Below are 72,089 nucleotides of genomic sequence, written 5' to 3' on the forward strand. Positions count from 1 at the left end.
AAAATATGAAACACATGTTTGAGCTTGCTATTTTCTCATTATTTAACACTCTAATAAAGTCCCTTACTATCCTTTTTTTTGTTCAGTAAATTATTCAAAAAGTGACTCAGAAGCATTTTTACAAGTGGATCCATTGGGCACAGATGGTAAATGGTGTTACTATTTTTCCCAGTATACTAAATACAGATATCAGCTAAGACTATTTCTTGCCTTTGGATATTTTTCACTCATGTTCATATCTTGTCTCCTCTGACCACTATGATTTTGCCTTTCCCATATTGAGGCATAATAAAACTGTTAAGATGTCTTTTTTGCCTAAACTCTCTTGAGTTTCCTTCACTTTATGGAAAAAATGATAATAGGAAAAATTAAGTTTGGCATTCTCCAAATTTTAATAAATTCAAAACTATTCTAAAAGCCCTTTTTAAAAATCAAACTTAAAAGAAAAAGAGATTGACAAATCCAGAGTTCAGCCTTCCTAGGTTAAACTGTGTGCAAGTAAAATTTGTTAATAAAATGCTTCAATGTGCCTTTGTCCCTTCAAGCTGCTATAACGAAATACCACAGACTCACATAATCAACCGAAATTTGTTTCTTACAGTTCTGGAGGCTGGAAGCCCAAGATCATGGTGTCAGCATGGTCAGCTGAGGGCCCTCTTCCAGGTCACAGAGGTCTCCATATATCCTCACATGGCAGAAGGGACAGACCTTTAGGAGAAAATTGGTCTCCTAGGAGTTTAAAAGAATAGATATTAAATCTTTTACGGTGAAATCTGACTCTGAACCTGCTAAATTCCACTGCAGAAGATTTAATAGTTGTTCCTTTAAACTCCTGAGACAAATTTCCTCCCAAAGGCTCCTTCTGATATTTGAGCTTTCCTCATACCATTAGCCCCAGTCTTCATTATTGTAAAAACTGGAACTTTACTCCAGGTCAAAATACTTCTGCTATAATCATTATAGCACTGTCAGCAGAACCAACATCACCAAGGGAGGAACAAATGCTGGAGTTATTCTCACTGTACTGGTTATTTTCTCCAAGATTTTCCAGACGTCTATGAAGGAACTAAGCTCCACTGAGAATGTGCCCACCACAAGGAAACAATTATTGGCTTACTCCTGTTGTGATAAAATATAGATAAAAATCTATATTCCTGATATTATCTGTAACTCACCAGGAATTACAACATCAATACCAGGCTTTTGCCCACCTCCTACACCCAAACCTATCTTGGGTGTATAGGATAATTAAGAGGCTTTCTGATATTTAAAGCCCTTTTCTCTCCAGTGTAGCATGTATCCTTTAGAAGGGTAACAAGAGACTTCCAAAATGAAGTAGGTATTGGCTGCTCGGGAGAGCTCTCAGAAGTGATAACTGAACCTCTTTATGCATACTGTGCAAGGCTACTACTCCAGCAGCAAGAATACAATTAGAAAAGTGGTCCAAATTTTGCCTCATCCTCTGCTGTGAAAGCCCAACAAACCAGTTTAAATATACTACCCAGGGGACTTCCCTGGTGGTGCAGTGGTTAAAAATCCGCCTGCCAATGCAGGGGACATGGGTTCGAGCCCTGGTCCGGGAAGATCTCGCATGCCACGGAGCAACTAAGCCCGTGCGCCACAACTACTGAGCCTGTGCTCTAGAGCCCACAAGCCACAACTACTGAAGCCTGCACATCTAGAGCCCGTGCTCTACAACAAGAGAAGCCACCACAATGAGAAGCCCGTGCACCGCAACTAGAGAAAGTCCGTGCGCGGCAACAAAGACCCAACGCAGCCATAATTAATTAATTAAAAAAAAAAAACACTACCCAGGACTGTCATGAACAATCACACTGTCTTTATATCCTCTCGGCAAGCCAAGGGACACTTCGTTTTTAGTTAATACTTCCTGTTGTATCTCTATAAAGATCATTGGACAGGTGAGATCCTGGTGGTTTCTGGTCAATGGGCATCACCAGTAAAAGTCAAAGGGCTCCCTTTGAATGAGACACAAAGGCTTTACCTTCATACAAAGAAGTAATGAATCCTATAGTCTATACACAAATGTGTAACATTACCAATATTAAACAAAACCTGATCAGTATTATGGCAATTTTGTTAATAAAAAACGTATGAATTTGCAGATATAAAAAGTGACAACAAATCTGTTAACTGAAAAAACTTTTTTTTTTTTTTTTTTGACCGCACCATGCAGCCTGTGGGATCTTAGTTCCCCAACCAGGGATAGAGCCCAGGCTACGGCAGTGAAAGTGCCTAGCCCTAACCACTGGCCTGCCAGGGAATTCCTCTGAAAAAACTTTTAATCTAAAGAAATACTAACTGAAAATAATTTCTCCATATGTAAAAATGTATATTTGATATGTTTTTCCAAAAGTCCCCAAATTCTGAGTTGACTTTAAGTTAACTATTCCAGCAAACCACTGTAAATATAAATGAAAGATTATAAATGCAATGCATTTGGCACAATATTGTGACTATGCTTTATTTTTAAGTAAAAACTGAATCATAGCCAAAACAAAATGTTTTGCCTCTGAATATTTCCAGCTTAAGGGAAAAAAGTCATTAATGATGAACATATTCTCATATTTCAATGTTTTTAATTTTTTATAAAGATTTTAATTAACCTTCATAGTCACTAAGCAGTTTTTAAACTTAGGTTTCATGATCCTTTTGACTTCATGCTTTCAAATAGAATGATTATCTTCAAAACATGACAAATTTCAGAATCCATTAAAAATTATTTTATTCAAATTATGTTTTCCAAAAGAGAGGGTTCTGTGCTAGTCGTCTTTGAAAGTTTTCATACCTACAAAAGAAAAACATATTTATAAGAAATTTAATTAGAATCTTTCATAATGTGACAAATGACTCATCAAAAAGCAAATAACTTTACATGTCATTTCTAAAATGCTAAGATTAAAAACTTAGAAAGTTAAAAGTTAATCTGGGAGTTTAATTATTAATTTATAAAAGACAGCAAGCATAGTGATTTAACTGGCTGTATCAGAAAGCACAAATCATAATAAATTTTATTAATTTTTTTATCTTTTGCAAATCTGAGAGCTAGAAGGGACCTAAGAAAAAATGAAATCTAACTCCTTCTCCCTCATTTCATAGATGAGAATAATTTGCTCAAGGTCACATAGCTACATTATTACAAAGCTCAAACCTAATACATTCTAGTACAATCCATGCTATACCATGCTACCACTTCTCAGCAAACTCTCCTTATGTATCTCCCCAACACTGGGATATTCAAAGTGAAAAGAAATATCTATAAAACAGAAACATAGAAAAGCTGAAGAAATAGATTCATGTACAGGGTGCAGTATAAACCACTCTGATGTTTCATACATGTTTATTTTAGATCAAGACTTTCTACTTATGAAAAAAAAGTTCATTGATATTTCAAGCCTCATATACAGTACTTACAATTCAAAATATAAAAAAATGTACAGACCTTAATTGTGGTCCCTAAAACATAAGCAATTTTATTTTCCTGTCTTTATAAAGCCAAAATGGCTACTATATAACAAAATATTATTTGGGGTAAAAATTATTCCTAATGTGAACTCTAAAATACATATTTAATTGCATGCAAATGTTAATGTATTCTGATGTCCACAATAAAAGAATATGTTTAAATGTCAAAGAAGAAATACATTCACAAGCAAAAAACACACATTTTTTGTAGGTTACTAGAAGCCTTAATATGAGAGCTACAAAATGCCCCATACCATTTCAGAACCACATTTGCCGGAATGAACATTTCAGATGGACTTGGTGTCATCTGGGCCTGAGAGACAGCAAATGATGAAGCAAAATTGTAGAAGTTGTCTAACATCTTTTGTGTGAACTAAAAGTTAATAATAAATAGATTAATGGATTATACTAAATACTCCATTTAGACCTTAATATTTTTAATTAAAAATGTTGTCATATTAACTTGGTTTAAGGACTGTGAGTTCTGAGACAATCTAATGCTGAACATTAAGGCAAGTCATAAAATGACATTATGCCACAAAATCATAACAATCTGCCTTTAGTACTTTCTTTATATCTCAAATAATTTCTATGATTATCAAATATTTTAAAGTTTATAACATATTCATTTTGGGAAAAAAAAAAGAAAAAATGTTTTTTCATTCAAAATATCTTCTTTTATCTCCACCTTTGGAGATGCCCCTCTCCTCAAATACCACCCTCATCAAATCAACCTATTTTCTCATATAAAATAGTAACCATATCCAAGAAGTCTTTTTCTTACCAGAAAGATAAAAACTTAAGTATAAAAAAGGAACAACTGGTTACTCACCATCAATTACAAAGAAGAGAAAGGTAACACTATTTCATTTCTATTTCCTGGTCTGTTCATTCTCACTGCCCCTCAAATGAGCAAATCCACTAACATCCTCCAAGACTCCTTTGTCGAAGCAAGAAGTAAACTGATTCACATTTCTTGAGAATCAAATGGGTTTAAGCACTAAACCCCAAAATTAATGAACTACTAACAATAATACTACCTTTTATTCACTCAAAAATAATCTTCCCAACATCACTTTTTCCAAAACATAAAACTAGCCATGAAGGTTCTTGCTGTCTCTTTTCTACATGGAAGAAACATCTTATTAGGGTTTTGGTTTATTTAATAATATCGAGGTAGTTTAGTCCAAGAGACTCTACTGTCAGGGTACTTGAACCAATATCAGAGTTGAACCAATAAGATCACTAACTAAAAGATCAGTACCAGGAGAAAAAAAATCAACAGCAACCCTCCATACAAGCAAGAAAAATTTTTAAATGTAACTTTAAGAAGATCCAATTCATGACAGAAACAAAGTCTGTAAGATACCTAGGGGAAATGCTAAGACAAGCTAATAGTAAGACTTTTGTGGAAAATATTTTAAGACTGTCTTGAGAGATAAGAAAGAAAACAAATGAAAGGACTTATATACCATGTCGAGTGGAAAGATACAATATGTTCACGGATGGGAATACTTAATGTGATAAAGGCACATTAAACCTATATATCCAATGTAATTTTCAACTAAATTCCAACAAGATTTTTCATGGCACTTGACAAGCTGATACTAAAATTATTATGAAAAATACCTAAGCCTATTTTGATGACTAGGAGGAGGGACTTGGCCTTCCAGATATTAAGATTTTTCCTGGCAAAGGGACAGGCAAATAAACTAACTGGAATAAAAGAGAGAGCCCAGGAACAAACCTAAGCATATGTGACACATGATATATAACAAAGATGCTATTATTCAGAATAAAAAAAAATGTGGACTAACTATTCATTTAATGGGACTAGAACAACTAGTTTTCCATAGGGGGGAAAATGAGTTTAGATCCCTTCCCATACCACATACAAACACAATTCAAAAAGTAAAACATTAAAAGCCTTAAGAACTATAAGAGAACATAACATCTTTACATATAGGCATAGGGAAGAATTTCTCAAATACAAAAAACCCACAAATCATAAAGGAAACAACTGATAAAATTTGTATACAGAAAAATATGTCTGTATGCAAAAGATACCATAAACAATACTAAAAGACATGGTAGGAGAAAAAATTTACAACATATACAACAAAGGATTATTATCCAGAACACATAAAGGCCTTTTCCCAAAAAGCTAAAATTAAAAAGTGCCAAAAATAATACAACAGAAAATTGGGGGAAATTATATAAACAGTCAATTCCTATAAAAGAAAATACAAATGCAGGCCAAAAATCTGAAACGATGCTCAACTTCACCAACAGTCCAAAAAAAACCCCCAAAACAATAGTAATATTCTAATTTCACCTATCAAGTTTGGCAAAAATTTAAGGTCTGACAAATATTACTAAGAATGTATAAAAACATCTACCATTGGAAAGGAAAAACAAACTGCGGCTCATTCGTACATATGACATATGACAATTAAAACAAACTAAATCGATTCCATGTATCAACACAGATAAATCTTTAAAAATAATGCTGAGTGAACAACAGTAAGTTGTAGAAGTTTGTGCAGTATGATACAAACATTTATATCCATTTTAAAAACATATGAAAGGGTAAATAACAAGAAGTAAAAATAGAAGAACCAGAAAAAAAGGGATTCAACACAGAAGAGAAATAAAAGGAATTTCTGGAGTAATGGTGAAAGAAAACAATACCTTAACAACAGCTATGCAACAGACCCAGAGAATAATCAGTCCACAGTGGAACAAAAAAGAGAGTTCCAAGAGAAATGTTTCCAAGACAAATTTTAAATTGCTATATTTAAATATATTGAATGGGAATTTACAATTGGCAGAGTTTGGGCATAAATTATTAGAAATGGAAATACAGAAATCCATGCAAAGGAAAAAAATGAGAAATTTATTAACCAGGATAAATGAAAAGTTATACAAAACAAGAAATATAATCATAGCACTACACATGGCTCAGTTTTGAAAAACATTTACCAGGTCATAATACTGAAAACTTTGAATACTAACTTAATGAAAATCTATATTGGAAAGGTGGGGAGAAAAGATATCTGTGTATTTTGGAGAACAGCGGATTAAGAGAGCTAAATCATGTTATGTATCAGTAAGTCAATGGAAAATACCTATAATAAATAAATTAATAAAGAAAGATTAATCAAGTTTCTTCTGACACATGGAAATAAATACAAGAAGAAGGAGGGAAAAAAAATGAGGGGGAGGTTGAAAGTGACTGCTGCTGAGAGGCAGAATAAAGCAGAATATAAAAGGTATAATAGAGGACAGCTGTTTTACATGTAAAACTATTTGACTTTCTAAACCATGTACTACTGATAAAAACTAAAGTGAAGTAAGAATAACTAAGAGCATAAATTAGAAACACGTTTAAAAACACATATACAAATAGTACTATACATGTTTTGTGAACAAATATGGAAGATTTTTTTACGTACTGAAATACAGATAGGAAAGATATATAAAGTTAGAAGAGTAGCTACCTGGAGAGGAAAGGGAAGAAGAGAAGCAGAGAGCAGTGGGCTGTATCTGTAACACTTTATATAATTTTTTAATTAGTAGCAAATATAGCAAAATGTAACAGTTAAATCTAGGTGGAAGACACATGGAAGTCTTCAAATATACCCCACTATAAAGAGAGCTCTGTAAGGATGGGTATTATTTTATTTTGTCTACCTATTTTTATCTGTTTGTTCTTAAAAAATGCCTCGCACACAATAGGTATACAATAAATATTTGTGGAATGCACTTTTCTATATATTAAAATATTTCATAATAAAACATTTAATAAAATATATATGCATCATTAAAAAGCTCAAATAACTTATAATTATAGAGTAAAAAGTCTTCTTGCCCCTCCCCAGGGATAACATCACTTTGTCATGTATTTTCCAGACATTTTTCAAATACAATCTATATGGGACACTATAAGTATTGTTTTACAACTTGCTTTTTTCAGTATAGTTTATTTTTTTAATTACTGACAAAATTTTTAACACCCAGATTCTGCCATTCTTTAATTTGGCCCATTCTCAAGAGATCATATGACAAGTCGGCGCTTAAATTCATGGCCACAATCCTCAAAAATGTGCTTCCTAGCAAGCCCAGAAGGTTTCCCTAGTCCATTCACCCTCCTCCTCTCCTAGAGGACTTGTTTAATAATCCTTTCAGTTTAGATTTCCAATACTTCTTTTCCCCTCAATCTTAGCTGATGACCTTGCTTCCTATTTCACTGAGCAAAGAGAAGGAATCGAGAGAGAACTTGCACAACTTCTCATCAGCACATTTACCAACCTCCTGTGTCTGTCTGTGCCCATATATCCATTACTATAAACACTGTCCATTATCCTATCGAAAACCTCCCAATACGGTCTTATTTCCTACTCGAGGACACCACTTTCACAAGCCTCCCCACTCGCCTGCATCATCAATTTTTCTCTCACTAATGCTTCATTCCTGTCAAACATGATATAATATCACCGATTAAAAACAGAAAGAAAAAAAATTCCTTGTCCCCATAGCCCCCTCAAGCAACCAGACCATTCACCTGCTGTCCTTTATGACAACACTCGTCAAGAGTCATCTATATTCACTGTTTCCATTTCCTCCTCTCCAATTCACTCAACCTCGCTGCAAACATCCTTTCCACCTCTATGAACTCTTGTCAAAATCTTTAATAACTTTTACCTTGCTGAATCCAATGGTTAATTCTTAGCCTTCATCTTACTTGACCCATCAGCAGTGAATACTACTGATCACTTCTTCCTTCTTAAAATCCAGTCTTCGCTTGGCTTCCAAAACAGCACTTTTTGGGTCTCCTCCTACTTCAGGCTGCTCCTTTCATTTCTCCTTATCTCTTTAAGCGTCTCAACTTTGAAATGGCCCCAAGCTCTGTCACTGGCCAATTTTTCTATTTACAGTTACTTCTCAGTGATCACATCCCCTTCTCAACTTTAAATACCACCTCTACACTGATGACTCCCAAATTTTTACTTCTCTTGAACTCTAAGCTTGTCTTCTCCAGCTGGATATCTAACAGGCATCCCAAACATAGTACAATCAAAATTCAACTCCTGATTCCACTCCCAGCCCATACTTGTTCTTTTCACAATATTCCTGTGTTCTTGTTCCTGGATCCAACACCCTTAGAGCCATAGTTGATGTCTGTATCTCAGACCTCACATGTGATCCACACCATGAAACACCATTGGCCCCATCTTCAAATTATCTCCAGAAATCAACTACTTTTCATCACCTCCATTTCTACTTCCCCATACTTCCTGGTTCAAGTCATTAAAATCTCTCACCTAGATTTTCACAAGAGCCTCCTAACTGATCTTCCTCCTTCCCTCTCTGCCTCACTACAATTTCTCTCCAAAGATGCAAAAGTGATCCTTTAAAAATGTAAGTTAGATCATATTACTCTCCTGCTCAAAACTCTCTTATGTTTTCTCTTCCAAACAGAATATAAGCCAAAGTCTTTACAAAAGCCAATGAGGTCGCATATGATTTATCCTGCAGCCACCTCCCCCATAATCTCCAACCTCATCTCCCATCTCTCACCCTCGTTCACTCTACCCCAGACACAAAGTTTCACTTTATTCTTCAAACATAACAGGGCCTTTGTAATAGCTATAACTCTGCCTAGATCATTCTCCCCTTCAGGCCTCTGCCAGACAGGTTAAAAGTCAACCCTTATGGAATTGTGTCACTTTAAGCTCCACGAGGACAAGGATCTTGCTCATCAGGTTTACAACTGTATACTCACAGCCTAGCATACTAATTGTGGGAGGAAAAGAAGAAAAGTTAATATTTAAACCCATTTTAAAAAATCACTTTGAGCTATTTTATCACTATAAAAACTTAAGTCTCACTAAAGCATTTATAAATTTTAAAATACCTATAGAGACGAAGACAAACTGAAAATATTCATGGAAGCCAATAACTTGTATCATATGTGTTTACCTTCATTTTTACATGAATTCTACCACCAAGCTAATTTCTAAAGTACAGAATGTGATTTTTAAATTATTTTAGAAAATAATGAAATGTACATTCCATTACCTGTGTAAATGAGTCAACTGAAGACACAGCAGCATTACCTACAGGAGTCTGCTGAGCCAGACTGTCCAATAATTCCACTGAAATTCCAATCTGAGCAACAGATGGAGTTCGGACAATATTCATGGCTCCAAAAGGGTGCTGGCTTCCTTCTCCTGAAAAAAATTAACATGTGCCACATATTTTAAATTTAACTTGTATACACACAAATTCCTTTATAAATATGTGGGGCTTCCCTGGTGGCGCAGTGGTTGAGAGTCCACCTGCCAATGCAGGGGACACGGATTCGTGCTTCGGTCCGGGAAGATCCCACATGCCGCGGAGCAACTGCGCCTGTGAGCCATGGCCGCTGAGCCTGTGCGTCCGGAGCCTGTGCTCCGCAACGGGAGAGGCCACAACAGTGAGAGGCCCGTGTACCGCAAAAAATAAATTAAAAAATAATAATAATAATAATAAAATATAAATATGTGAAGAGCCTCTGATCTATATGCACTAAAAAGTTCTGTTACATGAAAGTTTGTCTCTTCTCAGATAAATGTAAAAGGATGCCTAGCTTTTACCGTATTAACAAATAATTAAGAAAACCAAAATTTTCCTCACCAGAAAAATAGCTGTTACTTTTCTAAAACTTACAAAATTATTGCAGCTAGAAATGGAAACTAAGAGAATAAGAGAAAAATAAATGAGCATAAACTAGATAACAGATTCTCAATGCTAACTCTGAGGGAAGGATATTTAAAAAAATTTTTAGAATTAGTTTTAATATTTTCTGATTATTCCACTAAAGAAAGAGATTTCATTGCCATTAATACTGATAACGACATGGCATATTTTACTAAATGTCATAAATCACCCCACTCAACACCTGATGATGTTATCAAATAAGCAATAAAGGAATTTGCAGCTTATTCGGAAAATAGTAACTTTCGCCTTTACAATATATTTATTTACAAGTAAAATATATAATACATCATAAATATATAAAACATATCAAATGTATATTTGATATATCTGAGCCTCTAAGTGTCAGCTAACTTATACATGAAAAAATAGACCAGTTTTATTAATCCACATAAGACATAATCAGAAAAGTTAGTCTAAGAAAAAAAATCATACAATGAATAGATTTTTGATTTATCTGCTTTTTATATGACTATGTCTAAACAAATACTACAGAACTCTAGGACAACACACATCCCTAATAACTAGAACACTTACTGCAAGTATCAAGACTCATTAAATTTTCAAGCATATGAATACAAACATAACTATTTTTCTGTGCTTTAAAAATACACACACTTCACTAAACATGACTGGTTTAAGATATTTTTGGTATTTTGAAATTATTTGTTTTACTTAATTTCCACATATTTGTGAATTTTCCAGGTTTACTTCTGTTACTTCTAATTTCTATCAATGTGGTCGGAGAAGATACTTTGCATGATTTCAATCTTTTAAAACATACTAAGACTTGTTTTGTGGCCTAACATACAGCTATTCAAGGAAATGTTCCATAGGCACTTGAGAAGAATGTATATTCTGCTTTTGTTGCATAGAATGTTCTACATAAGTCTATTAGGTCTAGTTGGTTTACAGTGTTTTTCAAGTCTTCTGTTTCCTTGATGATCCTCTGTCTAGTTGTTCTGTCCATGCTGAAAGTAAGGTATTGAAGTTTCCAACTATTATTGTTGAACTGATTATTTCTCCTTTCAACTCTACTTCTGCTTCATGAGGCTCTATTAGGTACACAAAAGTTTGTAATTGTATCTTTTTGATAGATTGACCCTTTGGTTTCGGTTTGCATAATTTTTTTCATCCTTTACTTTCAACCAATTTATATCTTTGAATCAATAGCTGTACCATGTTTTTTAATCCATTCTGAAAATCTCTACCTTTTAATTGAAGGGCTGAATTTCATGTTAAATAGATACTTGCCAGTGTACCATTTTAATTCCCTTATCATTTCCTTTATTATATATATATTTTTTATTATAATCTTTAAATGGTTGCACTGGTGATTACAATTAACATCTTAAAATAGAACAACTCTAGTTTGGATTAATACCAATTTAATTTCAATAGTATACAAAAACTTTTGCTCCTATGTAACTGCTTCTCTCCCTTATATTGTTGTCACTAATTACATCTTTATACCTAGTATGCCCATAAGCAGACTTAAGAGTTTTTGTTTTATGCCATTGTCTTTTATATCAGATAGGAAAAAAAGCAAAGTTACAAAGTATGTATTAAGGCTTTCATAATTACCTGTATAGTCACCTTTAGCTGTGTTCTTTTTTACTCAACATGAATTCGAATTACTATCCCAGGTCCTCTCATTTCAGCCTGAAGGACTCCCTTTAGCATTTCCAATAGGGTAAGTCCTCTAGCCACTATTCCAATTTCTGTTTATCTGGGAATGTCTTCATTTCTCCATTTCTGATGGCTAGATAATTCTTGATTGACCTTTTTTCTTTCAGTACTTTAAATATGTCATCCCACTGCCTCTGGTCTAAATGTTTCTGATGAGAAATCAGCCATAATCTAGTAAGGACCCTTGTATGTGATGAGCTGCTTCTCCTGCCACTTTCAAGATGCTCTGTCTTTGGCAGTTTATCATGTCTTGGAGTGAAGTTTATCCTACTTGAGTTTGTTGAGCTACTTAAGTGTGCAGATTAATGTTTTTCATCAAATTTAGAGTTTTAGGGCAATTATTTCTTCAAATATTCTTTCTACCCCTTCTCTCCTCTTCTTCTGGGACTCCCATTATGCATATGTTGGCATGCCTGATGGTGTCTCACAGGTCTCTAAGGCTCTGTTCATTTTTCATTCTTTTTCCTTTCTGCTCTTCAAATTAGGTATTTTACCTATCTTCAAATTCACTGATTCTTTTTTGCACCTACTCAAATCTGCTTCTGAAACCCTCTAGTCAAATTTTCATTTCAGTTACTGTACTTTTCCAGTCCATAACTTATTTCCTTAAAAATTTTTTTCTATTGGTATCTTCTATTTGATGATACATCATTCTCCTGATTTCCTTTAGCTCTTCAAGAATATTTGAGACAGCTTCCTTAAAGTCTTTGACTATTAGGTCCAATGTCTATACTTCTTAGGAACAGTTTCTATTCATTTCTTCTGTGAAAGGGCCTTGTTTCTTGCATGCTTCATAGCATTTTGTTGAAAACTGGATATTGAATAATGTGGCAACTCCAGCAATCAGATATTTCACCTCTCCTTAGGGTTTATTGATACTGTTTATTGTGGCTGTTTCCTTGTTTAATGATTTTTCTGAACTAATACTATAAAGTCTGTATTTTTTGTCATTTGTGACCACTGAAGTCTCTATTAGGTTAGTGGTTAGCTAGTGAATGGAAAGAGATTTCCTTAGAAGCCTGGAACCAAAAAATTCTCCCAGTGTTTGCAGGTGGGCTTTGTGTGTTGAGACATGCCTTCAATGCTCACGCCTTCGGGCTTCCCTTGTGGTACAGTGATTAAGAATCCGCCTGCCAGTGCAGGGGACACGGGTTCGAGCCCTGGTCCGGGAAGATCCCACATGCCGCGGAGCAACTAAGCCTGTGTGCCACAACTACTGAAGCCCACATGCCACAACTACTGAAGGCTGCACGCCTAGAGCCTGTGCTCTGCAAAAAGAGAAGCCACTGCAATGAGAAGCCCGCGCACCACTACAAGGAGTAGCCCCCGCTCGCCACAACTAGAGAAAGCCCCTGCACAGCAACAAAGACCCAATGCAGCCATAAATAAATAAATAAATATATTTTAAAAAATACTCATGCCTTCAAGGTCAGCCAGCAGGAAGAGCTTAGAACCTTCTTAGGTCTTTCCCAAGCATGTGCACAGCCCTGGACACCCATGTGGTCTTTTAGATTCCCAGGAATCCCCAGGAGAATTTCAAAACCCTTGTTCCCCAAAGTATCTTATTCCCAGCCTTTCCTTCCAAGCTTTTTGGTTAGTCTGTTATTTGCCCCAACTGTTGTCACTGCCTCAGGCAGCAGTGACTAATACATTTACCTGTAAACATTTTTGACAAACATATGCAGAAAGTCATTTTAGCAGTGGAAGAGTTCCAAGTTAAAAGAGATAAAGGTGAGCCTTTTAAATCAGTCTTCCAGGGAACCACAGAACAAGTTAATTACAATTAATTGTGAATAAGGTCCATTCTCCTCCCTCTGGTATCAGTACCAGTACCAAGAACATGGTCTGTTATTTTCAAGGCTACCACTGAGCTGAGGAACAAGGGTTGGGAGCAGGGTAGATTAACTACCACAAAGCTCACCATTCTTACAGAGATTCAGTGTTTTTTCTTTTCTGGTTGTGACAAGCCTTTGGTTAGTTTCCAGAGTCCTGAAAAAGTTGATTCTGAGAGTTTTTGCTGTTGTTGCTTTTATGGAGGGATGAACTTCTGGAGTTCCTTACTCCATCCTTTTAATTGTTTTAAGCCTAGAATTATGCTAAGTCCAGAAAATGTACTGCTATTTGCCTGTATAACAGGCTCCAATGATCTCAATCAAGGAAAGTAGTTCAATACAACCTACTACTGCCTTAGTTGTAACTACCCAGAGAGTGATCGGCCCAAGCAGAAAGCCCTGTCATCTCTAACCTCCATCCTTTATCACACACAAGCTCTTGGCAAATAAGTGAAGCCCTAAGGAAAACTCTCTAAGATCTGTTGTAAAAACTGGGGCTAAGGAAATATTCTGACTCTTTCATTTTAAAGCTCTCTGGGACTAAGACAACTTAAGATGGGAAAAACAAAAAAACCCTCAGTCTTCAGTAATCTTTAATCTATATTTTCAAAGAAATCCACTGTGCAGTTAAACCATTCCTTTAGTCAATCTTATTCTCAAAACGGGCTTGACACAGTAATTGGTACCCTCCAAGTACAAAGGTTCTTGTTTGCAAACCATAAAATATTGGAAAGAAACATTGGAACATAATGTACAAACTTACAGTGAGTGTTTAATTTTGGATATGAATTCTTGACAGCCAAAGTAAAAAGATAAACATGATCAGTTATACTGAGTCTTATAACCAAAAAATTAAAAAACAAAAACAGCAGGGAAAGTAAAACATCTGACCTGGTCTTTAAAAAAAACATATATTACAAAAAGTTCTCAGTAACATTCCAATAGTAAAAGAAGCAGCAAATCTTTTAAGGTTGTTTCTCAAAGTATCCCTCTTCACTAGCCTAACACAACTCAGAGGAGAAAATCCTATAGGAAACTAGTGCTTTACTGTCAGTATACAAGGAAAAGCAGTCATCAGCATTTACTATCTGGGTGTGACTCTTTTTAAAACTATATACACTTCATTTCACAAAAAATGTTCAAAAGAATGAAGAGATATTAAAAAACTTTATTAGAATTTTCGTAAGTACTAAAGTACAGCAAACTCAAACATCCATTCCAGATTTCCCACACTTGCCTGGTTTTTAAGTTATAAATAGCCAAAATGGGCCACGTTCTCTGAATACAACTGTTCCTCAAATGTCACTAATAAATGTGGATCTCTAATAGATTCAAGCTTATCATCACTTCTGGTCTTTCTTCTGGCAGCTGCATTGTCAAAGTGCAATACGTGAAACCTTGAAATTTTGAAAATTTTAATGGCTCATAATTTATTGAAGAAAGAATGGCCACCCTCTTTGATCTGTAATTTGCAAAACATTGTCATTTTTAGACTTATAAACATTATTTAGAATAATCAATCCAATTAGTTTCATTCATTTCTACATTATCTTCTCATCACCTTTGTATACACACCCACTTTCAGCAATGCCCACTTACAAACTGTATCCAGTCAAATTTGGAGACCAAACGTAAGAGATGAAAGAATACCAGCACACATCCTTTTACCACATGTCCAAGATTTTGTCACAAAATACTACGTGATTAATTCCTCCTTGCTGAATGACTAAATGGATAAGAATACCATATTTTCTTTTGGCCCTTAGAAATATACTGTTCAATCATCCATTTTTTTATTTGAGAAAATTCACCTAAGAGACCATCATCTGAAGATTCAATCTTGAGATTTTGCTTATATGATCAACTTCACCACCATCATGAGTCTAGAATGCTGCTATCTGCCTCACTGTATTCATTTTCTTTAATAAATTTATTTATTTATTTTTGGCTGTGTTGGGTCTTCATTGCTGCGCACGGGCTTTCTCTAGTTGCGGCGAGTGGGTACTACTCTTCGTTGTGGTGTGCAGGTTTCTCACTGCAGTGGCTTCTCTTGTTGCAGAGCATGGGCTCTAGGCACGCAGGCTTCAGTACTTGTGGCACACGGGCTCAGTAGTTGTGGCTCGCGGGCTCTAGAGCACAGGCTCAGTAGTTGTGGCTCACGGGCTTAGTTCCTCCGCAGCATGTGGGATCTTCCCAGACCAGGGCTCCAACCCGTGTCCCCTGAATTGGCAGGCAGATTCTTAACCACTGTGCCACCAGGGAAGTCCCTGTATTCATTTTCTGATTCACACAAAATTGTGAAACTTGTTCCCCTGTCAATTTTCTTCTCTTTGCCATCATGAACAAAATATGAAAAATTATTAATTCCTAATTCTGTCCAATGAAAGCAAAAAGCAGACAATGAAGATGGTGTCTCCAGTCTCCTTTTATACTTCTTGAAACATGACATAATCCTTTGGGCAATGCAATATGAAAACCATAGGATAAGGCAATAGCAAACTAAGGTGCACATGCTAAATCTGGCCCATAACCTGTTTTTGTATGACCTAGGATAGGTCATACAATAGTTTTCACATTTTTAAGGTTGTTTAAAGAAGAATATGTCACAGAGGCCATATGTAGTACACAAAGCCTAGAATATTTACTATCTTAAGCTTTACAAAAATGTTTGCCAACCTCTGCTTCAAGTAATTCCATCATTTTTCCTTTTTCTTATTGTTTCAGCCTTTCTTTTCTTCCATAGTTGAGAATTAATGAGAAATGATGAAATAATTCCTTGGATGAAACAGCAAAATGTTTCAAGATATAGACAAAATAAGATCACTAATATCCTCAAATGCACATTAAATTTATAAAATGGTCCAGTGGACCCATATGGTAACTGCAAGATAGAATGAGTTTAAAAAATATATAAGTAAATGTTTTCTCTGGAAGACCTCTACAGAAGAATAAAACTCATGAAATATCAATCTTTCTAAGAGTTATAAGTGCCCCCAAAAAGAAACCAAAAAACTAAAAGTGAGTCCACTGGTTAAGATACTTTTGGTGTGCATAGCAGCAGGGATGAAGACTAAAGAAAACTGTTATGCCAAAAATAAGCAATTCACTATGAAGTGGCATTTGAACATGACATATGCTAAAAAGCTACAGAAAAACAACTTAATTATGCCTGCTGAAAATCCTCTTAGTATTGAATATAAAAATCATATATATGTGTATATATATATATATATATATCCTTAAAACCTCTGCTTTATTTCTATTGATAGCCTGACAAGCCTGAAATTACATTTTTTACTCATGCATATTCTAAGAGCTATGTGACTTCCAAAGGTCTATCAATAATAAGTCCTTTAAACCAGACAAAAATAACTTACCTGACATTGTAATATGTCTAGAATTTGTTTGTCTGAAATGTATTTAAACTATCAATATTTACCAAGTATCTAAAGTCCATCACTGTGCTCTATACACTCTAAAGAACACAAGGTAAAAGATACACAAACAGTCCCTACTCTCAAGGAGCTTACACTCTAATAAGTCAGTAACAATTACTTAACCTTTCTGAATAGATTTCATTATCCGGGTGATTTTTAAGATCCCTCCCAGAGCTGTCTTTCTATGATTTTATAAAAACGTAATAACCATTCTTTGAGCACCAACTACGTGCCAGGCACTATTATGCATTTTGCATTATCTCTAATGCTCCGCAAAACACATGCACTGTAGGTATTATTATCCCCGTTTTACCTGGATTCTCTTCTAAGGCTTAAAGAACTTGGTCAAGACTACCCAGCTAGTCATGAGTATCACTGGGATTCAAACGGGTCTAGCAAACTCCAAGGTTGATGCTCATTCCCGTCCATTATCCTACCTGTTTACACCAAATTCTGTAGTATGAACTCTTAACTGCTTTTTATTCATTACTTACTTCACAATAAGCCATTCAAGAAAGGAAATCAAGAAACATCAGGAAGTAAAAGGTTCCCATTCTGGCTCTAGTTCCACCGCATGCAAACAGACTAATAGTAGTATCTTGAGGTGTTGTTTTGTCCTTTCTAATCCCCTTGACAAGCTCAACCCAATCTTAAAATGAAAACTAAACTAGAATAAGTTTAAAAGTTTCTTCTTGGCAACTGAGCTAGATAAAATGAGAGACTGTATATGTCATGTGTAGAAGCCAAAGCAATGACATTAAAATATGGCAGCAAACCCAAAAAGAAAAGAGCAGAACTGTAAAGAAGAAAGTTAAGTGATGATTTATGACAAACTCTAATTTTAACATTTCTTAAAAATTCCTTTTTGGTGCTAAGCCTTCTTTTCATAGATATTTTTAATGTCACTGCCATGAAAGACAAAGAAAGGCTGAGCAATGTGTCAGATTAAAGACTAAAGAAGTGTGACAATTAAATGCAATGTACAATACTGACTGGACCCTAGATGGAGGGAGCAGGAAACTGCTATAAAAGGCATTATTGGGAAAACTGGCAAAACTTTAATGTAGAATGTATATCAGACAAGGTATTGTATTAATGTTAAATTTGTTGAATTTGATCATTATACTGTGATTATAAAAGAATATCCTTGTTCTAGGAAATGTATGCTGATGTATTTAGGAGTAAGGGGGTATGATATCTACAACTTACTCTCAAAAGTTTCAGGAAAAAAAAATATCCAGAGAATGATAAAGAGTAATGAAATTAATGAATATGGGAGAATATAAAAAATTCTTTACACTATTCTTGTAATTTTTCTCTAATTTTAAAATTATTTCAAAATAAAGTTGCTCTAATTCCCTAATGCAAAAATTTTTTTAAGTATCAAAAGTGATACTTTTAGAATTTCATTCCAAACTAACACTACCTCACAGTAGGGCCCTGGCCAAAAAAATAAAAAACAAAAAAAAGGTAAAACCCCAATATAAGGTGCATAGTTCAGGTGCCTAAAACACAAAGTATCAGCCTTTTCTCATAACAAGAGTATTCTACAAAATTCTACCGCATTCATTACTCTATTTTATTCATATAAATATATAATCCCTCTTTATAGCACAGGTAATTTAATCAACTATTTCTTATTCTTCTATTAAGTACAGTCACATACTAAAGTGCTAAAGACACACAAAAAAGTATTTAAGTTCCACATAAGTGTTTTTATTATATCTGACCTAATGTCCTACTCCCCCACCTGCTCTTCCAATCTTGGCCTCTTCCGTTGCCCATTCTCCACATAATTCTCCACTGTAGATGTCACTGGAATTCTCCCTGACTGAGGCATTGAGCCATTTCCTCATTGTATCTTGAAACACTTTAAAATAGTTAACCTACAGAGAAAAGGAAGGTTTTAAGTTGAACTTAAGTATGTGTATGAAAGAATATGTGGATGTGGCTTAAACAAACCCTTCAAATAGGATATGAACTCTACAAATAATTACCTTTGACAGACATATGCATATAAACATGTATAAATATGAATAATATAAATTCTTTCAGTTACATATTTTTGGTAAAAGAAACTGCTTCCACCTTCCGAGTTCAGAATTAAAAATTTAAACCTTAATTTAAAAGATAGTGTGCTCATGTTAACATTACCTGGCATCTCATTATTCATATATAACAGGTTTTAACAGATGTTTAAGTTGTTGTAAGTGAACACCAGCACTCAGCTGACCTACTATATGAATGCTGAGTTTTTTTTGTGCATCTTACAGTTTAATAATGCTATTAAGGCTAGATATCAACTTCAGAACTCAGGTAAGAAATTTTAAGAAAAACTTTCCGAAATTACTGTGAAAAAAATTCAAAAAGTACTGTGAGACCTGATAATACTTAATATCATAGAACTAGAAAGAAATCCTAAAATTATGTGGAAAATGAGTTTCTAATTCTAATTACAGATACCTTTTGTGTTAATGAGATGGACATACATCAAAAATGGACATACATCAAAAAAGCAGCCTATCTCCCAAAAGACTTCATTAAGAAAATGAAAGATGCAGTCCACTGAGAAAATTCCCAGTACAAACCATGAAATGTTTCTCTGGATGAGATTAAGACAAAGCAAAGGCAAGCAAATAATCCTTTTGCCTCTGCTATTCAACTCTGAAGGATGTGAAAATTCTGAACTTTGGGGAAAAAATGTAGAGTATTTATAAGAGATCTTTTGGCTTCCTATTACACATATCTGATTCTCCCACATGCTACTAAGAGATGCAATGTTTAACTTCAGTATGAAGGTGATGAGAAGGGAGATAAATATTTTTAATTCAAAATAAATTACTAAAATGTGATTTTTGCCCTAAAGTTTTCATTTATATTCAGAATTTCACTAAGTGGGCTGACATAGCAAGGAAAAGTGGAGATGACACGCAATAAAAATGACCAAATCCAGGTTCATAGTTGTCAAATACAGATGTTTATTTTGTTAATATTAATTCATGGTACAGTGTAAAAAGTTAACGATTCATATAATAATCCATAGAGGAACCACTAAAAAAAATGCAAAGGTAAAAGTAAAAACCCAATAGAAGAAATATGGATTTTAAAAATACTCGATCCAAAAGAAGGCGGAAAAAAAAACCCAATATAAAAACTTAAACCTAACCATGTCAGTAACATTGAATATTAATGGTCTAACCACCTCATTTAAAAGGCAGAGACAGAGGTCAAAAAAAAAGGCAGCACCTAACTATACACTGTTTACAAGAGATACATAGATTTATCTCAAAGTAAAAATACAGGAAAAATACAGCATGTCACTGGAGAGAAAGAACACTGGAGAAGCTACATAAATTTTAGACAAAGTAGACTTCAAGACAGAAGCATTACCATAATAAATGGTATTTCATATTGATGAAAGGGGCAATTCATTTTCAATCTTAGACACTCATAAAACAGAGGAAGAGAGAACAACTGTTATGTTTCTTTTCTTTTTCTTGCCTCACTGCACCCTTACTACTTCTATTCAACATGATGCTCAAAGGGCTGGGCAATGCAATAAGGCAATAAAAAGAAATAAAAGACATAAAATTTGGCAAAAAATTGGAAAGAAAGTCTTTCCAATCTATGAAAGTCTTTTTCATAGATGTTACGATCATCTATACAGAAAATTCTAGGATGCAACTAGAACTATTAATAAGGGAGTTTAGCAAGATATTCAATGTGTTACCTCTTCCTTCATCCTCCAGGATACAAAGTCAATATACAAAAATCAATTGTATGACAACACCAAATGCTAGCAAAATATTTAATTTCTCTGACATCCAGTCTCTTGAAAACCAGAAGCTAATAATAAAGATTAAATATATAATACACATGAAAGCCTAGTACAATGCATTGCATGAGCAGATATTCAATGTTACCCTTTCCTTCATCCTTCAAACATTATAAAATCTTCCTAATTGGCTGCTCTGGCTCTAATCTCAACAAGATTCTCCAACCCATCCTAGACAATGATTTTACTAAAACATCATTTTTTTAAAGTATCATTCTCTTGCTCAAACACTTGCCTACCAGAAAAAAAAGTAAACCCCCCATAGCATAACCAGCACACAACAGCTCTTTACCTTTAAACCTTACCCCTCGCCCCACACGTCCCAAATAGAAGTCTATCAAGCTACCTTTAAAAGTCTCCTCCTCACTGTCACTTGAAGGTGCAGTGTATACTACTACTTTCATGACTGATGATTTCCAAATGCAATTCCCATCCTCCCACTTCCATCCCATCCAAACCTATTCATACTTCAGGTTCATGCTCCAGTCTAATCTTCTATAGAGCCACTTTCAATTATCTCAGCTCAGTAACCTGCTTCCTTTGAATACTGTCTTGGAGTGATCTTAATATTCATACACAGATACGGAGACCCTAAGTGAAAGCAGTCATCAATTTGAAATGTATGTGCTAAGAATGAAGTTGATATACAACAAAGTCTTTACATAAGCAAGTATTTTTTTCTTCTGTAACTTGTTTAATGGAAATGTCTACAGTAATTTCTAGTATATTTCCCAAGCATTCACAATGTAAACAGACAACTTAAAAATCATGATATAGCAAAAGACATATAATTACCCACTTTTTAAAATATAAGTTCCATACAAATTTTAGTTTTGTTAATATTCCCTTTTATGTGCTAATTTGAGTTTGCATACAATTTCTGTAAAGCAAAGAATCTCTTTATATAATACTGCCAGTATTTCATGATTTTTACTAAGTTTTTGATTAAATGTCTCTTCCGCACTAAACACCAAGCACAGCATCTAAAGATAAAAATTGCAAGAGACTCATTTAAACTTCCCCAAGTCTCTAACCACCAAACTGTATCTAATCTTGTGCCTTTTATTTATTTACCTTTTTTTAGGATTTCTAGATCCCATGGAGGGAGGAAGGAAGAAGGGAAGTTTCTTCTCGTTTCTTAACATCAAACCCTCCCTTCTATATTTTCAAGTTTAGTCCCATCCTAATTCTCAACCATCACCCCAGATTGTTCCATCATCAGCCGAAAAGTATATTCATCGTATAACTCCTTTTCAGAACCCAAGAGCTACAAAGAATCTTCTCTCAAACAAAATAAAACTCACAGTACCTTGTTTTAAGATGTCCTACCAACTGCAATTCTCTCAAGAGAGCAATTCTCTCTCTCTGACCAAAACCTTTCTGTGCAAAATTAAGAAATCTGTTCATCAACCAGCAGAGAACCAAACACTGCCAAAGTTTAACATGAAATTTGCTTCACTTCAACTAACCGTCTACCCTCCCTACTCCCGTAAAATTCTTCTAGATTTCTTACTTAATAAATTCTCAGTTCAATCACAACTGCCTAAAGTTACTTCAGCAAGTCTCTCTTCCACCCTGATATGCTAGTTAGCTAGGTTTGCTCAATGTAATAAAACTTATAAAGGGCATCTCAAAGGTTCAAAAATATAAATCCATTACAAGTCCACCTATTCTTATATTTCAATAATACAAAATCCCCTAATATGAATAAAAAGTCTAATCTTCTCTGTATAAATTAAGAATTCTAATACTTTAAACATCCGAAAAGCGCATTTTCCAAACACACTAGGAAAGAACCACCCAAAACATTTTAACAGCATTTTATCATTTGTTTAATGTTGATAATCAATAAGTCTCTAAATATTTTAAGCTGTTTTTCCTTTAATAAAGCATTGTGCTTTGCTCATTAAAAATACTGCCTTGAAATTTCATTTTGTTTTCATAGATAAAAGCTATCAAAAGCCATGTTATAATGAAAATGATGAGAAATAATTTATTTTTTAAAAGGCAGGAGAATAAAAGAATTACTTTTATCATAATGGAAATAAATCCATTTTCCCATAATGGATTAAGTATTACTCTGGGACTGGATTTTGGACTGTTTTAGCTAACTCCACAGAAAATATGTCACTGAGTAATTATTATTGTTAAAGTTTTGGTTAGAGCAACTGTATTAACTCATTTTTGATTGCTGAATTTTCTCCAGATTGGATGAGATAACACAATAAGGAAATGTCTGGGTTTTTATGATCTCAGAATGTTATGCCCACTGCCCCCAACGTTTTGGGTGTCACAGAGAAAAGGGAAAAGACAGCCGAAGGCAGTGCAAAAATGACAGAAGAAAGCACTTTTCACTATTTCCAAGGCATCTCCTTCACGGAATATAGTGATGATCATAAATGAAAAAGAGATGTTGCACCCCTTTCCCTACTCAAAATGTTGGCAAAGCTAGAGCAAAGAGAAGAGAAGGTAAGGTAAGGTAAGGACAATTAAATTGACAATTTAATTAGTATGTCTCCAAAAACAACCAGTGGGTCCTGGTATACTAGATGGTGGCCAATATTAATCTTAATCAATGCCTATGAGTCTGGGTACAAAATAAGCCTGCACTGTCCCACTATGCAAAGGTTAATAGTTGGCTGGCTACTAGCCTATTGCTATACAAACAAAACCCACCACTTTATGTTTAAGGCATCGCTATCATGTTCCAAAGGTTCCTCACACCCAAACCAAAAATCTCTCTCTCTTGTCCCAAGTTAGTTGCTCCTCTGCCTATATCGCTTATGACTATTAATATCTACCAGTATCCATTTAATTTTCTAGCATGCTTTCCAACTAGTAATTTGATTAAAAAACTGTATAACAGTATCTATTTCCATTTCTCTTTCATTTTTAAATCAATATATATTCATATAAACATCTATACATTACTTTCTCTTTTCAACAAATGGTATTGGAACAGTTTGATATCCACTTGCAAAAAAAAAAAAATTCGAACTTCAATCCATACCTCGCACTAAATACGAAAATTCATTCAAATTCGATCCCAGATACAAATGTAAAATCTAAAACTAAAACCATCTAGGAGAACACTTTTGTAACCTTGGGTTAGGCAAAGATTTCTTAGACAGAACACTAAAAGCACAATCCAGAGAAGAACAAACTGAAAAACTGAACTTCACTGAAATTAAAAACATGCTCTAAGTAAATCAACTATACTTCAATAAAATAATTTTTAAAAAGATGCAAGGGAACAAATCAATAAACAAGATGTCTGCAGAAAAACAAAACAAAAAAACACACAAAAACATATGCTCTATAAAAGACACCATAAAGAGAAAAGACAATCCAAAAACTAGAAAAACATGTCAAATCACATATCTTATAAATAACTTGTATCAAGAATACATAGAGGGCTTTCCTGGTGGCGCAGTGGTTGAGAGTCCACCTGCCGATGCAGGGGACACAGGTTCGTGCCCCGGTCTGGGAAGATCCCACATGCCGCGGAGCGGCTAGGCCCGTGAGCCATGGCTGCTGAGCCTGCGCGTCCGGAGCCTGTGCTCCGCAACGGGAGAGGCCACAACAGTGAGAGGCCCGCGTATCGCAAAAAAAAAAAATATTGATTGTAAGGTTGTCCACTTATCATTGTAAAGTCAATTTTTTTATATATTTGAAGTTATGTTTTATATACACACAAATTCATGACATTCACTTTTTCCGAGAAATATTTAAGTCTTCCTAGTGAATTATTTCATTCCTAGGGAATGAACCTCTTAATCCTTGATAATGCTTTTGCCTTAGTCCCATTTTTCTAAAACACACCTATGACAGCTTTTTGGGAGGTTCCTTGTGTTAGACATGTTACTGATAAACATCACTATAATTATTAGTTTGCTGCCTTAAATTAAAAAAATCCCATCCTGGAGTCTCCATGCTTTCTCTGTTAAGTTTAGTAGGTTTAGATTTATTTTGATAACTGATATATGTGAAATTATTTCTACCATCTCACTTTGTTTTTCACATACCATGTATTTTTCCGTCTTTTTCTTTCTTTTTTTTTAAGTTTTCCTTAAAATTTTAACAGGATTACTTGAAAGTAGAATCAATTTTATTACTCTTTCTAAACCACAGGACCTCAGAAAGCTTACTCAGATCACTACTCCTCCTGTCATATGCACTGTTTTCCAGTACAGTATTTAATTCTTGTGCATTTATTTATTGTATTGTTTTATGTAATCAGGTTGTCCTGATTTGTATATTTGTTTACCAATTTCTTTGCTAACTTTGAGTCTGGCATACCCTTCTACATTCAGGGATTCAGTTCCTTCCTATTAAAGTACAACTACCTTCAGTAGTTCTTTCAGTAATGGTCTATTAGTAGTAAACTCTACATCTCCACATGAAAACATTTATTTCTCCTTCACTTTACAATGATAGCTTTGAGTGTTATTTTATTTTTCCTTGGCACTTTGAAGATACTCATCTATTGACTTTTGACCTCTATTCATGCTGTTGATAAATATGCTAAACTGACTCATTGCTGTTCAGTTATTAATGACTTGTTTTCTCTCTCTGGTGTCTTTATTACTTTCTCTATATATTTAACTTCACTAAAGTGTATTGAGTTGTCCACATTTTTCTTCTACTTATTTTTTCTATTTAGGCGCAGCTACAGAAAAGAGAAAAAGTGATTTGATAATGACTATTTTCTTAATTCTCCCAAAGACTATTCAGAACTAATACCATGCTATATGTACAAGTATCCACATACGGTGGATGCCCTAGGACAATGATTCTCAAACTTCAGAAGGCAACAAAAACACCTAGGGAACCTATTTAAATGCTTGGATTCCATCCAAGTTTTTTGATTCAGTAGGTCTGGGGTCCTACAACAAATTTGCATTTCTAACAAGTTTCCAGTTAATGCTGATGCTGCTGGTCAGGGACTCATGCTTTAAGAACCACTGCCTTAGGGATTAGGGATAATTATCTCAGTGAACCCCCACTGAGAAGGACTGTAAGAATCTGTCCTGGTTCTTAAATCTAGAGATTAGTATTTATCATCAATCTCAACAATTTTTAGCTTTAAATATTACTCTTTCCCATTTCTTCTTGTAGAATTCCAACTACATAAATAACAGCAGCTAACAGTTCATCATCTGGCCAGAACTGCTCCAGTTCATTCTTCACAGTCCTCAGGATAAAAATTAAATTTGATCATATCATTCCCTTACTTGAAATTGTTCACTGGCTCCTCTACACATACAGGGACAGTTCTTTATGGGGAGGGACACATGGATGGGCTTCAGAGTACATGCAAATTTTTTAGTATTTACATTATGTTTATACTATATTACACATACTTTTTATGACACTATCAAATAGGTCTGTGATCTAAGCATGTTAAAAATTGTTAGCTTATTAAATTCAAATGAGTCAGTGTGATACATAAGCTTTTCAGCTTTTCATGATCCGTGCCTGCCTATCCTATACACCATACCTTGTGCCGTTCTGAGCATATCACGATTTCAAACTTTCATCATTAGACCCATATTACCTCTACCTAGAAAAGGATGCCCAATAGGCCTCTCACAGGCCTGACAAACTCCTACTTACCTTCTCAAAAGGTCCAATATCATCTCCCAGAAATTTTCCCCAACCTACTTAAGAGTTAATCGTCCCTTACCTATTCTCTCTCAGCACTTTGTACAAACATCCGCAATTACTTTTCACCCTTCTAAATACTGGTCCATAGAACTATCTTCCTTTGTAAGAATATGAGTGATCTCAGGCAAGAACTTAATCATTATAGTAGATACCAAAATGTTTGTTAAATATATAAACATGTTACCTAAATATAACTTTGCCTTGGACTTTACAGACTATTTCCAGGAGAACACATATTTATAATCTAAGACTTTTCATGTCTGTTTTTATCTAGACTTTCAAAGGAACCAGATATTCAATGGGAGTAAATGCTACCTAGTATCATTCTCAATTTCTAAACAAAATACTTCAAGCATCAAAGCAAGGATTGTCCCTGTAAGATCTAACACCTGCAATGTCAATACAACCAACAGAAGAACACTGAAGGGGTAATCAAATCTAAGAGCTCAAAAGATCTTCGTAGAAAAAAAGGACTCTCACTGTATTTCCTATACAAGTCTCCTTGGTTTATCTGTTTATTTAAACACTGATGTGCATATTACAAATTATGAGAAGATTCCTCTCATTTTTATTAAAACACCCACTAATTCAGAAAAATCCCTTTACAAAGGTATATAGCATACAAAGAAAACCACAGTGAGTGGTTCTCTCCAGAGGCAGAGGATGGATGGGAGTGTAAGTGTAAGGTCTCTTCACTTACCATTTTTCAAATGTGTCAGTACCATCTGATTGTTTTTTTTCCGGCCGTGCCATGCTCACAGCATGCAGGATCTTAGTTCCCTGACCAGGGATGGAACCTGTGCCCTCTGCAGTGGAAGCATGGAGTCTTAACTACTGGACTGCCAGGGAAGTCCCTGATTTTTTTTTTTTTTTAAATAATGTTACATATTACTTCAGCAATCAGAAAAATATAATGAAAAGTAAAAAAAGCCACATTCTGTGTTATGCTATTTAAGAAAAAAGTTTAATTATGAAACTGTTTTAATATATTATTCTTACCAGATTTAAGACCTGAAATTTTGAAGATGGCACTTGGTTTCCCATTTGTGACAAATCCTAGGAGTTGCCAAACTGGCATTCCATTTGAATCAGGATAGGAAAAGTAGACAGATCCTCCCATTCCCTCAGGAAATGGGACTGTTCCCAGCATAAAAACCACAACATGGTTGATATTTTCATAATCAGGCAAGTCAAAAACAAACTTATCCTCTGCCACTTGCTGTGCAGCTGTTTGCACCTAGAATATAAGAAACTCGCCTTAGTGAAATAGTTTGATAAGTTTCTATAGCCCTTTTAGTATTGCTGTAAGCTCTGTTACCAAATATAGTCAATTATAGTCATTATATCAAGTATAACATTGGATCAATCTGATACTCTAATTATGGAATTACCAAATACACCAAAAAGAGTGCTTATTTTAATAGAAAAATCTAAAAATATACATTTAGCCTTAAAATGACTTAATGAATGTAATCTTTCAAAAACATAACTAAATTATTTCAGAGGTGCCCTGAAAGGATTTTACTTACATAAATAAATCACTACAGCTTCAGAATGTTATAAAAATGAAAGGTTGTTCAAAACACCATGCCACCAAAGCTTTATCTTCTAGTTTGAAGGTAAAGAACCTCGGGTAATTAAAATGGGTAAGCAATTCAGAAGTTATTACAGTCAATCCTCATTATTTGCAGATTCATTATTTGTCATTTTGCCTACTCACTGAAAACTATTTGTAACCCCCAAATTATTAAACCCTCCAGTTTAAATACAGAGAATAAAACAAAGGAAGAAAGAACATAAATATAAACCAAAATGCCTATCAGTATTAAATTCAATTTTACCAGTTTTTGGCATGCATAATCTTAAAAGGCACATAAAACCATGGTATCTACAAGTCTTGAAATAATCATCAGGTAAAATAAATATTTCTTAAATGTCAACTCTATCAAAGGCACCAGACATTCTGTTAATCTGTATTATGACACTCTAATCCTCGACCTCAGGAAAAAGGGTACATCTTTTACTGAGTCCATAACTTTAGATTTGGTGAATTTTTCTAGTCAAAGAATAATGTAGTTAAACGTTGAGGCATCGCTAGGTCTATTTGCCCTTCATTTTGATTACCATGTTCAAATACTCCAGAATTAAAAAATCAAACACCGTCAAAGAAAATCTTGTCATGAAGGAACCCCTACTGTATATCCATTATGTAGGTTAGGTGTTAGGTAAATAGACACAGGCACTGCTATAACTAAATTCCTTCCAAATTAGTAGACAACACGGATTCCATAGCGCCTTTCTATTCTTTAGAAAAACACACACATTTTAAATGTTATTCGTTAACGAAATTCGTCCCACACTCAATCCCAGGCTGGTCCTTTCCATTCTTCCTATCCGGAGCAGAAGCAATACAAAGTTATCCCACCAGTATTATCAATCACCACCATCACCAAAACGGGCCTCCCAGTCATTCAAGGGACAGACAATAAATCTTCTGAGGATAGCCATCTCCAATTTATCTCTGTGGTTCCTTAGAACTGTGTACACACTACATTATCAAAAATTGATGAAAAAATTCAACAAAGGGGCTGCAACATTTAATAAAGCAGGGAGAAAAAAATAAAGAGAAAGAATTCTAGGTGAAAGGAATCAGGTCTGAAATGGATTTCTGAGTGGCTTCTACGGAGGCAAGCAAGATTCACCCTCCAGATTCTTCCGGAACAATCCCAGGTACTTAACTCATTTACCTAACAATTCATCAAGGAAGGTTATCTCTTTTTACCAATAAGGAAATTCACTGCTCACGCTCCTTCTGGGGTCATCACAGATATCGCTCACGCTTTAAGTTTCAGGCGTTTCTATCAGCCCATTTCCAATTACGTTAAGCATATTTTTATTACGGCCCTTCCAAAAGGACCCAGCAGTTATACTTTGCCCGAGTACCTTCATCTTCGACAAACAGGACGCTACAGACTAGATTCAAACACATTTACCTCGAACTCACTTTATGAGCTCTGGAGAGTATTTATACTGCCAAATGAGCTTTAGTTCCTCAAATGCAAAATGAGAATGAGAACCACCATCTCACGAGTTACGGTTAAGTTTGCAGTGCCAAATAAGCGCTACATAGATGGCTGAGATGACTAGGAACAGACAAAAGGCGTGCATTGCCTAGGATAATGCACACTCGATAAACGGCAGCTAATGGTGTGACTGCAACTCTGAAAAGAGCTGTGGGGAAAGGAGAGCGAACATCCCAGCGTCCCACTGCCCACCCTCACACTCTCAGCAGTCAACTAGACGTGAGGGGGCTTCCCCGCATCCCGCGCACCGACGCACCCTCCCCTTCCCGGGGCCTCGCCCTCGGCGTCCTGCCCCCTCCCTGAGACCACCCGGCCCCATCCTCACCAGCCTCCCCGCCACCAAGCAGCCAAACATGGCGGCGGCGGCTCCGCTCAGCCGGCAAGGACCCGAAGCCGGGGACTAGAAATCCTGGGTCTACTGCCCTAGTCGAGCCCAAGAACCTTCCAGAACGTGGCGGAGGGTGCCTACCCCTCCGCTACATAGCGAATAGGCCAGCGGCAGGAACGCTTTCGGCACCCGCGACCTCTAACCTCGCCTTCCTAACCACAACGCCTCTCAGGCGACGAGTACTTCCGGGGCTCACACCGCACCGCCCTTACTAAACGGGAAAGGCGGGCCAGATCCCGTATAAAACTACAAGTCCCAGAAGGGCCTGCGCCGGTTTCCGGGAAGGGAACGCGGAGGATTTGCCTGTTGGGATTGGTAGTCCGTATCCCAAATTTACGAATCCAGAGCCGGGAGGAAAAGTTTCTCACGTTTGTCTAACATTTTAGAGATTACAGTGCGCTTTTACAGTCATTTCGCTAGATCCTTACAAAAACTCTAGGAGGTAGGTATTATTATCTGCATTTTGTAGGCGAGAAAATTGCCCAGCCCCAAATCTTTACACATCACTCACGGATGGGGCTTGAATCCAAATCCTGATTCAAATCCAGGGTTCTTTCTGCTACACAGTAGCCGAAAAGTACTGATTTTTTAATCAGCTGTTTTGTACTTAATGACAACTTTATTGTAGTTCTTTCCAGCCTCACACCTCCATTTATTTGCCGAAAACAAACAACACTAAGCAAGTTATATAATATCTTCGTGCTTTAATTGCGCCATTTGTAAAATAAGAATAATAATTGTGCCTGTCCCCTAGGGTTGCTGTGAGGCTCAGATGAATTTATAAACAACCACTTAGAACCTGGCAGTACTTAACTAATGGCTGTTTAATTGTAAAATGTCTTTTTTTCCTCTATGCATTTGCAGAAAAGAAGAACTGGCATCAAGTACTGACTGCCAACAGTACTCATTCTCCCTTTCACAGCTTCAGTTCCCTTTCCTCTTGATAGGAAGGTAAGATATCTCCTCCCTGAAGGTCTCTGCCCAACTTGAAATATCTGAGCTTAGTCCACCAGCCACCAGCAAGTCTGTCCTCCTAACCCCAGGTTATATGTGGAAGATCAGAATGTTGGAACAGTCCTCTGGTCTCCACTCTGGCTCCATAAACTTGGACCACCTATCTTGTCTCAGATACTCCTTTGAGAAAGCCAAAGATGAATAGATAGAAGAGGATCTTCCTACCAATGTCTCCAACTTTCTACCTAAGAAGTCCCAGAATCTTCAAAATAAAAAGGCCACTCATTATGAGACCATTTCATGAGGGGCAGACAAACTGCCTGGATTCAGAGCCCATCTCCGTCATTTATTAGCTGTATAATATTAGGCCAGTTACCCTAACACTACCATGCCTCCTTTTCCCCCTCTGTAAAACAGGATAATAATAAGGTTGTAATGAAGGTTATTACATGTAAAGTACTAAGTAGTAGCCAGAATATAGCTTAATAAACTGTTAGCATTTAGCATTATTACTTTTCCTGACTACTTTTCATGTCTTCATACCCACCTTACTATGAAATAGTAAATAAATATATTGGTCTCTGCCTCATGTACCTGACACAGGGCTCCTGAAACCCCTGTACATTCCCAAGTGATAAGAGCACTAAGAGCATCTTTTGTTCTAATGAGGGGACGCTGGTGGGCTTCTGGGTGGCTCCTAGATGGGGGCTGGTCACCAGAAAGATGAAGCCTGATTAGAAGCTTGGGATTTTCAGCCCCTCCCCACATTCTGTAGAGAGGGGAGAGGGGCTAGAGATGGAGTTAATTGATCACGACTACATGAGGAAGCATCCATAAAATCCCAAGAGTATGAGGTCTGGAGAGCTTCCAGCTTGATGAACACATCCACGTACCAGAAGGGTGATGCACCCCAACTCCACCAGGAGAGAAGCTCCTGCACTCCCAGACCTTGCCTATGTATCTGTTCATCTGATGGTTCATCTGTATCCTTTATCATATCCTTTAATAAATTGGTAAACATGTTTCCCTGAGTTCTGTGAGTTGTTCTAGCCAATAATCAAATCTAAGGGGGGGAGGTCATGGGAACCTCCAATTATAGCTGTGTTGGACAGAAGTTGTAGGTAACCTGGGCACTTAACTACTTGCAGTTGGCAACTGAAGTAGGGGCAGTCTTGTGGGACTGAGCCCTTAACCTGTGGGATCTGATGCTATCTCCAGGTGCTGTCTCCAGGTTGACAGTGTCAGGATTGAGTTCATTTGTAGGACACCAAGCTGGTGTCACAGAATTGCTCAGTGTAGGGAAAACCCACACACATCTGGTTTTAGAAGTATTATGAGTACAGTAGTAGTGTGAGAGTAAAGGAGAAACATGGGAAGAAGACAGGGATTTTTCCTTTACATACTGTAACTATGTATTCTATGTATTTGTATTCTCTGAGCAACTTGTATTTTTCCACCTTTCTGTGCTTATGCAACTTGTTTTATCTGCCTGTAATATTCACCTGGAAATTTTTTACATCCTCCCAACTGGCTCAAATATTTTCTTCAGGTTGGACAAAGAATTGGAGGCAGTGAGTTTAGTATCCTTTCTCCAGACTATGAAAGCCAGACTTCTTTTCACCAAACTATATTATTTTTAAATACAAAAGTTCTTTGTAACTAAAGAGAGCAGAAATAGATACAATGTATGGAAGTGAAGAAAAGCGTTTCAGAGGAAAATATGTCTCCCATAATCAGAGCTCTCTGAAATAAGAATAGGTAGATATAGAATAGTGAATTCTCCCATTCACATTGATATTTTAACCAAAGCTGAAATCCACTTGTATTGTTAAGGAGATTCATGGAAAACTTGGGGAAATTTACCTAGGACCTCAAAGGTACCTACCAGCTCTCAGACTACATTTGCTTCTGTGGAGAAAGAACAAATCATAGTTCAGTTTTGGCCAGGGAATCACGAACTGAATACTGGTTTTGACTCTTCCATTAACTAGCCTAGGGATGAAGTAATTTATTTTATCCTTATAGGCATTAGGTTTTCACACTTCTAGAATGAGGGCATTGAATTCTGATTTCAAGAGCAAAAATATTTTTTCTCTTCACCTAAGGAAAGTTTCCTCTCCAAAACAAGGAGAACAAGAAATAAAAGCACAGGGACATCCCTGGTGGTGCAGTGGTTAAGAATCCCCCTGCCAATGCAGGGGACACAGTTCCTATCCCTGGTCCAGGAAGATCCCACATGCCTCAGAGTAACTAAGCCCGTGAGCCACAACGACTGAGCCTGCAGTCTAGAGCCTGCGCGCCACAACTACTGAAGCCCGCTCACCCAGAGCCCATGTTCAGCAACAAGAGAAGCCACTGCAATGAGAAGCCTGTGCACTGCGACAAAGAGTAGCCCCCACTCTCTGAAACTAGAGAAAAGCCCAAGTACAGCAACAAAGACCCAACACAGCCAATAAATAAATAAATAAATAAACAAATAAATAATTTTTTAAAAGGTGAGACAAATACAATTAAAAAGATACCAAAACCAGACAAAGATACTATAAAAAAAGAAAATTACAGACCAATATCACTCATGAATACACATGCAAAAATCCTCAACAAAATACTAGCAAACAGAATCCAACAACACATTAAAAGGATCATACCCTATGATCAAGTGGGATTTATCCCAGGGATGCAAGGATTCTTCAATATACACAAATCAATCAATGTGATACACCATATTAACAAATTGAAGAGTAAAAACCATATGAGCATCTCAATAGATGCAGAAAAAGCTTTTGACAAAATTCAACACCATTTATGATAAAAACTCTCCAGAAAGTGGGCATAGAGGGAACCTACCTCAACATAATAAAGGCCATGTATGACAAACGCACAGCAAACATCATTCTCAATAGTGAAAAACTGAAAGCATTTCCTCTAAGATCAGGAACAAGACAAGGATGTCCAGTCTCACCACTACTATTCAACATAGTTTTGGAAGTCCTAGCCATGGAAATCAGAGAAGAAAAAGAAATAAAAGGAATACAAATTGGAAAAGAAGAAGTAAAACTGGCACTGTTTGCAGATGACATGATACTATATATAGAGAATCCTAAAGATGCCACCAGAAAAGTACTAGAGCTAATCAATGAATTTGGTAAAGTTGCAGGATACAAAATTAATGCACAGGAATCTCTTGCATTCCTATACACTAATGATGAAAAATCTGAAAGAGAAATTAAGGAAACACTCCCATTTACCATTGCAACAAAAAGAATAAAATACCTAGGAATAAATCTACCTAGGGAGACAAAAGACCTGTATGCAGAAAACTATAAGACACTGATGAAAGAAGTTAAAGATGATACCAACAGATGGAGAGATATACCATGTTCTTGGATTGGAAGAATCAATATTGTGAAAATGACTATACTACCCAAAGCAATCTACAGATTCAATGCAATCCCTGTCAAATTACCAATGGCATTTTTTACAGAACTAGAACAAAAAAATCTTACAATTTGTATGGAGACACAAAAGACCCCAAATAGCCAAAGCAGTCTTGAGGGAGAAAAACGGAGCTGGAGGAATCAGATTCCCTGACTTCAGACTATACTACAAAGCCACAGTAATCAAGACAATAAGGTACTGGCACAAAAACAGAAACATAGATCAATGGAACAAGATAGAAAGCCCAGAGATAAACCCACACACCTATGGTCAAGTAATCTATGACAAAGGAGGCAAGGATATACAATGGAGAAAAGACAGTCTCTTCAATAAGTGGTGCTGGGAAAAATGGACAGCTACATGTAAAAGAATGAAATTAGAACACTCCCTAACACCATACACAAAAATAAACTCAAAATGAATTAGGGACCTAAATGTAAGACCAGACACTACAAAACTTTTAGAGGAAAACATAGGAAGAACATTCTTTGACATAAATCACAGCAAGATCTTTTTTGATCCACCTCCTAGAGTAATGGAAATAAAAACAAAAATAAACAAATGGGACCTAATGAAACTTAAAAGCTTTTGCACAGCAAAGGAAACCATAAACAAGATGAGAAGACAGCCCTCAGAATGGAAGAGGATATTTGCAAACAAATCAACAAACAAAGAATTAATCTCCAAAATATAAAAACAGCTCATGCAGCTCAATATTAAAAAAACAAACAACCCAATCCAAAAATGGGCAGAAGACCTAAATAGACATTTCTCCAAAGAAGACATACAGGGGCTTCAGTGGCGCAGTGGTTGAGAGTCCGCCTGCTCATGCAGGGGACACGGGTTCGTGCCCCTGTCCGGGAAGATTCCACATGCCGTGGAGTGGCTGGGCCTGTGAGCCATGGCCGCTGAGCCTGCACATCTGGAGCCTGTGCTCCACAATGGGAGAGGCCACAACAGTGAGAAGCCCACGTACCACAAAAAAAAAAAAAAAAAAAAAAGACATACAGATGGCCAAGAAGTACATAAAAGACTGCTCAACATCACTAATTATTAGAGAAATGCAAATCAAAACTACAATGAGGTATCACGTCACACCAGTTAGAATGGGCATCATCAGAAAAACAACAAATGCTGGAGAGGGTGTGAAGAAAAGGGAACCCTCTTGCACTGTTGGTGGGAATTTAAATTGATACAGTCACTATGGAGAACAGTGTGGAGGTTCCTTAAAAAACTAAAAATAGAATTACCATATGATCCAGCAATCCCACTACTGGGCATATACCCAGAGAAAACCATAATTCAAAAAGACACATGCACCCCAATGTTCATTGCAGCACTATTTACCATAGCCAGGTCATGGAAGCAACCTAAATGCCCATCGACAGACGAATGGATAAGGAAGATGTGGTACATATATACAATGGAATATTATTCAGCCATAAAAAGGAACGAAATTGGGTCATTTGTTGAGACGTGGATGGATCTAGAGACTGTCATGCAGAGTGAAGTAAGTCAGAAAGAGAAAAACAAATATCATATATTAACGCATATATGTGGAACCTAGAAAAATGGTACAGATGAACCGGTTTGCAGGGCGGACATTGAGACACAGATGTAGAGGACAAACATATGGACACCAAGGGGGGAAAGCCGTGGGGGGGGGGGAGTGGGGGTGTGATGAATTGGGCAATTGGGGTTGACATGTATACACTGATGTGTATAAAATGATAACTAACAAGAACCTGCTGTATAAAATTAAATTTTAAAAAATTTAAAAATACAATTAAGAAAAAGCAGAAAGAAATAAGAGCATAAACTCTATCTTCTTTGACCTAAGTGATATCTATAACTCCAAATCACAAAGATATCAGTGGAAAGTGGATAGAAGAAAGACAAGTGACTTAGCAGAGCAGAAGAAGGTCAAACTCAAGTACCTATAGAGAAAGATAATAAGTACCAGAGAAGTTCAGGAATTGGAGACACCAGGAGCCACAGAAGGCAGGGGTAAGGCAGTAGACTGAAACATGTAGATTGCTTAAAACTGATGTAAGATTTTGTGTCTGACTCTCATCAACACCTCAGCCATTGGTATGAAATCTCTGGGAAAAAAGTGAATCAGAGAGGCCCCAGGCACTAGGAAACCAGATACTGAAAAAAAAATGGTCGTGGAGCAAGGCCACCATGTACAGATTAGGTCCTGAATAAGAGTGCCCAGGTGAGAGAGGAGCATTTTGCTCACCTACTCAAACACACTAACGTAGTACTGTGCCACCCAAAGTGGGGGTGGCTTTTCTAAAACATCCACTTGGAGGATGGGGGTGCCTTTTTCTATATCATCCATGCAGAGAGGGATATCTCTTATTAAGTCATCCATAAGGGATGAGGGTCACTTTTTAAAAACTCATGTAATAATACAAAACCCTTTCATGATTAAAAAAAAAAAATTCAATTAACCAAGAATAGAAGGGAACTTCCTCAACCTGATAAAGAGCATCTATAAAAATCCCACAGCTAACATCATACTTAATGGTGAAAGTTGTATGCTTTCCTCCTAAGATCAGTAACAAAACAAAGATGTCTTCTCCAGGCACTTCTATTCAACATTGTACTGGAGGTTCCAGCCAAAGCAATGAGGCAAGAAAAAGAAAAGGCATCCAGATTGGAAATTAAGAAATAAAACTATCTCTATTTGTGACATGAGCTTGCATAGAGAAAATCCTAGGGAATCCACTAGAAACTATTAGAAGTAATAAACAATTCAGCAAGGTTGTAAGATACCAGATCAATATACAAAATTCAGTTGTATTTCTAAACACTTAGAATGAACAATCCAAAAATAAAAATATGAAGACAATTCCATTAATAATAGCACCAAAAAATAAATACTTAGGAATAAATTTAAGAAGGAAATCATAAAACTCATACTCTGGAAACTATAAAAAATAAGAAATTAAGGATCTGAGTAAATGGAAAAACATCCCATGTTCATGGGTCTGCAGACTTAACATTGTTAAGATGGCAGTATTCCCTAAATTGGTCTATCAATTCAATGCACTATCAGAATCTCAGCTGACTTTTTGTAGAAATTGACAACTTGATTCTAAAATGTATAAGAAGGGAGACCCAGAATAGCCAAAACAATCTTGGGAAAAAAAAGAAAAGAACAAACTAAGATGATTAACACTTCTCAATTTCAAAAGTTATTGCAAAGCAATGATAATGAAGACAGTGTAGTATTGAGACAGAAATAAATATGTAAATCAATGGAATAGAATTGAGAGTCCAGAAATAAATTATATCATCTACGGTCCGCTGAATTTTCAACACGGGTGCCAAGACCATTCAATGGGGGAAAGAAGAGTCTTTTCAACAAAGATTCCGAGACAACTGGATAGCCACATGCAAAAGAAAAGCCTCATGCCATATATAAAAATTAACTCAAAATTGATCAAAGGTCTAAATGTAAAAACTAAAACTATAAAACTCTTTGAAGAAAACATAGGGATAAATCTTCATGACTTTGGATTTGGCAAAGGATTCTTAGATATGACACCAAAAACATAAGCAAAAAAGAGAAAAAAATAGATCATCTGAACTTCATAAAAATTAAAAACTCTAGTGCTTCCAAGGAAACCGTCAAAAAAGCGAAGAGACAACCACAGAATGGGAGAAAATATTTGCAAACCATAGATCTGATAAGGGACTTGTATCCAGAACAACAGAAACTAACACAGCATTGTGAAGCAATTATACTCCAATAAAGATTATAAAAAAATAAATAAAATAAACATAAAGCCACCATATGACCCTGTGATTCTACTCCTAGGTATATACTCAAGAGAAATGAAAACAGATGTTCACACAAAACCTTGTATATGAATGATTATAGCAACATTATTCATAATACCGAAAGGTGGAGACAAATGTCCATCAATGGATGAATGGATAAACAAAATGTGGTATATCGTACAATGGAAAATTATTCATATGTTATTATATATGATTCCACCCATATGAAATATTTAGAATAGAGAAATCTATAGAGACGGAAAGTAGATTAGTGATTGCTTAGGGCTGGGGTAGGTGAGGATGTGGAGATGGGGGTGATAGATAGCTAAAGAGTATGGTTTTTTTTTAACCATCTTAACTATTTTTTAAGTGTACAGTACAGTAGTATTAACTATATCACCTTGTTGTGCAGCAGATCTCTAGGATTTTCTCATCTTGTAAAACTGAAACTCTATGCCTGTTGAACAATTGCCCTATTCCCCCTCCCCTAGACTTTTTGAGGTGATGAAAATGATCTGAAATTGACACTAGTGATGTTTGCACATATCTGTGAATATACTAAAAACCACTGAATTATACATCTTGAATGAATTGTATGGTATGTGAATTATATTTCAAGAAAACTATTTTTAAAATCAGTACCATTTGGCCTCTCACCTTCTGAGATGGCCCACACTGTCTGTGGAGTATGTATCTCCCTGAATAAACCTTCTTTCACTTTAAAAGAAATTAATTAATTAATTAATTAAAATCAGTACCATTTACAATAGTATCAAAAAAAAAAAAAAACTCATGCAAAAGTACCTATGAGCAAGTGGGTAGTGCTGGAGTGGGAACAGGGGGATTACATGAAAGTCTTCCGCCTCCTCCACAACAATAACATCAAGGCTCATATTTGCCAGGTAGGAGACTGAAGCATCCTTCTCAGGAAAAAGTGAACACCCCAGAGCTACAGATATCTTGAAATCTCCAGTGACAAAACTGACAGGCTGCCTAATAATAGTGAAACATGCTATTCACAAGTAACAGCCTCCTCACAGTTTTTTGCTTTTTTTTTTTGGCGATGCTGTGCAGCTTATGGGATCTTAGATCCCCGCCCAGGGATTGAGCCCACGTCCCCTGCAATGGGGGTGCAGAGTCCTAACCACTGGACCATCATGGAATTCCCCACATTTTTTGCTTGTAAATGGAACATGCTACTAAGGATCAACACACATTTGAGGAAAGTCACTATCATGAAAGAGAAAGACCAAGGCAAATAAACAGTCGGGGCAGCAGGGGCAGGGGAATGAATTCAGCAGAAACAAAACAGTACAAGGAGCAAAAAAAATAAAACGCTGTAGGTATTATCCAGAGAGAGAAATAGAGTGTGTCATTGAAACAAAAATTGAATGCTATAAAAGGAAAATCAGAGAACAAGAAAGAACCCATGGAACTTGAAAATATGAGGGCTGAAAAGACAGTTTTTAGAGTTTAGAAGTGTTGTAAGATAAGGTCAAGGAACTCTCCCAGAGAAGTGAGGGAAAGAAAGAGAGGGAAATGAAGAGAAAAAAGATAAAATTAGAAGATCAATACAAGAGGTTCAATATTTGACCTAGTGGGAATTCCTGAGAGAATAAAGAAAACACTGGACAATAAATTGTCAAATAAATACTATTTTCTTTAAAAAAAAAAAAAATCCCAGAACTGTAGAACATGAGTCTCCAGAAAGAAGAGGCTCACGGACTACCCAGCAATATGAATAAAAAACCCACACCAAGGCTCATCCTCATGCAATTTCAGAATATGGAACTAAATAGAGATTCCATGAAGCTAAAAGAAAAAATTATGTACAATGATTGCAGGCCAAAGTGAATTGACCTCTGTGTAGCAACACTGAACACTGAAAGACAAAGGAAAGGTGCCTTCAAAATTCTGAGTGTAAATTATTTCCTATATCGAATTCAATATCCAGCCAAAATTACAATCAAGTAAAGGGCAAACCAAAGATATTTTCAGACCTGCAAAGTCTAAGAAAAAAAAATTACCTTCCATATGTCCTTTCTCAGTAAGTTACTGGATGTGCTCCTTCCAAACAAGGGAATAAACCAATAAAGAGGCGACATGAGACAAGATTCAGAACACAAGAGATTCCACTAAGGAGAGTGATAGAATTTCAAAGGTAATGGCAAAAAGAAGTCCCAGGAAATAATGCAAAGAGCACCCAATTCAGGAATCCTCAAAAAAAAAGAATGGATTATTTGACATGTATGACAACATGCAAAGTTATACAGAGAGGTGTTTCATGGAGCTGCTGGATGGATGAAGACTTAGCCTAAGTCAGATATTCAAACTAAAGCCGAAAAAGGGGCCATTATTTAGGCCAGTGCCAATAAAATGACTTAGTACAGAACAATATTTACATGAATGTATTTGTTCCGTATGGCTGCTGTAACAAAATGCCACAAATTTCGTGGCTTAAAACAGCACACATTCAGAAGTCTGAAATCAGTTTCACCTGGCTGCAAACAAGTTGCCATGAGGGCTGCACTTCTTCCAGATGCTCTAGGGGAGAATCTGTTTTCTTGCCTCTTCCAGATTCTAGAGCTGAGTTCTTGGCTTATTCCATCTCCAAAGTCAGCAGTGTAGCATCTTGCTTCAGTCCTCTCTTTGCCTTCTCTGTCAGATATCACTCTCCTTCCCTTTTATAAGGATATTTGTAATTGCATTTAAAGTCTAACGAAATAATTAAAAATAATCTCCATATCTCAAGATCCTTAGCTTAATCATATTGGTAAAATCTCTTTTGCCATATGAGGTAACATTCACAGGTCCTGACTATTTGGGAAGGGCATTATTTAGCCTCCCAACACTATCTTAATAAAAACTCCAAATGTGGGTTAACTAGAAATTATTTAACTACATTAAGAAGATGGAAGAACAATGGAAAAGAGTATGAAAAAGAATATACATATATATGTATGCATGTATGTATAACTTAATCACTTTGCTGTACAGCAGAAATTAACACAACATTGTAAATCAACTATACTTCAATAAAATAAATTTAAAAAGAGGAAGATGCGAGAAAAGGAAGAGGAAGTGTAGATAGCTAAAATCCTCTTCTAACCAATGCTGTCAGAAAATCAATAACAATCATACGGTACAAGAATTTCAGCTCAGAAAAAGACATATTGGTGATTTGAAACTTTCGAAATGATAGTTCTGTCTTGAAGGGAGATCTGAATGGCTTTCTCCCGTTACTCATCTTATCATCTGTGGTAGATTGCAGAAATAACACAAATCCTTCCTCTCCCTGTGTCCATGACCTTGCAGTGTGACTTTCCAGATGGACTCTGTTTCTTTACCCTCGTGGCCTTCTTACTTGATTTGACCAAAAGAATGCAACAGAAGTGATGTTGTGCCATTTCCATGCCCAGGGCTCAAAAATATTTGCAAGTGGCTTCTCTAGTCCTTGGAACTTTGCCAGTCTACCACAGGAACAAGCCAAGGATAGCTTGCTGGATAATGAGAGACACCTGGCCCCATTGCCTCAGCCAACAACCAGTCAAACCCCCGGAGCGGAGCTACCTGACTACCAGACACATGAATGAACCCAGTCAAGACCAGAAGAACCACTCAGCTGAGCTCAGCCCAAATAGAATCATGAGATAAATAAATTTGAGATGTTTTGTTATGCAGCAAAAGCTAACTTCTGTGTAGTTCTTTCACTGTCTGTGATTACATTTTATTAATTTTCCTTCCCTGTAACAAATACCGGTAGTTATCTATTTAATACCCATTTCCCCCCTTCTTGTTAACCCCAATTTTGTTCAGGAAGGCACCCCTCCTCCATGAGACTCAGGAGCCCCAGAAGAAGACCCTGCTTAATCTAATCAACAAATTTCCATTCCCTTGGTAGTGATTGGTTTAGGATCAGTCCCATAACCCAATTCTGGTCAGTGGCACTTGGGAGGAAGTCTGCTGGGGGCTTCTGAGAAAGGTTTCTTGGTCTTAAGAAAGTCACACGAAAAGATGGTCACTTTCTCCCTCTACATTGATATATCTGAAAGTGACACCTAGAGTTGTAGCAATCATCTTGAAACAACCTGAGAACAACCTAAGAAAAAAAGCACACTCAGGAAGAGCAAAGAGATGAAAATAACTTGAGTCTTTATTAATGTCTTATGCTGTTAAACCAACCAGCCCTGGAGCCAATGTCCTACCTCTGTACTTACGGTCATGCAAAATAATGTATTTTTTTCTATTGCTTAAGCCAATTTTAATTGACTTTGTTGTTATTTATGGCTGATGTTATAATTAACACAACTCTTACTAGAATATAAGCTCCGAGAGGGCAGGGACCATGTCTGTTTTGTTTGCTACTGTATCTCCAGTGCCAAGCCCAGCATCTACCCGCTAGTAAGCATTTCATAGTTATTTACTGAATGAATGAAAGTCTATCAATGATCATTAAATACATCTGCGGTTGACACTTGACTAGATAGTATAAACATCTAATTAGGGAGTCTGACTTCTTGATTGTGAGTTCTTCAAGAACGGGACTCTGAAAAAAAAAAAAAAAAAAAAAGAACGGGACTCTGTTTGCTCCCAAGTACCTGGCATACAGTAGATCCTCTCTACACGTTTGTTGAATAAATGTTCTATGATACTGAATTCTGCCAACTTTCCAGCAGGGGGTGCACACAACTAGGTGTTCTGGGCGCTAGGCACTCTCCTTTATCGGCTCACCAGTCTCTCCTCTGCCACCTTCCCCTCCACGTTCCCCACAAGGAGCTAAAGACCACAGCAATGCCTATGGGGAAGCCCAGGAGAAGGGGCTTTTCCACATTCAGAACCTCTGTGTCTGTCCTGTCCCAGCTTCCAGCACCTGTTAGAGAAAGCTGAGAACATGTTCTATAAACAGAGAAAGTTCTCTTTAGGTCAGGGTCAAGCAAATGTTTTCTGTAAAAGGCCAGATAGTACATGTTTTGGGCTTCCTAAGCCGTAAGGTCTCTGTGCTGACATGCCTTTATAACACCAAGAATTGTAGAACCAACCACCCTGGGAGACTGCCCTACTTCTGTACTTCCGGTTATGCAAGATAATATATTCCTTTATTGTTTAAGCCAGTTTTAGCTGGCTTCATTGTTAATTATAGCTGAAGATATAATTAACCACCCACAACTAGAATAAAAATTCCAAGAGGGCAGGAAACTTAATAAGTACATACATAAAAGAATAAGTAAAATAAGTAAAAGGAATGGCTGTGGCTCTGTCCCAAAAACTTTATTAACAAGAACAGACGGGGACTTCCCTGGTAGTCCAGTGGTTAAGAATCCACCTTCCAATACAGGGGACATGGGTTCAATCCCTGGTCAGGAAACTAAGATCCCACATGCTGCTGGGCAACTAAGCCCACGTGCCACAATTACTGAGCCCACGTGCTCTAGAGCCCATGAGCCACAACTAGAGAGCCCGTGTGTCACAACTACTGAGCCCATGTGCCGCAGCTAGAGAGCCCACACACCACAACCACTGACCCCGTGCACTGCAACTACTGAGCCCATGTGCTCTGGAGCCCGTGCGCCACAACTAGAGAAGCCCGCGCACTGCAACAAAGAGCCCGCGTGCTGCAACGAAAGATCCTGCAGTGAAGATCCCACGTGCCACAACTAAGACCCAACGCAGCCAAAAAAAAAAAAAAAAAACCCACAAGAACAGACAGCTGGCCAGATTTGGCTGAGCCCTGCTTTAGGTAAACAGGCACTACCTAAGGCAGTGGTTTTCAAACTTTGTCAGAATCACCTGTAGGGTACGTTAAAACACTTATGGCTGGGCCTCACCTGAGTTTTTCAGTAGGTCTGGAGTAGGGCTGAGAATTTTAATTTCTAAGAAGTTAGGGTTGCCAAATAAAATACACGATGCCCCGTATATCTTAAATGTGAATTTCAGTTAAATGGTGAATAATTTTTAGTTTTAAGTATGTCCCAAGTATTGCATTATTATCTGAAATATCAAATTTAATTTGGTATCCTGTACTTTAAGTCTGACAGCCCTTAGGCAAGTTGCCAAGAGATGCTGATGCTGCTGGTCCAGGAACCACTTTGAGAAACACTGACCTGTATAATCTCTTACATACTGGAGCTCCGCAGAGGTCTTAAGCTGGAAAGAATACCCGCCAGCTCAACTCAAGAATCTGAACACTCAGTCTGTACATGTGAACATGTTCCTCCTTCATTCACAAAAGGGTTTTTTGCCAAAACTAGATACTTTAAATATGCACTATTTTTTTTTTTGACAATTATCCATTTATTGTGCACTTACTATGTGAGAGCTTGTTTCTAGGCTCTAGAGATAAAACAAGAAATAAGGATGATCAGGCCCCTTGCTCTCAGAGCTTATGTTTAGTGGCTGTCTGGGGGTAGATATGACTGGTCATCCATCTGAGAAGTTACTGCCCTGCACATTGTCAGGTATTTACTTAAGACACATAAACTATTTCGACTATCACCATGGCTATAAACAGGGACCCTGCAGTTAGAAATTAGTTCAAATCTCAGCCCTGCCACTTACGACACTGGGCAAGGTATTTAACAGCTTTAGTCCTCAGATTCCTCCTCTGTAAAATTGGGACAATAATTTATACTTCATGAGTTGTTGAATGGTAAATAAAATCACTCATATAAGGAACTTAGCATAGTTCCTTGGTAGGGAATAAAATGGTCAGTACTCAACTACTAGTATAGCTACTACTATTGAAAATTCAGTGGTCTTCAAAGTATGGTCCTTGGGCCAGTGTCATCAACAGACCCATGAACTTGTTAAAAATGCAGATTCTCTGTGCCCCACCCCAAACCTACTGAATCAGATACTCTGGGATGGGGCACAGCGAGGCGTGTTAACAAACCTTCCAGATGATTCTGATGCATGTTAGAATTTGGAAAACACTACTAAAGAAAATATTATAAGAAGCCAGGAACTGTATGTGCTAGGGGTTAAGAATATCAAGGCCAATAAGGCACAAATCTTCCCTTTTCCCAGGACAGCTTTACGTAAGGCTTAGTGGTGTTCATCTCTCTATTCACAGTGTGTGTGTGTTTGTAGTCCATATGCCCGAAACCCATCAGAAATTCATTTAAGAAAAGATTTCTTAGCTCATTTTTCATTCATTCAACATCCCACTGAGTGCCTACTGTGAGCCAGTGTGTTGAGATTGAGATTAAAAACAGAAGGAAACACTTCTGTGTTTCAATAGCTCTTACTCTGGCACTGATTTCATAACAGGAAAACACAACAGTGCACGCATTTCAGTGGGATACTAAAATGAGTTTCTACCAGAGATATTATGAAGGGAAGTGGAAAAAAGGCAGTAACTGGGAAACATAGAAACTCTTTCCAGAGGACATTTAACTGAGCCCCTACAATGTGAATACAGAAAACAGCTTAGCTACCTGGAAAGCGTCTGCCAAAGCCTGGCAAGGCCACCAGAAGAAAAGAGAAAGGGCATTGGCTAAGTGAGGGGCCCTGGCCAGGAAGAAAAGACTCCAGTCTATGTGGGGTCTTGAACAGTCCCTGTCAAGTCCCAGTCTGTTCACAGCTGTCTCTCTTGGATGTCCTGATCTTGGTTGTGGCCCAGAAGACTACAGAGAAAGGCCGTAGAAAGAGGGGAGGCCTGGCAGGAAGCTGAATCAGGCCCCAATCTGAGAACTGGGGCAGAAACAATGCTAAATCCCAGACACAGAGGTGACCCAACAGACAGAAGAACTATTAAGAATTCTCCACCACTCCCACCAGTAGCCTTGAACATGAGTTTGAGAGGTACTAGTTAGCCACAGAGAGGAAGTTTCAAATGACTGTGGAAAGTTGTATGGGGCTGGGTTAAGATAAGCATAATCTGTGCAGCAGAATCATCTGGGTGAGTTTTTAAAAAAATACTGAATTCAAATCTCTCAGGTTGGGGCCCAGAGATCAGTCATATGTTAATGATTCTGCTGCACTCACTCTTTCCACTGACCAGCATCTGGGAACCATTGCACGGCACAGGTTTATACAGGGACCTAATTAATGCAATGCTTTGCACACCTGGCCAATTAAGTTTATAAATGAGTGATTGTCTCCTGTCTACTAGGAGCTCACATTTTAAGGCAAAGGTAATAAATTATTTTAGAAGGCCCTTCACAAAGGGTTTTGACTTCCAAGAGTTACAAACCCTGGTGCAGCCAGCTATTTTCAGGGATTTGAGGGAAACAATACAGCAACATAGGTAGCTACTCAGAACTGGGATTATTAAAACCTTGATTTGCAATCAGTCTTTCAGAATGATAAACATTTTTTATACAAAATTTTAGTGGTTTAAGAAGTAATTTTGCATCAAAATAATCAAATAATGGCCAATAGAGTGCTATACGTTACTCACAATGATTTTGACAACCCATGATTAAATGGTTTTAGAATTAAACACAAATACACACTCACTCATTACACAAAACATAACAGAAATCACCTGTTTTACATTTCACATCAGCCTGGAGTAACTGAAGCAAGGAAGGTGAAATGAGTCTGCTTTTATTCATCTGAAGTCTTGCTCTGCATCAGAAAATAACCACAAAACACCAAGAATCGCTTTAGAAATCCACCAGTTCAATTCCAAAATGATAGTCATTTTCTACAAATCACAACAGGTTAACCACTGCGCCACCACGGAAGTCCCTTTAATTCTGTTCTTGCCACTGTGCACAAAGCACCCTATGTTTGGGACAAAAATCACCAACTACTTTTTTTAAAATAAATTTTTATTGATTGATTGATGGCTGCATTGGGTCTTTGTTGCTGCGCGTGGGCTTCCTCTAGTTGTGGCGAGCGGGGGCTACTCCTCTTTGTTGTTGTGCGTGGGCTTCTCATTGTGGTGGCTTCTCTTGTTGCGGAGCACGGGCTCTAGGCGCACGGGCTTCAGTAGTTGTGACACGCAGGCTCGGTAGTTGTGACTCAGAGGCTCTAGAGTTCAGGCTCAGTAGTTGTGGTGCACGGGCTTAGTTGATCCACGGCATGTGGGATCTTCGCGGCCCAGGGCTCAAACCCACGTCCCCTGCACTGGCAGGCAGATTCTTAACCACTGTGCCACCAGGAAAACCCACCAACTACTTTCAACCCTATGATATCCTCAATTTACTTATTTCTCTTAACCAATACACTTCTAGAAAAGGGGGCAATAACTCAATATACAAACATACTCCCCATTTCTTTCATTTTTCAACCCACTGCATTTAAGCTTCTTTGTCCTCTCCTCCCTTGCTCTACTGATAGTATTTCCGCTAAGATTACTAATGACCAAGTTGTAAATCGAATGGCAATAATATATATATATATATATATATATATTTTTTTTTTTTTTGCGGTACGCAGGCCTCTCACCACTGTGGCCTCTCCCGCTGAAGAGCATAGGCTCTGGACGCGCAGGCCCAGCAGTCATGGCTCACGGGCCCAGCCGCTCCGCGGCATGTGGGATCCTCCCGGACTGGGGCACGAACCTGTGTCCCCTGCATCGGCAGGCGGACCCTCAACCACTGCGCCACGAGGGAAGCCCAATAATATTTTTTAACTATAAAGATAGGTTATTAAAACATTACATGTCACAACTCTTATAGAATTTACTTATTACAAAATTATTATAGAAGAAATCATTAAGAAATATAAAACCATAGGAAATACAATTTCCAATAAAGGTAAGGGTTTAGTGTAGTCAAGTACTGTTCTAATTGCTTCACATGTATTAAATCACTTGATCCTTTTACTTACCCAAGGTCAGTTAGTGGCAGAGCCAAGATTAAAATTCAGTTTGTTCTAGAGCTTATACTTAATCACTATATTATATAGCTTTCTCCAGTTACACAAATAAAACAATAATAATCACTGCAAAAAGATACGGTGTAATTTTATTACTTTCAACATTTCTTTTCATCACAATGAACAAAACAAAATAAACTAAAATACAACACAGCTTTACAAAAATAAATTTTTATTAAAAGCAGTAGAGTCTGAGCAGGAGACAGTACAAAGAGTGTAAACAATGTAAACATCACTACATTCAGCTCAGCTTGATTGAATGCTGAAAGACAACTCTAAATGCTCTATGTGCCCTTACTAGCAAGATACGTTAGTTCTACTGTACACAGAAAACACACTCTAATTTTGATTGAGAAAAAGTATTTTATCGAAGTCGGTCCCAGCGCCAAATACTGGCATCATCACAAACAGCTATAAGAATGCTGCTATCCCTGCTAAAACTGGTTTGTCGAATAGCAGCACCACATTTATGATGAGTCAGTGTTGTGCATCTAGGGAGAAAACATGACAACAGGTTAAATACCATGCATATATAATGCTGTCAGTATCTAACTTAAAACAATGAGTCAGAAAATGAATAGATGTTCCAAGTCATATAGAAAGCACTTGAAAACAGAATACAGTTCACTAAGAGCCCAATCTCAAATTTCATAAAATTTGGGTATACTTTAAATCCAAGAGGTACTATATAACTTATATTAAAAAAAGAGAAATAACTTATTACCAAAGTACTTGGGAAAAACAATCATTATTAGAATAAAAAAGAAATACTTTACAATACTCTGAGAATGTAAATGTTACAAATGATTTAAGGTTGGCATTGCAAGTATCAATTACTTCCTCTATGCTGACATAACGCTTTGGAGGAAAAGTCAGAAATTATGAAGAGGAATTTCTAAACACTTACTTGGCTTTATGAGGATCTTCTACTTCTAAATCCCAAACATAAAGTTTGCCAACCTGATTGCCCAATGCAAGCATCTGTATAAACATATTAAAAACAAATCAAATTATTAAAACAAGCTATAAAGATTTCAAACAATCCTAAGACATCTTTCTTATTTCAGAAAAGCCTCAGCTCCAGCCTATGGCAACGCTCTTGGTTATTTCTTTGCATCTTATATTTCTTATATTGTGTAAATGAGGATAAGAGCAACTAATGCATCACAAAGATGTCTTGAGTAAAATAAGGAGGTTATTTTGTAAATTTACGAAGAACTTTACAATTTATTTACATAGTTAGCATGTACTCTTTATTCTGCCTTAAAGAACTGTAGTAAAAGCCATAGGAAATTTCCAAAGCTTTCATATAGAAATAAATACCCAAGTAATTTATCACAAAATTCTAATACCAAATTTTGAAAAAATTTTAGATAACTAATATTTTGTCTCTATCTTCCATGTTGGTTTTCTATATAAAAAGATTAACACTCTAATCCAAAACATTAAATCTTAGTAACAGATGTTACGGAAAGTAAACACCTAACTGCCACCATTGACACCTGTCAATTTCATTTATAATAAGCACTGCAGATGGTGTGCAGAGCCACAAGGGTAGAATAAATAACATCAAAGGCCAAAGCAATTAATACAAAAAAATCAAGGTAGCTTAAACTTAGAGGTAATAGAATACAGATACACTACAGGGAAAAAATTGCCATGGTTTTAAGTCAAATAATTTCAAAATGTAAAAATATGTTGCTACCTTTTGCCAGAAATCCATAGAAAACCTCATGTACCAAATGTCACACTGGCTGTAATCAAATCGCCCAAGAATAGTCACATTAGACTCACTGGGTTTAATTTTATCTATATCATCTTCCATTTTGCCAGGTTTCCAGCATACAATGGCATTTTCACAAGACTTTAAAAAAGACAGAAATGAGAAAAAAAGAAATGTTAATCAAAGAACTGAATTTTAAACATTAAAAACAAAGCTTTTTCTCTACTATCATTTCAGAACTCACAGCTCTTAGAACCTGGTTATCCATCTACTGAGTCCAGCGATATACATTCATTTATATTTACAGAGTCAGTATCCACACTTACGGACAAGAAGTCTGATTATCAACAGATTTTAACAATACAAAAGCATTACACTGTCTAGAATATTCATTTTTGAAGTCACAATTTCCCTTCCAAACCAAAACAAATTCAGCTTTAGATACTTCAGCATCCAGAGACTTGAAGTATTTTATAGCAAAGGTAAAATTACAAACACTGTATTAGAATACACAGCTCTTCAATATGGCCCCTGCTTACTTCGCTAGTTTCATCTTTCCCCATTCCACTTCTAAACCCCCGTGGTTCCCTTTATATCTGGTTAACTATTAATCCTCCTGTCTGCACTACATGATAGGTGCTCAAGAGATGTCATAGGAAAGCTAATGAATTCATAGAAGGGGCCTTAGAGGTCAGATTATACAGACGGCAATAAAAGCAGTGGTTCAATATCAAGACACTGATAAGGGGATGGGATTAAAATAGGCTGAGTTACACCTTCCTATCCTGCAACACTGAACCTTTACATACATTCTATTTAAGCAGCAAGTGGTAAAGAATAGAATGGGAGGAAAAAATGCAAAACAGAGGGCACTATTTATATTCCTGTGTGATTTGCTTGCTAAGGGATATTTGGCAATGTCTCTGGCTTCTAGTTAATAGAAGCCAGAGATGCTGAACACTTTGCAATGCACAGAACAGCTCCTCCCACAAAAAAGAATTGTCTTACCCAACTTCCACAGGGCCAGGATTGAGAAATCCTGGTGTAGGCGAAGAATGCCTCCTGGAACTTTACAGGACACAGCCTAACAACCACATGTGGTAGCTCTGTGGGGTCACATGGAGATTAGGGAGTGGACAGTATGCTTTTTTTCTTCTCTGCCCTTTTTGGATTATATAAAATCCCAGGGATATGGATCTGTTACACAAGTTCTTCATTATAAAGTATCTTAGAGATCACCTAGGCTGATGACTCTTAACTAAGTACACAATTGGATTGATATAGACTGTACAGCTTTCTTTAAATACTCATCTTGACCCCAACCCTACTGATCACAAACTCTGAGAGGGGAGGCCAAAGCAGCAGAATTGGAAAATACTTCTTCAAGTGCTTCCTACTGACTGTATTGGTAAAGGATCCTTAATCAATAGAGTTCCCTCATGGAGAACTAAATAATCTCACTGATGGATGGCTGTACTAGAAAATCATCTAGAGAGTTTTTAAACATTACAAATTCCCAGGTCCTTATGCCAGATTTAGAATATCTGGGGATGAAGCCTAGGAATCTATTTTTACAATGTCCTCCCAATAGTTCTGATGTGGAGCCAGATTTGAGACCACCAATATTCAGTTCAGCTTCCCACCTAAAATGCAGAAATCCTTTCCTATTATCTGATTAAGTTCTAAGAGCAGAAATTTTAGACCTACTCCTTTTTTAATTCTGCTTCCAAAACAGATGAAGTAGAGGTACTTTTTCCTATTTATCTCGTTAAGTACAGCTTAAAAGTCTGAAGGCTAGGGAGGAGGCAGACTGGTTAGGGGCCCTGGGACATGAAGAACATTGAGTTGCTTGGTTTTCTTTTGCCTCTTTATGTATCCCAGACTGGATGCTAGAGAAGGTAGCAACTCAACAAAGCTAACAAGTGAAGACAAAAAAAAAAAAAAAAAAAAAAAGCCCCAACAAAAGCCTACTCTCTGCAAAGGACCAGGAAAGTGGCAACCTAGCATGAGAGAAAATTTTTAGGTAAACCCTTAATACCACAGAAAAAACAGTGGACCCATCCACACATGTAGACCAGCAAAGTCCCAGTGGAGTCCCTTCTCAGGTGATAACTAAACACTTCAAGTACGTAACACCCTGACTCCTCCCTACCCCTCATGGTAATGAGGTGACTCTCCTCCTCACCCTCTGCCTGGGGTGGTATTAGAGGAAGCCTAGCAGAGAGTCAGAATGTTCACAACCACCCACCACTCTCAGTGTCAGTGGAGACACTCGGGGAGCAGTACTGAGGCCTCCCAACCCCTCTTGCCAGGGTGCTATCACCTGAGGCCCACTGAAAAGCCTGAACTCCCACCCCAGTAGTAAAGAGACAAAATCACCAAGTCAACCAAGTGGGGAACCTGAACTTCCCTTGCCACCTGCCAATAATGAAGCAGCACTCCCCTTCCCCAGCTGAAAATTTATCAAAGGAAGCCTGCTTAAATATCAGTAAGATCCAGAGTTTTGTAACAGTAACCAAAATATCGATATCTTAATCAAAATTCACTTGTCATACCAAGAAATGTAAAAATCTCAACTTTAATGAGAAAAGATTATCAAGAGGTACCAACACTGAGATGACATAGATGTTAGAACTATCTGACAAGGATTTTAAAGCAGCTACCATAAAAATGCTTCAATGAGAAATTACAAACACATTTAAAACAATAAAAAAAGTCTCAGCAAAGAAATAAAAGATAAGAATCACATGTAAATTTTAGAACTAAAAAAACTATAGCTAAAATAAAAAACAACTGAAGGGCTCACCAGCAAAAAAAGAGAGATGAAAGAGTCAGTAAATTTAAAGTTAGAACATAGAAATTACCCAATTTGAACGAAAGAAAACAGACTTACTAAATAACAGAGTCTCAGGGACCAAACAAAAAACATAATATTCACATCATTAGAGTTCCTAAAGGAGAGGGGGAAGAAAGTGGGGCTAAATAAGAATCTGAATAATGGCTGAAAAGTTCCCAATTTGGGGACAAATTATGTCCCCAAAGACAAACCTACTAGATTAGAGATGGTGAGTGAACGCCAAAAAAGATATCAAAGAAATCAACATCAGGCATATCGCATTCAAACTTCTGAAAACTAAAGACAAAGAAAAAAAAATCCCGAAAGCAGTTAAGACAGAAAGAACATCTTACCTATAGGAAAAAAACCAATTCAATGATGGCAGATGTCTCATTACAAATGACAGAGACCAGAAAGAGGGGGAACAACATTTTTCAAATGTTTAAAGAAAAGAACCATCAACACAAAATCCTATATTCAGTGAATATATGCTTCAGGAATGAAGGGGAAATGAGGACATCCTCAGACTAAGAAAAACTAAAAGAATTTGTCACCATTCTAAAAGAATGGCTACAGGAAGTTTGATGAACAGAAAGGAAATGATATAAGAAGGAATCTTGGAATATCAGAAAGGAGGCATGAACAACAGAAAAAGCATAATGAGTAAACACAACATTCTTCTTCTTCTTGAGTTTTAAAATTCTGTTTGGCAGTTGAAGCAAAAATTGTAATACTCTTTGATGAAGTTCTCAATTGTAAAGGGAATATTTGAGACAATTATAAGTGGAGGAGAAAGAGAGAGGTAAGCTTCCTATACTTCACTTGAAGTGGTAAAATGCTGATATACTAACTGATCACATATATATCATATACATACATATATACATATATATATATATATATATATATAGTAACACCCAGAGCAAATGCCAAAAAAGCTACACAAAGAAATATACTCAAAAGTAGTATAGATACATCAAATTGGAATTCTAAAGTATGTGCACATAAGCGAAAAAACCCAGAGAAATGAAAAGAATGAAAAAAAATTAAATAGTAAACGTAATGTAATAATTGGTAAGTTAAGGCTCAAATATAAATGGTCTGAATATACTAGCTAAAAGACAGTTTGGCAAAGTGAATTAAAAAAATATGACCCAACTATATGCTATCGTTAAGAAACTCACTTCGGGGCTTCCCTGGTGGCGCAGTGGTTGAGAGTCCGCCTGCCGATGCAGGGGACACGGGTTTGTGACCCGGTCCGGGAGGATCCCACATGCTGCGGAGCGGCTGGGCCTGTGAGCCATGGCTGCTGAGCCTGAGTGTCTGGAGCCTGTGCTCCGCAACGGGAGAGGCCACAACAGTGAGAGGCCCGCGTACCGCAAAAAAAAAAAAAGAAACTCACTTCAGGTGTAACAATACAGGTAGATTAAAGGTAAAAGGTTTGAAAAAGATGGGACTTGCCTGGTGGTGCAGTGGTTAAGAATCCACCTGCCAATGCAGAGAACACAGGTTCGAGCCCTGGTCCGGGAAGATCCCACATGCTGCAGAGCAACTAAGCCCGTGCGCCACAACTACTGAGCCTGCACTCTAGAACCCGTGAGCCACAACTACTGAGCCCATGTGCCACAACTACTGAAGCCCATACACCCTAGAGCCCATGCTCTGCAACAAAAGAAGCCTCTGCAAAGAGAAGCCCATGCACTGCAATGAAGAGGAGCCCCCATTCGCTGCAACTAGAAAAAGCCCAGGCACAGCAACCAAGACCAGAGGCAGTCAAAAATAAATAAACGACAACAACAGAGGTTTGAAAAAGATATACCAGTAATTAAAGGAAAGCAGGAATGGCTCTACTACTGTAAGACAAAGGATCCATCAAGCAAAAACTTTACCAGAGACAGAGATGGACCTTACATAATGATAAGAGGGTCAAGCTACCAAGACAAAGCAATACCAAATGTGTATACACCAACCAACAGAGCTGCAAAATGTAACAGAACTAAAAGGAGAAAGGGAAAAAGCCACAATTATAGTTGAACACTTCAACACTTATTTCTCAATAATTTATTAATTATTAGACAGAATAGTGGACAGAAAATCAACAAAGACATAGAAGAATTCAACCACACTGTCAACTGACAGGATCTAACTGACATTTATAGAACACTCCACTGAACAGCAGAATATACATTCTTTTCAAGCTCCCATGGAACATACCCAAAACAGGGTCATAAAACAAATCTCAAAAAATTTAAAAGAATCAAAATCATAAAGAGTATATTCTGACCAAAATGGAATCAAACTAGAATCAATAAGAGAACGACAACAAGAAAATTTCCTAGCACCTAGAAACTACACAACACACTTCATATCAAAATTTTTGTGAGATGAAGCTAAAGCAGTGCTGACAGGGAAATTTATAGCACTAAATGCTTACATCAGAAAAGTCTCAACTAAATAATCTAAGCTCCCGTCGTAAAAATAGAAGAACAAAAACAACTCACGGCAAACTAAAGGAAAGAAGGAAGACAGGAGATAACAGAAGAAAATTTGACAAACCCTTAAAAAGACTGACAGAAGAGAAGATATAAATTACTAACTTCAGGAATGAAACAGGGGCTATCACTAGAGACCTTGCAGATATCAAAAGGATAATAAGAGAATACTACAAACAACTCTCCACACATAAATTTTATACTAGATGGAATGGATCAACTCCTCAAATAGCACAAACTACCACAATTCACTCAATATGAAACAGTTCATTCGAATAACCTTTTCACTTTTAAGGAAACTGAGTGTTTAATTTTTAAACTCCTCCTCAAAAATTTCTAGGCCTAGGGGACAGTATTATTGATACCAAAACCAGACAAAGGCAATATAAATAAGAAAACTTCAGACCAATATCATATCTCATTAATACATATAAAATCTTTAACAAAATATTATCAAATAGAATTCAGTAACATATAAAAAGAATTATACAGCAAGACCAAGTAAGCTTATTCCAGTGATACAATATTCAGAAACAATCAGTGCAATCCACTGCATTAACAGGCTAAAAAAGAAAAACCAGTGATCATATCAGTTGATGCAGAAGAAGCATTTGACAAAATTTAACACCCATTCATGATAAAACTCTGAAAAAATTAGGCAGAAGGAAAGCTCTCAACTTGATAAAGAACATCTACAAAATTGTGAAAGACTGAATTCTTTTCCCCTTTAACATCAGAAACAAGCCTAGGATGTCTGCTCTTAACACAGCTATTCAACACAGGACTAGAAGCTTACCAGTGAAACAAGACAAGAAAAGGAAATTAAGAAAAATACAGTTCAGAAAGGAAGATATAAAAACTGTCCTTATTTGCAGATGAAATTATGATCTATGTAGAAAATCCCATGTAATTAACCAAAAACAAACAAAAACCTTCCTGAACTATAAGTAGTTCAAACAGATTGAAGGATTCAAGATTAATACACAAAAATCAATTTATTTCTATCTACTAGCAATGAACACAAAGAAATGGAAATCAGAAATACCATTTATTACAGTCACTCTAAATGGAGAGACATACCATAGTCAAGGACCAGAAGACTAAGCAGAGTAAAGATATTAATTCCCTACCAAACTGATATACAGGTTTAACACAATTCCAATCAAAATCTCCCTGCCCCCCCAAAAAAAGCCCAGCGAGATTTTTAGTAAATGTAGACAAGATTATTCTAAAATTTATATGGAAAGACAAAGCAACTAGAATAGCTAAAATAATATTGAAAAAGAATAAAGTGGAAGAAATCACTCTACCAACTCCAAGACTAATTATAGAGCTAGAGTAACCGAGCCTGTGTATGTAGTACTGGTAGAGGGAACAGAATAGAAAAACCAGAATCAGCCTCATACAAGTATGGCCAAACAATTTTGAAAAAAGTACAAAAGCAATTCAAAGGAGGAAAGATAGGCTTTCAACAAATGGAGCTGGAACAACTGGATAACTATAGGCAAAAAATGAACTTTCTACCTAAACCTCATACAAAAATTAACTTAAAATGGACCATTAAATTTAACATAAACCATTACAATACTTTTTGAAGGAAACACAGGAGAAAATCTTTAGGACCTAGGGCTCAGTGAAGAGCATTTAAACACAATATCAAAAGCATGATCCATAAAATAATAATTTTTTAAAAAAATCAATAAATTAATTGAACTTTATCAAAATTAAAAACATTTGTAAAAGACCCTGTTAAGAGGATGAAAAAACAAGCTACAGACTGGAAGAAAATATTTGCAAACTATTTATCTGACATAGGATTTATATTTAGAATATATGAAGAACTCTCAAAACTCAACACAGTAAAAAACAAAACAAAACAAAAACCAATCCAATCAGAAAATGAGAAGATATGAAGAGACATCATTGAAAGGATATATGGATGGTAAATAAGCACATGAAAAAGATGTTCAACACCACTAACCATCAGGGAAATGCAAATTAAGACCACGATGATGTATCACTACACACCTATCAGAACAGCTAAAATAAAAAATAGTGACAATACCAAATGCCGGCGAAGATTCGAAGACACTGGATCTTTCATACATTGCTGGTGGGAATGTAAAATGGCACGGCCACTCTGGAAAATAGTTTGGCAGGTTCTTAAAAAACTAAACGAACTTAACCATGACCTAGCAATTGCTCTTCTAGGCATTTATCCTAGAGAAGTGAAAACTTAAGTAAGTCCACACAAAAACCTATACACGATTGTTCAATAGCAGCTTTATTTGTAATAGGCCCAAACTAGAAAGGATCAAAATGTCCTACAATAGATGCATAAGGTTAAATAAACTGTGGTACACCCATTCCATGGGATACTATTCAGCAGTAAAAAGGGAGACCTATTGATACACACAACAACTTGGATGGCATTACACTGAGTGAAAAAAAAAATCTTAAAAGGTCCCATACCATAACATTCTTGAAATGACAAAATCACATGTGATAAAATGACACAGAACTACACACGCACATTGTACAATGTCAATTTCCTGGATTTGATATTGTATTATAGCTATGTAAGATGTAATAACCAATGGGGGAAATTGGGTGAAGGGCAATATGGGACCTCTCTGAACTGTCTTTGAAACTTCCTGTGAATCTAATTTCAAGAACAAAAGTTAAAAAATAGAAAGGTAAAACTATACCCTCATGGCCAAGGAAAAAATAAATCAGGCTCTGCCCAAGAAAATGTGAAATGCCCTGAAACCTGTATCAAGAAAAGAAACTAGATAGCAGTTTCTCCAAATTTGACAATCCTAAATGTTCAGATGACATCACCACCAACTTCTCTAAATTATCAGTAAAATATATATATATAAACATATGTATCAACATACTAGAGCAGGGGTTGGCAAACTACATCCCATGAACCAACTCCATCCATCTGTTTTTGTACATGTAAGTTTACTGAAATGAACACAAACATTAACAACAACAAAAAACAACCACACTACTGGCTTTAGATATTGGTTATTTTACAGTAACACTGGATATCAGAGAACAGTATCAACTTGCAAGGTAACATTTTTCATCTTATTGGAACACAAATTATAATTCATCAGGATGTTTTATGCCTAAAACAAATTTCCAAATCTTTCAAAGTTATCATAAGACTTAAAAAAAAAAAAAAGCAATTTCCCATCTGTTATCCAATTTACCAACTGCATAAAAAACTGTGCTCCCTGCAAAGTTCCAACTCACACAAACAATGGAAATACAGCTTAACAGCAGTTACCATACCTTGGAAAGTATCAAATCACCTAACCATCGCACACAATCGACATAATTTCTATGTATGTCTCTGGTAGAAAAGTCAGGAAAATGAATTTTCTGAGAAATAAATGGCCTGAAATGGAAATATCAAAAGTTAAGAGAAAAACGTGTAGCAAAAGCTCACTAATTTTCCTTTTTGGATTTATAAAACTTTGAAAAATAAAATATATGAATACTAATTCTTCTTTGTTTCTACAAAACTAAATACCTTCTTATCTGTTTACTCAGAGCTAAAATCTCATTTCATTTTTGTTTCTACATTTACTCCATTATTAGCTCTCAACTGAATTTTGTATTCATCCTATGAAATTTCATTTATAAAAATTGCAGCTTCCTGCCTTACTACATATAGGCCAAAATTAATCACTTCAATTCTGGCTATCTAACCAATAACCAAAGACACTTGATTACAGAGCTGAAAATTTCTCATAGAAAATACTAAGCTACCTACTCAATCCTTTAAAATTAAGCATTAATGGTCTATGAAAGTAAACACATCTAGATTATTTCAAAAGATAATTATCTTTTAGGAACAATAACATCATTTCAAAGTCTGCTAAAGGTAAAGTTAGGTGAGAATCCTTCCTAGAACAATTTCTGAAGATGATATCTGACAACAATTTGACATTTATTAGTTAGAACTTCTCCTGTATTTAGAAAAGTAAAATATGGCGCAACTTTTCCTTAAAGATATTTGTGAGAAGACCATAAACTAGAGAAGTTGCTACCAATTCTGAAGTTAATTAAATGTATACCTAATATTTCTAATCTAGTAAGTGATTCAGTTTTATTTATTTATTTTTATTTTATTTTTGGCTGCATTGGGTCTTCGCTGCTGTACGCGGGCTCTTCTCTGGTTGCGATGAGCAGAGGCTACTCTTCATTGCAGTGCATGGGCTTCTCATTGTGGTGGCTCCTTTTGTTGCGGAGCACGGGCTCTAGGTGTGTGGGCATCAGGCATTGTGGCACACGGGCTCAGTAGTTGTGGCTCGTGGGCTCTAGAGTGCAGGCTCAGCTGTTGTGGCTCACGGGCTTACTTGCTCCACGGCATGTGGGATCCTCCCGGACCAGTTCTCAAACCCGTGTCCCCTGCATTGGCAGGCAGATTCTCAACCACTGCGCCACCAGGGAAGCCCCTGATTCAGTTTTTAAACTGAAGTAACTGCAGAAGTATCATATACCATGAATTAGTTGTGTCTTGGGCAACTCACATGTCCTCTCTTTGCTTTTCCCTCATATATAAAAAGGATGTTGGGCTGAATCATTTCAAATACTCTTTCCAATTCAAATTCTAGGATCTTTTCTTTTCTTTTTTTCTTTTTTTTTTTTTTTTGCGGTTTGCAGGATCTCAGTTCCTCAACCAGGGATTGAACCTAGGCCACGACAGTGAAAGCCTGGAATCCTAACCACCAGGCCACCAGGGAACTCCTGGATTTTTTCTTTATTAAAACATTAAAACGCTATTAATGATCTGATATAAATTCTTAACTGCTATAATTTTATTAATTACTTTTCAGCCAAATATGTATTATAATCTATGGTTAAACCTCTCTCAAGAAGATCAGCATAATTCACTGTTATTTTCTGTAAGCTGTAAAGTATAACTTCTATTTATTTCAGAGCTCTAGAAAATATAAAAACATAAACTGAATATTACACTAAGCCCTGGTGTTTTAAAATAAAAATCGAAAGTCATACTAATTCTTAGAGGCTTGAGATCTGATGCATGTCTATTAAAATATTTACTGATAATTACAAATTCAACTACCAATCTATTAATAATCTGGCTTGATAACCAGAAAATTAACTCTGCTAAAATGAAAAGTGCAAACAAAGTTAACATTTACAAACATATGACAGTCACAGTGAAAGTGTTAATAATAGCTTGATAAGATTCTGAAAAAGATAGTAAATGAATTAAGAGTTGAGGTTTTTCAAAACTATACTAAGAAAAGTGCCAAGTTCCCACAGCTAGTCCCTCCCCTTGGTTCAAATCTCCTGCTTTTGAATTTTCTCCATTTAATGAAGTGAGTATCACTTAAAGGAAAGCATTATTTTATCATGAATTAAAGCTAAGAACCCAATTTAAAATTATGATTTACTTCTTCTGTTTATACAATCATCTTCCACAGATGTGTGAGTTTTCAAATAATTTGTTTTCTTAGAAACATAATCAATATAATAGTTTCAAGGCATATGAAATTTAAGGACTGAAAATAAAGCTCTTTCATTACTGTCTTGAATTAGAACTTAGAGTATTGACAAGCAGTGCTAATAACATTAGCACATGCATACCTAAATAAAAATAAGTGAAATGTGCTACTAAATTAAGATAAAAATACAACTGAAAGGGATTTTGAAAAATAAGCCACAAACATATAGACAAAAATAAAGGCCTTCCATTTAAAATCAGTGAATTTTATGGCATGTAAGTTATACCTTAAAGTTATTAAAAGGGGATTCTAAAATCAGTGTTGGAGACTTATACAATAATTTTGGAAAAAGTGAAACGCTATTCAACAGCATGAGATAGCAAATTGTTTTAAGCACTACAACTGTTACCTGTTAGTTTTATTTGGATTATAATCATAAGATTCCTTAATTGCATTCATCATTCTCTTTGAATTGATCCTCCAAAGTTTAAGAGAGTGATCCATACCACAGGACATTATTTTTTCACCCAAAAGATCATAATCCTGTATGTAAAACAGAAAAGCTTAAATTAAATATATAAATTATTTCCCCAAATTATGCTATCTAATTTTCATCTGATGTCCAGTATTGTGAAAATTGTATTTCAAACCACCATACTAACATTTTGGGTTTCATATATGTAGGCCATAAGCCACAAAGTTTTTACTGCTTTTGAGATTTATTTTAACTGATGTGTCACCACCACAGTATATGAGCTTATACAATACGGAAGGCAAAAAAGTAAACTGAATTTAATTTTATCTATTCAATTATCTTTATTCAAATATTTCCTTTGCTTGATTTTGAAGATGAATTGAATGATGAGGTAAAACAATTATTCTATGACACAAAAACCTAAATGGTTATGTTACTTTTCTTTGTCTAACCCTGATCAAGCAATGAAACTGACATCTGTATGTGAAATTATGAGTCCTTAAACAATTGAAATTTTACTTTATTTGTACACCTAAGTCACAAGACTTCAGGTACCTTGGTTTTAGAGTTCACTTTTTAAAAGAATAAAGGAAAAAATGTCTAAAAAAGGAAATACCATATTTAAACTTTTTCATTTGCTGTTTACTAATTTTTACTAAGCTCCTAACAGATCATCCATTATAACCTTATTCCACCTCGTTACATAGATGAGACACTGAGGCACAGAGATGATATTTAATTTAGCACATGGTACGTACATTTGTTAAGGAAAATCTCACACATCAATCCTTCTAGCAGTGAACTCCTATTGTTACAGAGAAGAGATACAGACTCCTGCTCTCATTTAGAGAAATAACAGTAGAGAGTTCTATTTAAGGAGAGTATTTTCCTCACTAAACTAGATATTCTGTTAATCCAACCTTTAAATTAATCATGAACATTGTTTTACACAGCTGAGAACTTTAGGTTTGGTGTTTATTGAATCCACAAGTCTTGTAGCTGCTCTTTTCCTAATAACCTCACTGTCAACAGCAACAAGACACCCTTAGAGCCAGGAGCTCTCATTAGTCTTTAACGAAGGACAGTAGTCTTTTCACACATAGAACCAGGTGGAGATTGCTATTGCAACTTCTAGAAAATCCAAGTTGCAAGTTCTAGAAAATCCTTTAAGGTAGGTATAATTCTCACAAAAGTATACAAACCCTAACTATAGGAATAGTTAGTACCTCCAATTAAAATGTCACATGCTTCAAAATATGGTGCCCCTTTAAATAGTTTTAAAAAAAAAGAAAAGAAATGAGCTATAAGACTACTAAATAAGTAAGCTCTACACGAAACACAAGTAAATCTGAAATAACATAAAAATCTGAAACTTGACTAAAAACATTTATATCATTACAATAGATCAATAGATTATAATACGTAAGTATAAAGATAACATCATGCCATCAAAGGGAAGAGTTATCTAAAACTCAGTGTGAACAACACTTCCTAGAAATGAGTAACTTATATTTCAACTTCAAATAAAAGATGAAAAAGTTTCTTAATTGCCAAGTAGGTTAACCTTTTCCTTTAATAACTGAGAAACAACAAAAGTTAACTTGGTGATTTTAGATTAAAAAAGGAAAAGAACAAGTTCATAGTATTTGTTCATGAGAATCCAGGCAGAGTACAGATAAAACACAAAGAGGCTTTTTGCTTTACTTCTTCATCTGTAAGTTAAAACCTTCTCTGTCACAAGTAAATGAAATAACTGTCTGCCAGACTAGGTGAAACAAACCACATGCTTTCTTACAAGGAAAGAGTTCTATGGGTATTGTTCACAGCTTTGTACACCTGAAGGTCACTGCCCTGTAGCTTTCAACTTACAGCACTTAGAACTTCATCTCTGTGCCCTTCTACACCTCCAAATATTGCCACCAGAGTGTCCGTTTGGATATTCCATAATCGTAAAGCATGATCTAGTACAGACATAAAAAAATTAATATGAACTTTTATCATTCATTTACTGTGGACTTTCAAAAGCTCTTTAAAGAATAAAAAGCTACCAAAGTTTGGACTAAGCTTACTCACAGTAAAGATTAAGGAGGAATCCATACCATATAGGAACTTAAAATATTTATATCACCTGTAGATTTAACTAGGTATGAGCTCATACTTTCAAGATAAGAAAGAAATATTTCTCTGGTCCTAAATTTGATTATTGCATATGCCATAGAACAAGGTACTAGCTTTTCTCTCTACCATATCCACATTTACAAACTGAAGAGGACAAATTATAAGATTTCTATAGTAAATCCCAAAATAGGATTGAAACATTCACAGTGACATAATTTTAGAGTATTATAGACCTTACAAACATGCTATTAACTGTAATTTGAGCAATCTAATTTTCCACTAAACATCAGCAATAAAATAGACAGCAATACTCATAAATATAGCTTGAAATATAGCAATGTCCATACTGCACATGAATATTGACATATTACATAGGTAACACTAAGAGGCAGTAATATATTGTGTTAGTAGTGGAAATTAACATTGCTACAAAAATGATTTCTTGATTCCAATTTGTGTCCAAGTTTTTGTGCAGACATATTTTCATTTTTCTTGAAGACATACACACCTAGGAGTGGTAATTCTATGTTCAACATTTTTGGACTGCCAGACTGTTTTCCAATGTCCTTACATTTTACATTCCCACCAGCAATGGATGAGGGGGGTTCCAATTGCTCCATATCCTAATCAACATATTTTATTGTCTTTTTGATTACAGTCATCCTAGTAGGCATGAAGTGGTATTTTTTTATTAACATCTTTATTGGAGTATAATTGCTTTTCAGTGTTGTGTTAGTTTCTGCTATAAAACAAAGTGAATCAGCTATATGCATACGTATGGCCCCATATCCCCTTCCTCTTGCGTCTCCCTCCCACCCTCCCTATCCCACCCCTCTAGGTGGTCGCAAAGCACCGAGCTGATCTCCCTGTGCCTTGCAGCTGCTTCCCACTAGCTATCTATTTTACATCTGGTAGTGTACATATGTCAATGCTACTCTCCCACTTCATCCCAGCTTACTCTTCCCCCTCCCCGTGTCCTCAAGTCCATTCTCTACATCTGTTTCTTTATTCCTGTCCTGCTCTAGGTTCATCAGGACCTTTTTTTTTTTTTAGATTCCATATATATGTGTTAGCATACGGTATGTTTTTCTCTTTCTGACTTACCTCACTTTGTATGACAGACTCTAGGTCCATCCACCTCACTACAAATAACTCAATTTCGTTTCTTTTTATGTCTGAGTAATATTCCATTGTATATACGTGCCACATCTTCTTTATCCATTCATCTGTCGACGGACACTTAGGTTGCTTCCATGTCCTTGCTATTGTAAACAGTGTTGCAATGAACATTGTGGTACATGACTCTTTTTGAATTATGGTTTTCTCAGGGTATATGCCCAGTAGTGGGATTGCTGGGTCATATGGTAGTTTTATTTTTAGTTTTTTAGGAAATATCCATACTGTTCTCCAGAGTGACTGTATCAATTTACATTCGCACCAACAGTGCAAGAGGGTTCCCTTTTCTCCACACCCTCTCCAGCATTTATTGTTTGTAGATTTTTTGATGATGGCCATACTGACCGGTTTGAGGTGATACCTCATTGTAATTTTGACTTGCATTTCTCTAATGATTAGCGATGCTGAGAATCCTTTCATGTGTTTGTTGGCAATCTGTATATCTTCTTTGGAGAAATGTCTATTTAGGTCTTCTGCCCACTTTTGGATTGGGTTGGGTTTTTTTGATATTGAGCTGCATGAGCTGCTTGGATATTTTGGAGATTAATCCTTTGTAAGTTATTTCGTTTGCAAATATTTTCTCCCTTGCAAATATTTTCTCCCATTCTAAGGGCTGTCTTTTCGTCTTGTTTATGGCTTCCTTTGCTGTGCAAAAGCTTCTGTTTCATTAGGTCCCATTTGTTTATTTTTGTTTTTATTTCCATTTCGCTAGGAGGTGGGTCAAAAAGGATCTTGCCGTGATTTACGTCATAGTGTTCTGCCTATGTTTTCCTCTAGAGTTTTATAGTGTCTGGCCTTACATTTAGGTCTTTAATCCATTTTGAGTTTATTTTTGTGTATGGTGTTAGGCAGTGTTCTAATTTCATTCTTTTACATGTAGCTGCCCAGTTTTCCCAGCACCACTTATTGAAGAGGCTGTCTTTTCCCCATTGTATGTTCTTGCCTCCTTTATCAAAGATAAAGTAACCATAGGTGCGTGGGTTTATCTCTGGGCTTTCTATCCTGTTCCATTGATCTATATTTCTGTTTTTGTGCCAGTACCATACTGTCTTGATTACTGTAGCTTTGTAGTACAATCTGAAGTCAGGGAGCCTGATTCCTCCAGCTCCAGTTTGCTTTCTCAAGATTGCTTTGGCTATTTGGGGTCTTTTTTGTTTCCATACAAATTCAGAAATTTATTGTTCTAGTTCTGTGAAAAATGCCATTGTTAGTTTGATAGGGATTGCACTGAATCTGTAGATTGCTTTGGGTAGTATAGTCATTTTCACAATGTTGATTCTTCCAATCCAAGAACATAGGATATCTCTCCACCTGTTTGTGTCATCTTTCTTTCATCGGTGTCTTACAGTTTTACACATACAGTTCTTTTGTCTCCTTAGGTAGGTTTATTCCTAGGTATTTTATTCTTTTTGTTGCAATGGTAAATGGGAGTGTTTCCTTAATTTCTCTTTCAGATTTTTCATCATTAGTGTATAGGAATGCAAGAGATTTCTGTGCATTAATTCTGTATCCTGCTACTCTACCAAATTCATTGATTAGCTCTAGTAGTTTTCTGGTAGCATCTTTAGGATTCTCTATGTATAGTATCATGTGATCTGCAAACAGTGACAGTTTTACTTCTTCTTTTCTGATTTATATTTCTTTTTCTTCTGATTGCTGTGGCTAAAACTTCCAAAAACTATGTTGAATAATAGTGGTGAGACTGGGCAACCTTATCTTGTTCCTGATCTTAGAGGAAATGGTTTCAGTTTTTCACCATTGAGAATGATGTTGGATGTGGGTTTGTCATATATGGCCTTTATTATGTTGAGGTAGGTTCCCTCTATGCCCACTTTCTGGAGAATTTTTATCATAAATGCGTGTTGAATTTTGTCAAACCCAAAAGCTTTTTCTGCATCTATTGAGATTATCATATGGTTTCTCTCCTTCAATTTGTTAATATGGTGTATCACATTGATTGATTTGTGTATATTGAAGAATTCTTGCATTCCTGGGATAAACCCCACTTGATCATGGTGTATAATCCTTTTAATGTGCTGTTGGATTCTGTCTGCTAGTATTTTGTTGAGGATTTTTGCATCTTTGTTCATCAGAGATATTGGCCTGTAGTTTTCTTTTGTTGTGACATCTTTGGTTTTGGTATCAGGATGATTGGTGGCCTTGTAGAATGAGTTTGGGAGTGTTCCTCCCTCTGCTATATTTTGGAAGAGTATGAGAAGGATAGGTGTTAGCTCTTCTCTAAATGTTTGATAGAATTCGCCTGTATCACTGTGTTTTTGATTTGCATTTCCCTAACGATTAATAATGCTGAGTGCCTTTCTATGTGCTTATTGGACATTTGTGCAAGTTCTTTGGAAAGATGTCTATTCAAAACCTTTGGCTGTTTTTAATCTGGTTGTCTTTTTATTACTGAGCTGTATGACCTCTTGTTACAAGTCCCTTATTAGATACATAATTTGCAAATATTTTTTCCTTTTCTATAGGTTGTCTTTTCCTTCCTTGAGCATTACTTATGGAAAAATTCCTATTCATTTTGAAAAGCTGTCTGAAAAATGCTCTTACTGACACAGTCGGGGAAGAACAGGGTTAAAAAGTTGTGACACTAAGAACAAGTAACACATTATGGCCTATGTTACTTGTAAAGGAATACCTGAGCCCAGCTAATGTTATTAAAAGAAGAGAAAAAGTTATTAGCTCTCTTCTTAGGTGTCTATTTCTAAACAAGCCTGATAGTTAAAGAAAAATCATACTGAAACATGTTTCATGTAAGAGTTTTAATTTGAGGACATCTTTTAATATGAGCAGACTGTGGGGGTTAGGTTATCAGTGTGACAAGTTTAAAAGAATAAACTTGACTAGAATAATAATGTAGAAATGAAACGAGAAAGGGCAATCGAAAACAGAATGTAGAGATAAGAACAACCCAAATCATTTTAGAGAGCTCAGAAATGATTAAGAATGATTAAGAGCACTGTCTGAACCCAGAATAAACTTATAATGCTGACACAGCCATACAGAGCAAAGCAATGCTTTCTCTTTATAAATAAGGGAAAAATTTCAAAGAGCTTACACTGGATAACTTAGCATTTTAAGGAATTCTACAGGGAGTCCTTTATAAAACAAAAGTTTTACATAGAGAGAGTCAAAAGAAAGCAATATTGATCTTCAGATGCATTATTTCTTACTACATGATTGGAAAGAATGGTAAGATGATTTGCAAAACTACCTTCAAACTATTAAAAATGTCATAACTTTGGTGATCTGTCACTTAAAATTAATGAAGCTTAATATGAAAATTCAATTGCACATAAAGTTCTAAAACTATCATAATGCAATATGGTAAATAAGGGTAATACACATTTAATCCTCAGTACCAATTATTTTATTTACATCGTATGTTAACAGTGTATTTCAAGGTCCCACCCTCCAATTCTTGGTTTGGAGATGCTAATGTAGGCTAAGATTTTTCTAAAACTTACTTCTTTTTAAATTTGGCTTTTTTCCTTAGAACAGTTTGTCCCTAAAATAAAATACTCACTCCCAAATAATCGAACTAAAGAAACATTTGCTTCTCTTACCTTTACTTACTGACAGGAGAAGATTTGGATCTCTTGGATGGAATTTCAGCTCATTGATAGCATTTCCATGGCCAACATAGTGCTATAATAAATTTAAAACATTTCTTCAACTTCCATATAAAAATCAATAAATTCTTTTTCATTAATCTTAGGAGAATGGAAAAATAGTTTCACTTGAAATAGTGGTTCTCAACCTTGGCTGCATATTAAAAGCATCCAACTTGAAGGAAAAATAAAAGATGTTCAAGTCCCATTTGCAGATATTCTGAGCCACAGCAAGGGTTTAAACGATTATCAGGTGATTCTAATGTACACCCAAGGTTAATGTGATTTGTGAAATTTTTTTAGTATCAACTTCCAAGGCTTCACTTTTCAGTTCTTTACAAGGTGCTCTTGACTCTACACCCCCTATTTAGGGGATTTTGGAAAATGAGCTCACTCTTTTCTTATTGTTCATTTAAAGCCTCTCAGACTAAAGCAAGACAAAAGGACAGAAATTATTTTAAAAGAAAATAGTTCAAATGATAAAATTTTCTCACTTATTCCTTAATTTGCATTACCCAAATGTGACAAAGGTCTCAAAAGACTTGTCTAAATGAAGCAATAGGCAAAGTACAAACCAAATTAGAAATTGCACAGACATTGACTCTGTTTTAAATTCAACATGACAAGCTTTTGCAGGTGTGCATTCAAAAAAAAAAGCAGATCTATAATTTAACAAGAAAACCCACCTTTATGCACTGCATTGTTATGGGATTAATTATCCTAATTATGCCTCTAGATCCAGCTACAGCTAGCAGAGGATGGCTTGTATTGCTATCATATGTCCATGCACAAGTGTAAAAGTTCTCATCAGCCTAAGAAATGCCAGTTAAGAAATATAATTTGTTTTTGAAAAGTAAACACATCAATGATCACAATACTATACACAAAAACCTCCAAAGAACTGCTGAAGTTTTTAACAAAGAAGTTCCCATTTTTCTTTACACTATCAGGTTTAACCAATGGAGATTTTAGGTCTAAAATCTATACCAAATGATGAAACAAATCCAGTCCTTCCACTCAGTTTTGATTACTATTTTGCTGTTTGCATAACTATTTACCTGTCTTTTTAGCAGACATAGCCAATGTGTAAATGAATGGGCATGGCTGTGTCCCAAATAAAAATTTATTTACAAAACAGGTGGCCAGGGGCTTCCCTGGTGGTGCAGTGGTTGAGAGTCCGCCTGCCGATGCAGGGGACACAGGTTCGTGCCCTGGTCCGGGAAGATCCCACATGCTGCGGAGCGGCTGGGCCCATGAGCCATGGCCGCTGAGCCTGCGCATCCGGAGCCTGTGCTCCACAACGGGAGAGGCCACAACAGTGAGAGGCCCTCGTACTGCAAAAACAAACAAACAAACAAAAAACAGGTGGCCAGCTCTATAGGCTCTAATTTGCTGATCCTGGCTCTGTCTCAGTAACTCTACGTGCCTCTAGATAAAGATCAATAACTATTCAGTTTTCCACCTTTTCCTGTGTGAGACCTTCCCAGTACCGCTACAGGTTACTTTTTTTCTTATCACCTAAGGGAAGACTAAATGTTCCTGTTTTTTCTTACTTGCTAGCTTTTTCAAATGGATCTGGAAGAAATCTTATCACCAAGCTTTGACTGTTGTACCCTTTGGCTTTTTAAAGCTTTTTCTTTATAAACCCATGTTTTACAGTATTTCCTAAACAAACTGCACATGTTTATTTTTTCTCTGTAGGCTTTGATGACCAAATACTTGGTATGACTGCCAGGCACAGCTTCTGATTAACCCAAGTTCACCAATATAACTGCCCTGAAATGATAAAATTCCAAGCAAGGTCAAAGAAACAGGAAGTTTCTGCTTTCATTTTCTATTACAGGATTTCCAATGCTCATCTCCAGATACCCACACTGTCCTCCTTCATATCCACCCTACAATGGCTTTCTAGGAATCAGGAAAACTAGATACTAGGAATCTTTTGGGTGACAGTGAAAGATAGCATTGGTTAAAGTTAAGAAAGGACAATATAACTTTAGAGAACTAATTTCCAAAAGTTTTGGGGTACTTATTGAAAGTCAATTTCTTTAGCCAACAATATGGAAAACCCAGGAAAGGATACATCAGCATCCACATAAGATTGCAACAACCGGATTTCTCCTTGTGAGTGACATTCATATAAGGTAACCTAATGAAAACAAAAATACAGTAAATTTTATCTCAAATGTAGAAACACACTCTTCAGCTTTTGAACATATTTTAGTCACAAATGTATCTCAAAGATGCTACAGAAACTACTGCTTTAAAAGAGCTCCTTTAAACTTAAGGAAGCTATTATAAAGCCTAATGCATTACATAATTTTCAGAATATATTAAATACTACAGTAATAATAATGGTTTCTATTTCCAATGTTTTCAACTTTTATCTCATCCATGTAATTGCACCAACTCTTCCAAGTAAATAAAGTTGAATGCCTCACAGTAAAGTATAACTACTCCCTAAAATTGTAGTTTATCTTTTTTTTTTTTTTGGCTGCACCACAAGGCTTGCAGGATCCCAGTTCCCTGACCAGGGAATGAACCCAGACCTATGGCAGGGAGTCCCAACCACTGGACCATCAGGGAATTCCCGTGGTTTATCCTCTTTTAAAGCTTTAAAGTCTTTGGATAGTTTTAGAACATTATTAATTACATATAAGAAAATCTAGGACTTCCCTGGTGGCACAGTGGTTAAGAATCCGCCTGCCAATGCAGGGGACACAGGTTCGAGCCCTGGTCCAGGAAGATCCCACATGCCACGGATCAACAAAGCCCGTGCGCTACAACTACTGAGCCTGCGCTCTAGAGCCTGCGAGCCACAAGTACTGAAGCCCGTGTGCCACAAGTACTGAAGCCCATGCGCCTAGAGCCGGTGCTCTGCAACAAGAGAAGCCACTGCAATAAGAAGCCCGCGCACCGCAACGAAGAATAGCCCCTCCTCGCCACAACTAGAGAAAGCCCACGTGCAGCAACGAAGACCCAACACAGCCAAAAATGAATAAATAAATTAATTAAATTTAAAAAAAAAAGAAAATCTAAAATTTGCCTAATAAGTTTCTCATGGACATTGCTCATCAAATATTAACTTTCTGATGTACAGTGGCCTTTTCGTCACATATTCTAAAATTAATAATATATACACTTTATTCAATTATGTACAGTTGTCCCTTGGTATCTGCCGGGGATTGCTTCCAGAACTCCCCACAGATACCAAAATCTGAGGATGCTCAAGTTGCTTATATAAAATGGCATAGTGTACGCATATAGCCTCACACATCCTCCCATATACTTTAAGTCATCTCTAGACCACTATGACATCTAATACAATGTAAATGCTATATAAATAGGTGCCAGCACGAAGCAAATTCCAGTTCTGCTTTTTGGAACTTTCTGGAATTTTCTTTTCTGAATATTTCTGATCCACACTTGTTTGAATCTGTGGATGTGGAACCCACAGATACAGAGGGCTTACTCTATAATACTAAATTTTTTATAAATTTCTTTCCATTCTTCTTACAGCTTAGTCATGTTAGCAATAACCTGTTATTAATCTTAATAAGAGTCTATAAGAACTCTATAAAGATCCTTTAAATCATCTATCATCACCTATTAACAAGATAATCGCTACATTAATATTCTAAAAAAAATTCCTTATATGGATGCTAACTAGGTTGTCTTAAGAGATTATTTTGCTTTATTTTCTTTCTTTTTTTAAAAAAAGAAGTCCAAACAGCAGACCTTTTTATAATTCAGTAACGTATAATTCAATGTCATTTTAAATGAGAACAGGGATTCTTTTGGTTAGAAAGCCTGGAACATTACAATGAGCATACTGGAGCACAAACTATACTAATTCTAATTATACTAATATGATGGTGAAGTTAGTGAAGTATAATCAGGCTTATAGTGATGTCTTAAAAGTAGATACAAATGAATTAATGGATTATGTTCCCAATTTTCGGAAAAAATAAC

General features: G+C 36.3%; 2 protein-coding genes across 5 annotated transcripts in view; both read right to left on the reverse strand.

Annotated features, from left to right (window-relative positions):
• Positions 1 to 2,729: 2,729 nt before the first annotated feature.
• Positions 2,730 to 30,341, reverse strand: HIKESHI (heat shock protein nuclear import factor hikeshi). 2 transcript variants are annotated; one of them, XM_060018139.1, is made up of 5 exons: positions 30,114 to 30,341; positions 27,705 to 27,942; positions 9,568 to 9,719; positions 3,741 to 3,859; positions 2,730 to 2,809 (listed from the first exon to the last, which is right to left on the reverse strand). In XM_060018139.1, exons 1-5 carry the CDS (start codon positions 30,141 to 30,143, stop codon positions 2,755 to 2,757), a joined length of 594 nt encoding a protein of 197 aa, XP_059874122.1. In that variant the 5' UTR covers positions 30,144 to 30,341; the 3' UTR covers positions 2,730 to 2,754. The 2 variants fall into 2 exon arrangements, with proteins under 2 accessions (XP_059874122.1, XP_059874123.1); XM_060018140.1 differs by lacking the exon at positions 30,114 to 30,341 and adding an exon at positions 28,235 to 28,239.
• Positions 30,342 to 48,234: 17,893 nt separating this feature from the next.
• Positions 48,235 to 72,089, reverse strand: part of EED (embryonic ectoderm development) — a 33,232-nt gene continuing 9,377 nt past the window's right edge. The window contains exons 4-13 of one of the 3 annotated variants that reach the window (XM_060018141.1): positions 70,201 to 70,266; positions 68,804 to 68,929; positions 68,073 to 68,154; positions 63,070 to 63,161; positions 61,135 to 61,268; positions 58,540 to 58,645; positions 57,302 to 57,376; positions 49,891 to 50,049; positions 49,093 to 49,166; positions 48,235 to 48,676 (exon numbers count right to left, since the gene is read on the reverse strand). In XM_060018141.1, coding sequence (XP_059874124.1) covers positions 48,550 to 48,676; positions 49,093 to 49,166; positions 49,891 to 50,049; positions 57,302 to 57,376; positions 58,540 to 58,645; positions 61,135 to 61,268; positions 63,070 to 63,161; positions 68,073 to 68,154; positions 68,804 to 68,929; positions 70,201 to 70,266 — 1,041 coding nt within the window. In that variant the 3' untranslated portion in view covers positions 48,235 to 48,549. The remainder of the gene's footprint in view (positions 48,677 to 49,092; positions 49,167 to 49,890; positions 50,050 to 57,301; positions 57,377 to 58,539; positions 58,646 to 61,134; positions 61,269 to 63,069; positions 63,162 to 68,072; positions 68,155 to 68,803; positions 68,930 to 70,200; positions 70,267 to 72,089) is intronic. The other 2 variants (XM_060018142.1, XM_060018143.1) reach the window with 2 other exon arrangements.

Source organism: Delphinus delphis, chromosome 8 (assembly GCF_949987515.2).
Source record: "Delphinus delphis chromosome 8, mDelDel1.2, whole genome shotgun sequence".
In the NCBI taxonomy this organism is placed as follows: domain Eukaryota; kingdom Metazoa; phylum Chordata; class Mammalia; order Artiodactyla; family Delphinidae; genus Delphinus; species Delphinus delphis.

Coding starts and splice junctions, on each gene's coding strand:
- HIKESHI (XM_060018139.1), bottom strand. CDS start 30,143: ATGTTTGGCTGCTTGGTGGCGGGGAGGCTG. Junction 27,943..30,113: donor GCTTGGTGGCGGGGAGGCTG/GTGAGGATGGGG, acceptor CTTATATTCTAG/GTGCAAACAGCTGCACAGCA. Junction 3,860..9,567: donor CAGTTGACTCATTTACACAG/GTAATGGAATGT, acceptor ATTAACTTTTAG/TTCACACAAAAGATGTTAGA.